Raw genomic sequence first — 72,089 nt, 5'->3', positions numbered from 1 at the left:
TGCATTACTGCACAAAATTGTTGGAAAAAATAAGGGAGTCTGAGGCAGGAATGGCTAATTTTTTAGAATTTTATTTATGACATATCTGAAATTTGTTCTCTTATATCCATGAAAAAATTTAAAAATTTGAAAGTCTTTAAAAATTCTCATCCATTTGTTAAACTCATGCAATATAAATGTTGCTCTCATTGGTGCTGGGATAAAAACTTTCTGAGAACACTTGTTTCTTCTCTGTTGTTCTGAGAAATGTTCCTATTCCACATAGGATGATAAGTTATCATGAACCTGTCCTCCTTGTAATTTTTCCATGAGATTTCAAGAGGGTGAGAAACTTTGCACAAGTTTTCAAAAAACATTTACCAGTGCTTAACAAGACATGAACTATCCATGCATAAATCCAGTGAAAGTTCATTGTAACAGAGATTACAGAGCAGGAGGAAGAGGATTCACCTGAGTCCATCATGGTCTCCTGGAAAACACCTGCTTTCTGTTCTGGGCAGCGGCCCAGGGGCCAGCAGGTGCTTGGTGCTCAGGGAGCTGCCTAATGAGCAGGTGCCAGGGGCTGTAAGTAGCTCCTCTGCTGTGGTCCCTCAGACTGTGCAACCTTGGGCTAGAAGCAGCATGGTTGTTGCATTTAGGCTCCTGAGTCTTTCTCAGGGACCAGAGCTTCCCTCCTTCCCTCTGCTGTGCCTGGGATGGAGCTTCAATCTCCAGTATCCACCATCCAGGAAGAATTTGGGCATCCATACAGACACTTTAATCATAGAGTTGCCATGCAGGTGAGCCTGGCAGACAGTGTAGGAGGGGTCCCAGACTGTGGACACAGACAGCTTTCCTTGGGGTCAACTTAGAACTGGACTAACCTAGCTAACACCCTAGACAATGAGTGGTATGAGTTCCATCGATTACATAAAGCCAACTTTGCAGCATTTGGAGATCTGAGGGAGTAGAGAAAAAAATTTCTGTGTGGAGGGACATGTGGTAGACTGAGGTCATGTCAGTTTTGTAGCGTTACAGAGCTTGGTGATTCACCACTCAAAGCTGGTTAGAGGAGGGGCGATGACTACTGCTGGCCCTGGGACAGCCTCTGCAGACTGAGTTGCTATTCTGCCCATTCTGATTTTTAAGAAGGAATGTAACTAACTCTCCCAGTATTGACAGGAAATGGCCAGGTGAGAGGAAATGGTTGCATGAAATCCTGAGTGTAACAGCTGCTGGAACACACACATCTAACAGTCTTCTGTCTTCTCTCACACTGCACTATCACATGACTCAATGTTATTTTATTGATGCAGTAAAAAGAGCTCCACCAAAGACACCTGCTCAAAAGTCATTGCATCATTTGTGAGTTGGATACACTCAAGGGTTTCCAGCCCCTCGCATTCTCTGCTGCATTTTTTTTTAGCACTTTCCTGGTGTGCTGTCAGGTGAGCCTGACTTACTCCTGTCTTTACTGTTCTGACCTACAAGGATCGATCACTGTCAATACCTTTTTTTTTCTGCCACGGAGTTCTTTGATGTGTCCTTGAGTGCACTTCAGTGCAATTAAAAATGTGTTTAGAAGGTAGGTTGTTACAATCCACAATGTTACAAAAATACCCTACTTCATAATAACACCATAGAAATTTGGAGAGCCTTCTATTTTGCAAAACAGATACACAAAAAAAGCATTTGTTAGCTACATTTTCAAAAACATTTTGATGAACCTTTACTCAATTTTAAGAGGACTTGTGAAAGCTTGTATCTTTCTGTCATCAAAGTCAGTCACTCATGCTGGGTTTGAATCCTGCAGTTATGAATCTACAAAATTTTGGTTCTGCAAGCTGAGTCCTAATTCAGTTTTATATGTATTTCCAACCTGCTCCATGTTGAGTTGTTCTTACCATTTGACATGCTTTGTGATTCCTCTCTGCTTAACATGATTGAGTCATTTACTCAAAGTCAAAACACTTCTGCCTGAAGTGACAGCAATTAATTGCAGTTCACTTTATCTTTCATAAACAGAATTGAATCCCATTATTAAGACAGTTGGAACCACATATTATACACTGCTTCATCTTCTCCTTTCTATTTCGTATATATGTAATTGGAAATTCCATGGTGAGTTTGTAACCACTAAAGAATTAGGTATTTTTCAAGTGATCAAAAAACATCACATGCAATGTGAGAAGTTTTTGATGATTTAGGAAATAACTTAGTGTGGCAAGGAATTCTTAGTGATCCACTGCGTGGCACCAGAAGGAACAAAGCCATTTCAAATGCAGTACCTACATTCTGATCTGGAAAACATGAATTTTTGATTTCTTCTCTGTTGGTTATGTCTATTTTCCATAATTATGATTCAGTTGAAATTATTTCCTCCTGATAGTGATCTGTACCACATGAAAAGGAACAATCAAACTCAGCTTTCAGAATTCCTTCTCCTGGGATTCTCAGAGGACCCAGCACTGCAGTCTCTCATCTTTGGTTTTTTCTCTCCATGTACCTGGTCACTGTAAGTGGGCACCTGCTCATTGTCCATGTAAGGAGTTATTCCAATATCCTTCCCTGGACCGGGTGCCATTCCTTCTTCCTCACAGCTCATGAAGTTCGTGCCGGCCTAGCTATCCACCAATTGGATGTAACCTGGCATTCCACCTGAATCCCACCTCCCAATCTTCCAGCCCCCTCCCCAACTCCGCCCACTCGCCAATCATCCCTAGGCATTCACCTGCAGGCACCAATCCCCTGGGGGCCTGGCCTCAATCCCTCCCAATCCCCACCCCCTACACCTGGAAGACAAAAAGGCCCCCCCAGGTGCAGCTCCCTCTCTTATCCAGCTCTTATCCCTCTCTTACCCCCCCTCCTCTCTCCCCCTCTTTCTTGCTGTTCCTGCTCCGTTGGAATAAACCTCCTAAGATACCTCGTTGCGTCTGGTGTGTTTCAGCTCACGGTAAAGAACCAGGTTGTGGGAATTAACTGTGCGTAATAATATCGTAATAATATTGTAATATCATATGAACTAGAACTCTCCGATCTTTTTAAATAACTAACAGTCCTGGCCATACTATCAGAACCCACACCTCCACACATCCATGTACTTCTTCCTCTCCAACCTGTCCATGGTGGACATCTGCTTCACCTCCACTACCATCCCCAAGATGCTGGTGAACATTCAGACTCAGAGTGAAGCCATCAGCTATGCAGGCTGCATCACACAGATGTTCTTCTTTATATTGTTTGTTGGGTTGGGTGACTTTCTCCTCGCCGTAATGGCTTATGACCGGCTTGTGCCCATCTATCACCCCGTGCACTACATAGCCATCATGAACCCATGGCTCTGTGTGAAGCTAGTGCTGGTGTGCTGGGTCATAGGTGTCTTGGATTCACTGGTGCACAGCTTACTGGTGCTGAGGCTGAGCTTCTGCACCCACCTGGAAATCCATCACTTTTTCTGTGAGTTGAATCAGGTGGTCCACAGAGCCTGTTCTGACACCTTTCTCAATGATCTCATGATGAATTTTGCAACTATGCTGCTCTTGGGGGGTCCCCAGTCTGAGATCTTGCATAAAATCCATTAGATGTTTACTATAATAGAGTTGCAATAGACAAGGATCTCTGATTATCTCAGTGGATTACATTTCCACATAACCAAAATAATGTGGCTCACAGATCAGATTTCTAGAAATTCCAAGCTGTTTCTGGGACACATATAAGAACCTTCATGATAGTAAGACTCAGTAGATTCAGCTGTTTTCAATGCCGTGATCTGACATGAAAGCACTGTCTCAGTCCCAGCATTCCAAATCTGATCCAATCCGGGATAATGCATCTGGGAAAGCTGAGGATGAATGCAGATTCCTGTCACCCAATGGTAGACTAGCATTAAGCAACTGGCTTCATGGAGGCCTAGCCCTGACTCTCCTGGCCCATTGGGAGTTAGCCAACAGAGGCAGGTTCTCTCCCTCTCTCTCCCTCCCTCCCTTTCACTCTCTCTTTTAAACAATTTTCTTCAAAAATATGACACAAAGTCTAGGTGCATGGGCTGGAGCTGCATGGCAACGAGCGCCACGACACTGAGGTGCAGCAACCAGTGGTGGCAGCTACCACAAATCTCCCCAGGCCACAGCAGAGGCGCCAGAGGTGGCAACGCATCTGAACTCAAGGCCAGCCCAGGCAAAAGTGGCAGTGGAGCAGGGGCTACCAGATCCCGCTCCCCCGACAAGAAACCACCTCAGTATAGGAGCCTTGGGTGTCTAGGCGCACCACAAGGAGTGCACCCGTGCCCCAGCAGGATTCCCTGCAGGTGTGCCAATGGCCTCAGCTGGTAGTGCCACTGACTTGTGAAACCAGAGCCCTTGGCGGCATGACACTTACTGGCGAAGTCAGAGCCATTGGTGGCGGCAACAACTGACCAAGACCATGAAGGTGCCAAAGGCCCCAGTGGCCCTGCCCAACATGAGCATTGAGTCACAGGAAGGGCAACTTCAAAATTGCTGCCTCCCAAGTACGCTAGGGCCTGAGTCTTGCTGAGGGGCACCCAAATCTGCCCAGAGCAAAGATAAGAAGTCCCAAGGTTACAAAGTTCCTTACCTGTTGCCCACCACTGAGGGCACACTTGAGTTAATACAGTAGCCAACAAACTGCAGGGGAACCCAGTTGTAGAGGTATAAATTCAGGGGCAAAGAAAACTATCCAACAACCCACCAACGCCTGCTGTCCCCAATAAAGTACAGAGAATTATGCTTCTGTCTGCAATCTGTACAGCAGGAACAGGGCCACATTCACTCTAAGCTACTGCACCAACGTCAAAGCCTGTGGTCAAGAAAGTCAAAGATTGAAATCCCAAAATGACAAGAAACCACAATGCAATGGAGAGAATTATCAGAAAAAGTAATGATTCAGATGAAAGAACCAGCACTTCCCCTGAAAACAACCAAAAACCAATCTCAGTCGCTGAGATGCGAGATGAAGACATTGAGGAGATACCAGAGAAGGAATTTTAGAAAATACTCATAAAATTCATCAGAGACAGTGAGAAACACTGGGAAGAGTTCGAAGAATTCAAAAATCACATTGTTGCAGAAATAAATCAAAAATGAAATCCTTGACTTAGAGCACAAAGTTGAGAGCCTAACCAACGGAATGAACTCAGCAGAAGATAGAATATCACAAATGGAAGACAATCAGAATGAAAACAAGCAGCTCATCAAACAGCTGGAGAAAAACCTGAACAAAGCCAAGAAGACCATTCAAGAAATAAAAGTCAACTTCAAAACGCCAAACATCAGAGTAATAGGCCTTCCTAAAGGACTGGAAAGAGAGACAGGCTTACAACAGGGGCTCAATGAAATAATTCAGGAGCACTTCCAAAATACTGGAAACACTCCAAATCCAGGAAGGACAGATAACCCCCAACAGATTCGACACAAAGAGATCCTCACCCAGACATGTGGAACTCAAGCTCCCCTCTAGCAAATACCAAGAAAGAATTCTGAGACACGTAGGAAGCATAGACAAGCTTACTTTCAGAGGCAAACCAATCAGAATCACTGCTGACTTCTCAGAAAAAAACTCTCCAAGCTAGGAGGGAATGGACCAAGATCTTTCAAATCCTGAAACAAAACAACTGTCAGCCAAGAATAATGTACCCAGCAAACATGTCATTTGCATTCGAGAATGAAGTTAGATACTTCCATAGCAAAGAGAAACTAGAAGACTATGCTAGCACAAAGCCAGCTCTACAAAAACTCCTTAGAAATGTGTTAAACCCAGAAAAAAAGGAGGCAAACCATAAGCAAAGATGGCAAATGGCAAGACATCTCCAATAGTTAAGTTTTTACTGTTCGCAGATGACATGATCCTTTACATAGAAGAACCAAGAGACTCAATACAGAGACTGCTAGAACTTATACGAGAGCTTGGGAGAGTGGCAGGGTACAAAATTAATGAATAAAAATCAACAGCCATAGTGTATGCAAACATCCCCAGGATGGAAAAAGATCTAACCAGCATGGTACCTTTTAAAATAACAGAAAAGAGTATGAAGTATCTAGGAAGAAACCTCAACAAAAATGTAGGAGACCTCTTTGAAGAAAACTACAAAAACCTAAAAAATGAAATTGAGGAAGAATTCAAATGATGGAAAAACATCCCATGTTCCTGGATAGGCAAAATCAATATCGTTAAAATGTCCATACTACCAAAAGCAATATATACATTCAACGCAATCCCAATCAAAGTACCCAAAACATTCTTTTTTTTTTTTTTTTTAATTTTATTTTAAATTCATTAATTACATTGTATTATGTGACACAGTTTCATAGGTACTGGGATTCTCCCCACCCCTCCCCAAACCCTCCCACCATGGTGGATTCCTCCACCTTGTTGCATAACCACAGTTCAAGTTCAGTTGAGATTCCCCCATTGCAAGCATATACCAAACATAGAGTCCAGCATCTTATTGTCCAGATAAGTTCAACGGCTTCTTAGGTATACACTCTCTGGTCTGAAGACAGAGCCAGCAGACTATCATCCCGATCAATTAAAAGCTCCAACATACCATCAGCAAAAATTTACATCACCATGGAATTAATTGACATAGTAACGAGTAACCAATATGGTAAAAGTAAATGCGATTTCTTATCCACCTTCTGTGACCACCTCATTGACATTTCAATTTAGGTTTATACACAACATATAACATTCATAACATAACTTGTTATACATAACATCGTGTCATCTTAAATTAAGGCAAACATGTGGTATTTAACCTTTTGGGATTGGCTCATTTCCCTTAGCATTATGGTTTCCAGTTTGGCCCATTTGGCCACAAAGAACTGCATTTTGTTTTGTTTAATAGCTGAGTAGTATTCCATGGAGTAGATGAACCATAGCTTTCTTATCCAATCCTCTGTTGATGGGCATTTTGGTTGCTTCCATGTTTTTGCAATTACTGATTGTGCTGCTATGAGCATAGGAGTGCATGTTGGTTTCTCATAAAACAAGTGTTCTGGATATATTCCTAGGAGTGCTATTGCCGGGTCATACGGTATGTTGTATTTGAGTTGTTTGAATGTTCTCCATACTGATTTCCATAGAGGCTGTACCAGCCTGCAGCCCCACCAGCAGTGGAGTAGGGTTCCCTTTTCCCCGCAACCTCGCCAACAAGTGTTGTTGGTGCTTTTATTCATGTGGGCCAGTCTTACTGGCGTTAGGTGGTACCTCATTGATGTTTTAATTTGGATTTCCCTTATTGCCAGGGAACTTGAGCATTTTTTCATATGTTTATTTGCCATTTGGGTTTGTTCCTTTGTGAAGTGTTTGCCCATTTCCCGTGCCCATTTCTTGAGTGGCTTGTTTGTTTTGACATTTTGGTTGTTTTGTAGCTCTTTGTATATTCTGGAGATCAGCCCTCTATCACCTAAGTCGTGTGCAAAGATCTTCTCCCATTCTGTGGGTTGCCTTTTTACTTTGTTGATTGTTTCTCTAGCTGTACAGAAGCTTCTTAGTTTGATGAGGTCCCAATTGTTTATTTTGGTCTTGATTTCTACTGCATTTGGAGTCTTTTTTAGGAAGTGAGGGCCTACCCCTAAGTGTTCCAGTGTGTTTCCAACATTTTCTTCCAAAAGTTTGAAGGTTTCTGGATGTAGGTTTAAATCTTTTATCCATTTGGATTTGATCTTAGTATATGGTGAGAGATGTGGGTCTATCTTTTTGTTTCTGCAGGCTATCAACCAGTTGTCCCAACAGCATTTATTGAACAGACCTTCCCATTTGCCTGGGTTGTCGTTTGTCTTTTTGTCAAAGATTATTTGGCTGTATTTCTGTGGGTTCCCATCTGGTGTTTCTATTCTGCTCCATTGATCTTCTTCTCTATTTTTGTGCCAGTACCAGGCTGTTTTGATAACCACTGCCCTATAGTATGTCCAGAGGTCCGGAACTGTGATTCCCCCTGCTAACTTCCTGTTCTTGAGAATGGTTCTAGCTATTCGTGGTTTTTTGTGTTTCCAGATGAACCTTTGGATCATTGTTTCCAGGTCTGTGAAGAATGTTTTGGGCAATTTGATTGGGATTGCGTTGAATGTATATATTGCTTTTGGCAGTATAGACATTTTAATGATATTGATTTTACCTATCCAGGAGCATGGGATGTTACTCCATCTTTCTAGATCTTGTTCAATTTCTTTTTTAAGTAGTTTGTAGTTTTCCTCGAATAGGTCTCCTACATTTTTGGTTAGGTTAATTCCCAGATACTTCATGCTTTCCTTTGTTACTTTGAATGGTATCTTGCTGGTTAGATCTTTTTCCAACTTGGGGCTGTTAGCATACACTATGGCTGTTGATTTTTGTTCATTAATTTTGTACCCTGCCACTCTACCGAACTCTCGTATAAGTTCTAGTAGTCTCTGTGTTGAGCCTTTTGGCTCTTCCATATAAAGAATCATGTCATCTGCATATAGTGAAAGCTTGACTTCTTCATTTCCCATTTGGATTCCTTTGATTTCTTTTTCTTGTCTTATGGCCTCAGCGAGTACCTCTAGAACTATGTTGAATAGCAGCGGAGAAAGCGGACATCCCTGTCTTGTTCCAGATCTCAGTGGGAAGGGTTCCAGTTTTTCTCCATTCAGTATGATGCTGGCATTGGGTTTTTCATATATTGCTTTGATTATGTTGTGGATTTTTCCATCTATGCCTACCTTGGTTAGGGTCTTTAGCAGGAAGTTGTGCTGAATTTTGTCGAAAGCTTTTTCTGCATCTATTGATACTATCATGTGATTCTTGTTTTTCAGTTTTTGGATGTGGTGTATCACATTTATGGATTTGCGAATGTTGAACCATCCCTGCATTCCAGGGATGAATCCTACTTGATCTGGATGAATGATCTGTCTGATGTGTTTTTGAATTCTGTTGGCTAGGATTTTGTTGAGAATCTTAGCATCAATGTTCATCAAAGAGATAGGTCTGTAGTTTTCTTTCTCTGTAGGATCTCTGCCCGGTTTTGGGATTAAGGTAATGTTGGCTTCATAGAATGAGTTTGGAAGGGTTGCTTCCTTTTCTATTGTTTTGAAGAGTTTGTAGAGGATTGGAGTTAGTTCTGTTCGGAATGTTTTGTAGAATTCTGTAGTGAAGCCGTCTGGGCCTGGGCTTTTCTTTGTTGGGAGGTCTTTAATCACTGATTCAATCTCTGCTTCAGTTATGGGTTTGTTCAGGTTGATTGTTGCCTCTGGGCTAAGTTTTGGCAGGTTGTGTGAGTCTAAGAACTTTTCCATTTCTTGGTGGTCTTCTGATTTGTTGGAGTACAGTGCTTTGTAGTAATTTCTGATTATGTTCTTAATGGTTGTAATGTCTGTTGTTATGTTGCCTTTTTCATCTTTGATGCTGTTAATTCTTGCTTTCTCTTGTTTTTTCTTTGTCAGACGGGCCAGCGGGGTGTCTATTTTGTTTATCTTTTCAAAAAACCAGCTTTTTGATTCGTTGATTTTGTGTATGGTTTTTTTTATTTCTATCTGGTTGATTTCCTCCCTTGTTTTGATGATTTCTTGTTTCCTGTTGTGTGTGGGGCTCATCTGCTGCTGCTTTTCCAATTCCTGGAGGTGTGTGGTTAGTTCCTGTATTTGGCGCCTCTCTTGGGCCTTGACATGAGCTCCAATTGCGATGAGTTTACCCCGTAGCACTGCTTTGGCAGTGTCCCACAAGTTTTGGAATGTTGTGTCAGAGTTTTCATTGGTTTCCATAAATTTTTTGATCTCATCTTTAATTTCTTCCCTGACCCATTGTTCGTTTAATAGCATATTGTTCAGCCTCCAAGAGTTTCTATATTTCCTGGGACATTTTGAATTGCTGATTTCCAGTTTCATTCCGTGGTGGTCTGAGAGGGTACATGGTATGATTCCTATCTTTTTGAAGTTATTTAGATTTGCTTTGTGTCCTATCTACCCAAAACATTCTTTACAGAACTGGAGAAGTGACACAAAGGTTCACCTGGAAACACAAAAAACCACGAATAGCCAGAACCATTCTGAAGAATAGGAACTTAACAGGGGGAATCACAGTCTCAGACCTTTGGACATACTATAGGGCGGTGGTTACTAAAAGAGCCTGGTACTGGCACAGAGATAGCGAGGAGAACCAACGGAGCAGAATAGAAACAACAGATGGGAACCCACGCAGATACAACCAAATAATCTTTGACAAAAAAAAAAAAAAACAACAGATGACAACCCATACAAACTGGAAGGTCTCTTCAATAAATGCTGTTGGGACAACTGGTTAATAGCCTGCAGAAACAAGAAGATAGACCCACATCTCTCACCATACACTAAGATCAAATCTAAACGGATAAAAGACCTAAACCTACATCCAGAAACCTTCAGCCTTTTGGAAGAGAATGTTGGAAACACCCTGCAAGATTTAGGTGTAGGCCCTGACTTCCTAAAAAGGACACCAAAAGCACTAGCAAGCAAAACCAAGATGAACAAATGGGACTATATCAAACCAAGAAGCTTCTGTTCAGCAAGGGAAACAATCAACAAAGTAAAAAAAAAAAAAACACACAGAATGGGAGAAGATCTTTGTGCACTACATAGGTGACAGAGGGCTAATCTTCAGAATATGCAAAGATCTCCGGAACAATCAAAACACCAAAACAAACAAACCACTCAAGACATCGGCATGGGAAATGGGCAAACAATTTACAAAGGAACAAACCCAAATGACAGACAAATATATGAAAAAATGCTCAAGTTCCCTGGCAATAAGGAAAATCCAAATTAAGACAACAATGTAGTATCACCTGACTCCAGTAAGAATGGCTCACATTCAAAAACCAACAATAACACCTGCTGGCGAGGATGTGGGGAAAAGGTTAACCCTACTCCACTACTGTTGGGACTACAGACTTGTACAGCCTCTATGGAAATCAGTATGGAGAACACTCAAACAACTGAAAATCAGCATACCATATGATCCAGCAATAGCACTCCTAGGAATATACCCAAAACACCTGTTACACAAGAAACCAACATGCACCCCTATGTTCATAGCAGCACATTCAATAATTGCAAAAACTTGGAAACAACCGAAATGCCCATCAACAGAAGACTGGATAAGAAAGCTGTGATTCATTTACTCCATGGAATAATACTCAGATATCGGAAAAAAAAAAAAAAAAAAGAAGCAGTTCTTTGTGGCCAAATGGGCCCAACAGGAAGCTATTACGCTACGGGAAATGAGCCAATCCCAAAAGGTTAAATACCACATGTTTGCCTTAATTTATGATAAAATGATGTCAATCTGAAAAAATACTACCTGCAAATTGCAATATTATTTCAACCTCAGAGAGCCTGTATCAAATGCAATGATATTGTGAGGTAACCAATGAACCAACAGCCAATGTGAGTCAAACTGCTTATGACCTACAGCAAATAATTGTAAAACATATTATTTTAAGACACTATGCTACTCGGTAGTGGGGCGAAAGGGCAGAGAAGTCTTCCATCTCCTTAGAGTATGTGAGGATGATGTGAAGTATAAGCTATCAGGAACAAGACAGGTAACTCATAGACAGCAGACTTGAATCAGCATTAGATAATAGTTAAATTACAAAGACATATAGGGGGAATCAAGAGCAATCCTGACAACCTCTTAACAGGAGGTCATATGCGCAGAGTTGGGGGGACCCCAGAGTGGATCAGATGGAGAGGAGGAGGCTTGTATCCCAACTCTGGAGACTCCTCGATCTGCAAGAAGGACTATCAGTACGAGAACCAAGTACTAAATTCCAACTGCCAAAGAGACCACAGGGAATTGGAGTGCCTTTGGAGACCGAGAACTCTGAGGTCCCCCACCCCCATTGGGATCTACCACATGGGATAGAAGAAGCCTAAATCCTTCCTCACAGGACCCAAGGTCATCGAAACAACAGCTAGCAGCCCTGAGCGGTCCATAGACACAGAAGAACAGCAATCTTCCTTCGGGACTCGGCAGAGGAGCTTTCTCTGGTCCTTACTTAGTTCCAGCTTTGGATCCCCATATTCCCTGGCAATGACCATCAGGGTCGCTCCAGAGCCCCGTCCCCAAAAACAAACAAACAAACAAATACAATCAGAATAGACAGACAGAGAACAATAAAGAAAGCTTAGAACCATACAGGAAATGGTCAGCGTGGATTCACATATACCTTACTAGGTAGGACACAGAAATTAGATATTCCTCACTGGGGAATGGAAGAATTCTCTGCATACCCCCCTAAAATAGTTCTACACCTCAACTGTTGACATATGCCTTGTTAGAGTTATAAGTCAGTTTAGACTATCCTAAAATCTGCCAGGTTCAGCAGAATTATGCCTCAACTCTATGGACTGCTAAATACTAAAATGAGGATAGACACGAGACAACTGAATAGTAATCTATAGCCATTTTAAGATGTATAGAAGCTGGTTATATATAAACTAAAATCAAAATGTCAATGAAATAGTCACAGGATGTGGTTTAATACTTGCATTTTGTAACATATTGGTTACTCAATACCATGTCAGTTAATTCCATAATGTTGTACATTGTCATTGATATTAAGCTGGGGCTTTTTGTTGATCAGGATGATATTCTGCCAGCTCTACCTTCAGACCAAAGATGATCTCCCTAAGAAACCATTGAATGTATCTGGACAATTAGATGCTGGACTCTGCTTGCAATGAAAGACTGTCAGCTGAATTTGATCTGTAATACTGCAAAAAGGTGGCGGAATCGACCATGGGGGGAGGGTATGTGGAGAGGTTGGGGGAATCCCAAAGCCTATGAAACTGTGTCACATAATACAATGTAATTAATTTAAAAAAAAAAGAAAGATAATGAGGTGAAATGAAAAATAATAACAAAAATTCTTACATCAACTGACAATATCAGGTAAATAAAGAGAAATGTAATTATATATATTTAGAAAAAACTCAGGGGTTAAAAAAGTGTAGTATTTCCCAGAGAGAGAAAAGAAAAGTCTCAACAAAATTACATGCAGTGAGAATATACATGAAATAACTCAAAAAGTTTGTTAGACATCTCAAGAAGGATATATCAAGGGTAATAACTTGTTCTGAAGTTAGTAACTTGAACAGTTATCAAGGGATCTAAGTTTTTCTCTCTCCCTCGTTCTCTCTCTTCTGTGTGTGTGTGTGTGTGTGTGTGTGTGTGTACCTTACTGTAAGGTATAGCTTCTTATACCTTAAAGTAAAAACAATGAGAGGTCAACCAATAGATGCACAGGAGTCTACAGAAGGAAAGATAATTGATTTAGGAGATCTACAGGGTAACTAAGTATCAACAATCTACTTCTGGTGTTTGAGAACAGTCATACTGTGAATGACACTTCACTAAACACATGCTTGAAAAAGAATGTTATCTTCTACATTAAACATGTGTCTTACTGTTTTCCTGTTTGAATTCTGATTAGAAATTTTTCAAGAAAAGTTAATGATCATATCACAAAACTAAAAAATTAATACTGTGTTCACAAAAGGCTGTTTTCAAAAACTTTCAAAGTTTTATTTATGAGTCAAAAAAATAAAACAAAGACGATCATCAAGGGAAGAATAGACAGACTTGCAGAATCAAATTATGGATATTTTCAATAATAAATGGGAAGATTACACTTACACAGGTATCATCATGATGAATGTCAAAAAGTATTGTGTAGGATAAAAGAAATCACATTAAAAAGTTTATTTTGCAATTTTATGATATAAAATACTAGAAAAGATCTTAATGAGCAGTAGTGATAAAAATCACATCTCTTATTCAAGAGATTGGCATTATCTGAGTAGAAGCAACCTAAAAGTATGGAAATATTTCATGTCTTCATTTTTACTCATTCCTCAAAATTGAAGGAAAGGCCTGATTAACATTTCAGCATTCTCTGTGAGTGATATCTTAACATTAAAACCTCAAAATATTTGCCTTTAAAGCCTTGGATCTGGTGTGATGGCTACAGCTGATCTACCTCTTGGCAAGCACTGACATCACAGATGGGTGCCAATTGTGTACTAGATGCTCCATTTCCCATATAGGTCCTTCCCATATAGGCCCTGCTTGTGGCCTAACAAAAAGTGCACAATGGCTCAAAGCTCTGAGACCCTGAACCCCTGTAAGAGGACTGGAGAAAGCTATTGGCTTTGAATTGGCACAACTACAGTCATTGGGTAGTGAACCAGTGGGTAGCACATCTTTTTCTCTGTCTCTCCTCCTCTGTAAACATGCCTTCCTTATAAAAATAAATAAATTGTGCCCAGCAGCATTGCCTAGTGGCTAAAGTCCTTGCCTTGAATGCCCCGGGATCCCATATGAGTGCCGGTTGTAATCCCGGCAGCTCCACTTCCCATTTAGCTCCCTGCTTGTGGCCTGGGAAAGCATTCGAGGACGGCCCAAAGCTTTGGGACCCTGCACCCATGTGAGAGACCCGGAAGAGGTTTCTGGTTCCCGGCTCACTTGGGGAGTGAATCATCGGATGGAAGATCTTCCTCTCTGTCTCTCCTCCTCTCTGTTTATCTGACTTTGTAATAAAAATAAATAAATATTTTTTAAAAATTAAAAATAAAAAATCTTCAAAAAAATTTTAAAGAAATATGACATGAAAAAGTTAGATATTCCTTCTTTGACAGTGCTTCCCCTTTACATTGGCAAGTAAACAATATTGTTTCTCATCTTTCATTTTTAGTACCTGTGGACAACTCAGAGGCTCTTTTAGGCAGCCAAGCATTAGTTCAACATGTTTTAATCTCCACTTGCTTTATCAAATTGTCAAAAGGTTTAAAATATAGGTGGTAAGACTGAGGAAAATGTGTATATATAGAAAATAAAAGTACACACAACTACACATAGATTTTCAAAATATTTTTGACCATGGTTAACTTGCCTGTGTTCAATATTTATCTACTTTTATGTGAAAAAGTGAGAGAGAGAAAGAGGTAGACATAGGGAGAGAGAGAGAGAGAGATTTCCTATTTCCTAAGTGGCCACAACAGCTGAAATGACACCAGGTCAAAGCACATAGATGGAGGAGGCCCAGACATGCAGGCCATCTTCCACCACATTCTCAGGAGCAATTCAAGGACAGTTGATGATACTTGGAGCACAGCTACCTAGTCTGCCTTGTGCCTATGTAAATAGTATATTGCTGGGAGAAAAGCAGCTAGTAGCTGGTAGGCATTCTGGGCCTGCTTAATGCCAAATCTGAGTTAATTATCCCACTATGCCAGCAGAGTTGTTTATTCTTGTTTTGCTTTCTTTCTTGGTAAAATGCTAAGTGCAGAAGCAAGGGAACTCCAAGCTGGGACATGCCACCATGTTTTCAGGCAGCAGGGGCTGCAACTTTACTGGGGAAGGAGGCTTGGGTACATATTGGAATGGGAGTGGCTGAGGGCATATTTGACCTGAGAAGAATGACTTCTGTGTTCTTCCAATGACCTGGCCACTGCACTTACAGGAAGACAGGTATGATGGAAGGGTTTAGACAGGGAAAACAGAGGGCATGTCTGGGACAGGCCAAGGCACTTGCCCACCTGGGAGGCCTGGGCTGGATAAAAAGGATCACCTGCTACCCATTGACGCGTGCAAAGGTGGTGCTAGTGGGTCTGGCTCCGTGGCCTAGTGACTAAGTTCCTCGTCTTGAATGCACCAGGATCCCATATGGGCACCGGTTCTAATCCCAGCAGCTCCACTTCCCATCCAGCTCCCTGCTTTTGGCCTGGGAAGGCAGTAGAGGACAGCCCAAAGCCTTGGGACTCTGCACCCATGTGGGAGACCTGGACAACGATCCTGGATTCTGATCGGCAGAGCACTGGTTGTTGCGCTTACTTGGGGAGTGAATCATCAGATGAAAGATCGTCCTCTCTGTCTCTCCTCCTCTCTGTATATGTGATTTTCCAATTAAAAAAAAAAAAAGGTGTGTGCTAGTGGGCATACCTTGCTGATTTATGAGTGTCAGCGCAAGGATATGCTAGATAAAGACTGGCAACGGCACCCATCAGAATGTATAAGAACTAGATTTGTTGTAGATTCTCTAGGATATTTGTGGTCTCACTTCCATGGAACAACCACACTAGCTGGTATTGTGAAGAACTGAAGGTCATGGTAGGCCATGCTGGGCTGAACCACAAACTCATCTGACCAGAACCCACCTGACACTCATGGGAGCCAGGACTGTGAGGAAACCAAGTGGGGACAGTACATGCAAGGCACAGGAATGAGGGCAGATCATATCAGGCAGGGCCACTGCCCCCACTGGCATGTGTAAGATCCGAGGCTGGGAACAGGCACAGTGAAAAAACTTGGGGAACTCACCTACAAGTCTCCAATTCCCTCTGGGGAGCATGAGAGTTGGTTTTGGGGGTGGGCCTGGCCAGGCAAGTCTGTAGCACACATCAGCATTTGTGTGGGCCAGGTCTGAGGGCAGGTCAGGTGGGACCAAACCTGAGCAATTGCTGTCACACAAGAGAGCCTGGGAAGGATGTCTGCTGTGCCCTGCTGGGCTGGGCTACAACACCCACCTGCAAGAGCTGAGACTGTGGATGTACCAGGACAGGTTGAGTGGAAGCACCTGCCAACACACACAAGACCCAGGAATGGTAACAGGCCTATTAGGAAAACTATTGGGACTCCCTTGCTGGGCTAGAACTCCAATAGGTGAGTGGAAGGTAGAGTTCAGGGTAGACCAGGCTGGGCAAGCAGCGGGTATGTGGACTGGTCTGGGTTCAGGCCAGTCTGATAAAGGTCCCAGAACCCACTGGTACTTTCAAGAACTGTCCTCTGATGAGACAATCAACATCCCCCACTGATCCAGAACAGCTGGCTTTCATCTCTATAATGTCCACTACTCAGGCATCTGCAACTAAGGAGACCCAGTTCAACACCTGCACTCCAGGGTTAGAGTTTAATGATGTAGTTGGAAAACCCCAAGAGATCTTACCTGGGGTGACCTCAGACTTGACTCTTGTGTACACTGGCCATGGCAGGTTCAGATTCAGTCCATCACCTGCACCGGCCAATGGATATACTGTTGCCTAAACCCAATTCTCACATGAACTGATGGGTGCTGTGACCCAGCAATAGGTATAGCCAAGCAAGGAAGTGCCAACAGTCCCCCTGCCTGGCATGTTCCCAGCACCAGAACTTGAACCCGCCAAGGGCTGCTGCAATCCTACCTGACGTGATTCACATCTATTCCTGGAACTTGTTAGCTGGACTGTGGCCTAGCTCAGTTGGCCTGCACCCATTAAGGCTCTCCTGTTTGCCAATGAGAGACCCAGACTCAGATCCCAGCTCCCAACGTCAACTCATGGCCAAGGCTCAGCACCTGCAGTCACGAAGTGCCAGAGTCCAGCTCCAGCTGAGTTTGGAACTCGTGCAGGGTGCATGGAGTAGGCATAAGAGAAAATAAATGGACCACTCTGATTTCATGATCATAATGGACAATGCAAGAAAGTTGTCCCCTTTATTTATACAGAAACAGTCACAAGCCCTGGCACAGACTTTTTACCTCATGGTCAAGTGGGTATTTCCAAGGATAATTCTGCCCTTTGTTTCACCTTAAAGCTCCCAATAGAAGTTCTCAATACACAGTGCATACCAATCAGTAACATATTCCTACTACAATCCTCATTCTACAGATTAATCTTGAATCAGTTAAGGAAGGAAATGCATCACCAAAAAAAAAAAAAAAGAGGGGGAACCTAAAGATCAAGGATGGTCAAATGGAGGAAACAGAGGGACAGCATGAATAATATAAGGCTCTTTTGCAGTCATCAGCGACCTTAACCTCCAAGTTCACATTGATAGTAAAAAAAAAAAAAAAAAACTCCACAGCAGTAGTAAACAATGCCTGAATAAACTACAGAATTCTTCAGTGGGGTGGTCTGGTGTCCATGCAAACGAAGGTTGAACGGTCTTCAGGTGGCTTGTAGAGATATCCCCTGGGTCCTGCCAAGCAGAGGCAAATTCTGTGCGGGCATGCCTGCAATTGAACAGTTCTCCACACACCTTCGTGTCCTCCACACTCAGTGCACAGACCCCGGCAACCAAGGAGTGACCCAGTTGGTGAGAGCTACCTAACATCCTGTCTCTCTGCCCTCAAATGAATAAAACATAACATTCTCCAGTGATTCAATTCAAGATAGAACTTGTTGCTCTGTCATGGGGAAGGTCATCTCTAAGTCTCTAGTCATAAGGAGTCTATCTGTGAAAATACAGCATCCATTGCACACAGCATTCCACATGTGCATTTGGTCAGCAAACTGTACCTGATAACACTGTGTCAGGTGACAAAAGAGATACTGTAAAGACAGTTGAATATGAACAACATTTGATAGAGTGTTGTGCCATGATCTGTTGTAAGCTATGTGAGTGTGCTGAGAAAGTGACAGAAAGATGAATTAAGAGGGAAATAAGAAATAAGCTTATTGTTCAATCAATGCTGAGAGAGAGAGGAAAGAGAGAAGAGAGAGTGTGTGCAGCCATTCACTGCTTCAGTACCCAACGGCTGCACAGTCTATGACTTGTCTAACATGAGGCCAAGGAACTGGAATGATATCCAGGATGCCCATGCAGGTGGCAGGAGCATTCTCTGGGAACCAAATGAGAAGTAGAACAACTGAAATGAGAACTGGAACTCTGATCTGCTAAACTGACATCATTCAGCAGGGACTTAACCTTTTTTGGTAAGGATTTATTACGTTTTATTGGAAAGGCAGATCAGACTTACAAACAGACAGAGAGAAAGATCGTCCATTCTCAGATTCACTCTTCAAATGACCACAATGACCAGAGTTGAATGGATTCAAAGTCAAGAGCCAGGAATTTCTTCCAGGTTTCCTACATGGGTGCAGGGACTCAAGGGTTTGAGTGATTCTCTGCTACTTTCTAAGGCCATAACCACAGAATTGTATGGGAAGTGGAGCAGCCTCAACAAGAACTAGCACCCAAATGGGATCTAGATACTTGCAAGGTGAGAACTGAGCCTTTGCGTCAGGCTCTGGATTAAGATTTGGTGCAACAGGACTTGACAAGGATGCATAAATATATCTCCAACTGCTTTATTCCAGGAACACACGCAAATATCATCATGCAAGACTCACAAAAATCACCTCGCTGGTGAATGTAGTTCATTACTATAGGAGTAATACACCATACCAATTTATGACTCAGAAAGGAAATCAAGGTGGTTTGATTTTAAACTCAAAATGATTTGGGGAAAGTGAAAAATGAACAAGGAAGAGAAGTGTGAAAATCCAAGAGATTTGAAAACTTCAGAAAGAAAGCAGCAAAATACAAATCGTACAACCAGGCAAAGACGTGAGGAAATGAGCAGAAGGGCAGGTGGGTGGGGGGAGGTTCTAATTGGCACTTCTGCAAGCCCTGAGTTTTAAAGGCCTGATTCATGGCTATGACTTAGAAATGGCCATCGGAAGATTTCCCTCAGATATATTTCCACTGCCCTCTGGATATCGTGATTCCTGAGACCGTAGATGAAGGGGTTCAACATGGGGATGACCACGATATACATCACCGAGGCTGCTGCAGTTGAGTGTGACTTGTGTGCAGCAGCTGAACTGAGGTACACACCTAGTCCTCTTCCATAAAACAAGGAAACAACAGAAAGATGAGAGGCACAGGTGGAAAAGGCTTTAAACTTCCCCTGAGCTGATGAGATGGCACAGATGGAGGAGACAATCTTGAAGTAAGAGTACAAGATCCCTGCCAGGGGACCTCCTCCCAGCAACACAGTAGCAAGATACACCATGAGGTCACTGAGAAAGGTGTCAGAACAGGCTCTGTGGACCACCTGATTTATCTCACAGAAAAAGTGATGGATATGCAAGTGTGTGCAGAAGTTCAGCCTCAGCACCAGTAAGATGTTTAACAAGGCATACAGGACACTGATGGTCCAGCACCCCAAAACCAGCTGCACACAGAGCCGGGGGTTCATGATGACTGTATAGTACAGTGGGTGACAGATGGCCACAAATTGGTCATAGGCCATCATGGCCAGGAGAAAGTTGTCCAGCGCTACAAAGATTATGAAGAGGAACATCTGTGTGATGCAGCCTGCATAGCTGATGGCTCTGCTCTGTGTCTGAATGTTCACCAGCATCTTGGGGATGGTAGTGGAGGTGAAGCAGATGTCAGAGAAGGACAGGTTGGCGAGGAAGAAGTACATGGGTGTGTGGAGGTGTGGGTCTGAGAGGATGGCCAGGATGATGAGCAGGTTTCCACTTACAGTGACCAGGTACATGGAGAGAAATAGCATGAAGATGAGAAGCTGCAATCCTGGCTCCTCTCAAAGTCCCAGCAAAATGAATTCCACAACCCATGTTTGGTTCCTTGGTTCCATGTCAGCAATGTGACTACCAAAAGGTGAAAAAACGGGTAGATGTGAGCACTAGTTACACGCTGCCAGAGCCATGATGTGTGTTCTTCATGTCAGTCTGAATGCCCCCAGAATGCCTCTGTTCTCTGGTGTAGAATTCCTCTCCGATGATGTTCACTTCCTCATGAGAATGTGCCTGCTGCAGCTACAAGGAGATTCCTTGATGCTCTTGAGCACAGGATGTTGAATCATCAAGTTCCAGGATCCGTTCCAACAGTGTGTGAGCTATGCTGGGAAACAAACATCCTGAAGAGTGAAGAAGAAAAGACAAACCATGCAACATATCACTGGGCACACAGCTATGCTGGAAAGGAAAGAAATAAGACAGCAAGGGTAAATCAGGTTGTACTTTCCTATATCTCCAGTTGAAGCAAGCCCAGCAAACAATGTGGCATTTGGTCAAAGATTAAGATCTCAATGAACATAAAGCAGGTGCACAGACATGTCTGAGAAATGGTGTGTCTGACGAGAGCCATGGGTCATGCAGAGTTGCTGTGGAGGGGCTCATTTCAGATGATCAATGCCACCACAGCAGAATCCAAATACAAGAATAAGCAACATGGAAAGGGCTGAGAGAGATTAGAGAATATTGAGGAAGGCACTAGACTCATCCCCATGATACTTCAAAATGGAGGGAGTCTTTCTATCCAATGTCATTGCAATTCATCTATCTCTGATTAACTGCAAACAAGTTCCTTGAAGTGAAAAGCGTGCTGCCCTATTTCCACCTCTGCTTGTGTGTTTTGACTACCGAATGATGTCTGACAATTGAGGACAGTGATGCTCTTGACTTACAATATACCTATCTTAACCAAAACACATTGTGAAAAGATAGAAGCTCTCCAACACTGTGCTTTAGCAGCTTATATTGGTAGTTGGAGATTGCACCGCCCCATGGGATCTGTGCCTCACTGCCCACTGTCCACAAGTGAGAAAAATCACAACCTTATGGAACATTCAGCATTCAAGGGACAGTTTAGCCTTTCAGCATGAGAAAGTCAAATAACGATGAACTTGAACCAGTGCATGCTGGAGACTATGTGATGAGCCTAGGTGCCTTTTCCTGTTACTGCCTTTGCTTACCACCTCACACATGTACACGCACACACAATAACATGCATGTGCACACCAGGTATGTGGGAGCTTCAGAAAGTTAGTGGAAATTCACACTTCTCTTACTCCTGTTTTTCTATCATCTCCTTCAAGTCCCTGTGACACACAGGTGAACACCATGGTCCCCTTCTTCATGTGGCATGATCTCTCTATCCATCCCAGTCTCATCACTGGAAAGGAGCTCTGTGGGGCTGTCACTGTCACACTAACTGTCCTGACAGAGTGAAAACAGTACACTTTACTTGAGCTTGTGACTCTCCCGTTGGCTACATTTCTATGTGTCCATTATCTGCCTTGTACAGAAATAATTTTGTAAACTGCCAAATAAATAGAACTGTCCCTAAGGAGGAACTAAAAAGATCAGGGACCTCCGAAGAGATCATTAGAAGAACTTTCATTGTTGTTGGAATCATGCCATTCCAATTATAAATCCTTAATGCCCAGCAGAAAACAGTGGAAGGTTAAAATTCAAAGAGCTAATGGGACAAAATGATGATATCCCAGCAGCATTGAGAAACATTTACAATGAGCACCATGATAGGAAAAAATGAGCAGAGAATAAACCAGCAATTCCCCAATGGCAGCACACAAAGAACAGCAACATTTGACTTGGAACTTGTTGTGTAAACCCGAATTGTATTCCCGTGTCTTTTGCATACTATTGGAGCAGTTGGTTTCTATGGGGTCTGACAGCTACTGAGGGCAGGCCTTCATTGTCCTTTTTAGGGATCTCATTTTTGCTATTCTGCTATTTTGAGGGTTTTTTCTCTTGTCTCAAACAATTGAGCACTCTCTGGTCCTAGTTTTTGTCTTTCCCCAACACACACAGTCTCTACTGCACACATTCTTTTCAAAAGTAACTACTTCATAATTTTACATGAAATAACATTCTCCACAACCTGCGTCCCTCAAGACATTATGTTTCAGGCATTTCTTTAATTATGTGGTATCTTCCCTTTGCTAGTGCAAGTGCCAAATGAGCAGCTGCCTTAACCTGCTTTATTTCTCTTTCAAACCTTACATGGTCCAGTGAATAGGGGTGTAAAACACAGAAACAAATTTGAAGTAAAGAAATGGCCAGAACAGGAGAAAAATCAAATCATTAGATTCCTCCAGAAATGTTTTCAACAGAAGAAAGTCTCCAACATGTTTGCATAGCAACAGTTTAACACAAACAGGTATTCATAAATCAATTAGTGACTATCTAATTACAAATTATGTGACATGAAATATTCAGGTATAGAGAAGATTAAATACCATAACTGATTGATCAATAATTGTCTTCTACATATATGGGTGTTTAATCTCATAATTTTTCTTTATTTTAAATTTATTAATTAAATTATTTTAAAAATTTAACAGTGTTTCACATATGTAATATTCCCTTCCTATGTAGATATTCTATGCATATTTAATATTCTTTCTTTACATCAAGGATATTGTCTCACATCATGTGAGTTTCATGACAACAAACATAAAGTGAGAAGACTAAGGTAGAGTATTCAAGACAAAATTGAGTCCATAGCAAAATACTGTTACAGTTTGAATAGCAAAGTTTGAAAGGTTTCATAAATTCTGGCACAGGTGTCTCTCTCTCTGTGCAAAAAACATAGAGTGGGTCCCAACCTCACATGTTGTTAAGATGATCACAAGAGTCAGAGACCTGAACTGTGGTGTCTGTAACAAGCTAAGTGGCTCTGACAAGGCTGGCATCCTTTACCACGACTGCAGTTTGAGTCCCAGCTGCTCTGCTGCAGATCCAGCTCTGGGGATGCACCTGGGAAGGCAGCGGAAGCTCACCCCAGTCCATACATCCTTACCATGCACATGGAAGACCTAGATGGAGTTCCTGGCTGCTGGACAGGCAGCAGAAGGTGACCCCAGTGCTTAGATCCCTGCGCTCCACATGGGAGACCCAGATGGAGTTCCTGGTTCCTGACTTCAGCCTGGCCACCCCGGCTGTCAGACTAAATGGAGGCACTCACTCTCACCCCATTTGTCGCTCCTTCATGTAAACAAATAAATGAAACACATGTTTGAAAATGTAGAGTCAGACACCTCAGAAATTTGTGTTTATTGCTTTTCTTGGTCCCCTGTGATGAAGCACCTCGGATCTATGAATGGAAAACCCTGCAAGTACAAGTACATTTCTTTCTATGTTGTATTGATAAACATGAATGCTAATAAGGTGGTTTATGTTTCACTCTTTTGCTTTCTTTAAGTTGATGAATTTACATGCGTGCATGCAAGAGTCTACTTATCTAATTGGGCTCTATTTGAGGAAGACATCCATGTCCCCAGCTAACATGAACAACTTAAGTGTTTTCTGAAAATCTTTGTGAGCCTTTGAGTGACTTTTGCCCTCTAGCCTGGTCCATCTTCTTGCCTTTTGCATGCACATTCAACAACCCAAAGTTCCTCCAGTGCACACATCTGAACTGTGCTTGAGTGCTCGGGATCTCCTTGCTACAGCCTTCAGCCATCAACACTGAGTGTGTGCCTGGGACTCTCAGTCACACATCTGAGCTGTCTCCTTGCTACAACCTTCAGCCATCTTACTGAGCGTGTGCCCGGAGCTCTCAGTCAACCTTGGTACGCTGCACCCATGTGGGATACCCGAAAGAGGCTCCGGACTCCTGACTTCAGATTGGCGCAGCTCTGCCCATTGCAGCTGCTTGGGGAGTGAATCATCGGACGGAAGCTCTTCCTCTCTGTCTCTCCTCCTCTCTGTATATCTGACTTTCTAATAAAATAAAGTAAATCTTTAAAAAAAAAATTGCTGCGGCGGTATACAAGAGTCTCTTCCTGGAGGGATTACGTGGGAAACAAGGCCAGCTTTCTCTGGGAGGGATATCCCTTGGCTGGGCTTGGCTCTCTGGCCTGATGTGGTTCTGTCAGCTCTCACAGCTCCAGGAAGTAGCTTAGTATCCCCTGGGTGTTTCTGCACAAAAGGTTTTCCACCAGAGGCAAAGCGGAGCCGCTGACTGCAGCATGCTTGTCTGGTTGATTGTTTCCTAAGAGCTATATGGATGTACAGAGCTATGTGCACTCATTTACATGCTTTGGTTTGGTGAGTTAAGATGACTTGCATTGATGTAACTTATTCAATGCGTACCTGTATTTATGACCCTATACATGATAAATTATGCTTAGGGCTTCTTATAGTGAAACACCACACATTTTCTGATCGAGAAACATGGGTATATGAATAAATGTAGATATTTACGCATATACCTGTGAATATTAATGCTAGCTTAAATATTTTAGTTTTTAACATTTCTTTTATTTTCATTCCAAATCCAGGAACTAGGAGCTTCCTCCAGGTCTCCCATGCAGGTGCAGGGTCCCAAGGCTTTGGGCTGTCCTTGACTGCTTTCCCAGGCCACAAGCAGGGAGCTGGGTGGGAAGTGGGGATGCTGGGATTAGAACTGGCACATGTTCTCTCTTGCAGTGGGATGCATGCAAGGAGCATGCAAGCAAGGACTCTAGCCACTAGGCTTCCCCGCCAGGACCAACATTTTCCTTTTTTAAGCACTATATTTATCATGATTTGGGGGGGGATTTAAAAAAAATGATTGGAAAATTGAATTTACAGAGAGAAGGAGAGAGAGAGAAAAAGATCTTCCATTCACTGTTTCATTCCCCAAGTGGCTACAATCCCAGGAGCTGAGCCAATCTGAAGCCAGGAACCAGAAGCCTCTTTCAGGTTTGCCAAATGAGTGCAGGGCGCTATTGCCTTGGGCCATCCTCTACTGCTTTCGTGTGCCACAAGCAGGAAGCTGGATGGAAAGTCAAGCAGCCAGGGCATGAACTGGTGCCCATAAAGGATTCTGGTGCATGCAAGATAAGGATTTAGCCACTGGACCATTGCCCTGGGCCCTTCAATGTTTTCTCCGTTACATACATTTAGAAATGTAAACAGATGTTGGTCCCGGCGCAATGGTGTAGCAGTTAAGGTCCTCACCTTGAGCGCAATGTGATCCCATATGGCCGCCGGTTATAATCCTGGCAGCTCCACTTCCCATCCAACTCCATGCTTGTGGCCTGGGAAAGCAGTGGAAGACAGCTCAGGGCCCTGGTGTCCCTGCACCAGCATGGGAGACCCGGAGAGAAGGTCCTGGCTCCTGGTTTCAGATCGGCACAGCGCCAGCCATTGCAACCACTTGGGAAGTGAATCATCGGACGGAAGGTCTTCCTGTCTCTCCTCCTCTCTGCACATCTGCCTTTCCAATAAAAAGTAAATAAATCTTTAAAAATGTAAACAGATGTTTGTAAGTAAGATGTATTTACATAGCATATGAATATATGACATGCAATGCATACATACTTCTGTGTATATCTTCATTTATTTGCACCTGCTAATGTGAGAATATATTTACGTGCGTGGTCCTTGTTCAGAGAGGTGCCGTACAGATCTCCTTGAAGCTTTAAAAGCCTTAGTTTTCTATAACCCTCCCAACACTGAGGGCACAAGGCAAACCTATATATGGCAGCTGTGCCTAAACCTGTGTACATATGAGCCTAAATACGTAATGTTCTAAAATTACAAGATTGCTGTCCAAGCGAGTGTTACCTCAAAGATGCGCATTGTTACTCTATGCTCAGAATGTGTAGTTCTCAATACTTTAGGGTTCTTTATGTACTTGGGTCCTAAGTACAGAATGCTTTAAAAACTGTAGGAACTTGTGCTCCCTTCAGCAGCACATATATTAAATGACAAGAACTCTGCAAGGGTCCTGAAAGACTGAGCTCTGTGTACATGAGCAGAGCATTTTGATCTATGTCTCTCTGGAAATGTTGCAGATTTTCTAAGCTTAGCACACATGGAGCTAAGCACATGGTGTCAGGAAGACAGCTACCTGAAGATGCCCTTTTCTTGTACCTATGTCATGGGATGGAACAGGAGGGTACATGACACCGTGTTCATCATGCTTCCTTCTCCGTGGCCTGTTGCCGCATCCTTGCTTAATAAGCACGGGACCAAGCACATCATGCTTCCCAAGCTGCACAAACTCTGCCAGAAGAGCGTGTACACGTGCTTCCTTTATATCTATTTCATGAAGTTAAGTATGTTGCTAGTGAGGTGCTCAAGAAACTCAACAACACCAAACAAGCAATCCAGTTAGGATATGGGCTAAAGGGACCAGCATGGTAGCCTGGTAGCTGAAGTCCTCACCTTGGATGTAACAGAATCCCATATGGCTCCAGTTTGTATCCCGGTGACCCCACTTTCCATGCAGCTCCCTGCTTGTAGCCTGGGAAAGCAATCTAGGATGGTTCAAAACCTTATATCTCTGCACTCACCTGGGAGACCCAGAAGAAACTCTGGGGTTCTGGCTTCAGTTCAGCTCAGCTCCAGCCATTGTGGCCACTTGGGAAATGAAGAAACAGACAGATCTTCCTCTCTGTCTTTTCTCCTCTCTGTATATCTGACTTTCCAAAAAAATAAATAAGAAAAAAAGAAGAAATGGTCAAAAGATACATTCAGGCCATTTTTTAAAGATTCACTTGTTTTTACTTGAAAAGAAAATTTAGAGGGAAGGAGAGACCTTCCATCTGATGATGGCTTCCCCCAAGGGCCACACTGGCCAGAGCCAAGCTATTCTGGAGCCACATTCCTCTTCTGGTTCTCTCTCCTGAGGCATCCATCAAGGCCATTTTTTTAAAAAAAAAGTATGAAAATCTCAAATAGCCAACAAATGCAAGAAAGGATGCTCAAGATTACTAGGCATCAGGAGAATACAAATCAAAACCACTAAGAGGTTTCACCTTGTTGCCAAGCAACACTCCCAACTGGTTGGAGGCATTGTTCTAGAACACCCACAAACTGGGCCCTTTCACCTGGTGTGAGAAAACCATCATCACCCCAATCACCAACATTGGGGTGATGGAAGAAAATAGGGATTTTCTACTGCAAAATGAAGAACAAGGAGTGATGAGCTATCGTTTGATGCTCGGGATCCCTGAAAGGTGATATTCTATGTTGAAATTGTGGCTGAGCAGTTTGTGGTTGGTCAGTAGACCTCCTGATTGTTTGACCGATCAGTGATGCCATGCTCTTTAGAGAATTTACGATGACCACATGGGCTCCAGTTGGTCTAAGTTACATGAAGGTAACAGTTACATTCTTCCCAGACTGCAATTTCCCAACATAAATCACTGCAAGACAACATTGGCCATCAAGTTTCTTCTCTATCGGAGAGTCAGATGATTCCCTGTGCCCAGTGATTAGAACATTATAAGACAGTTCGATAACTCCTGTTAGAGTGTGGGTAAAATGCTATTGTTGGGCAGTGTGAGATTCCTTTGTACTGAACAACTGCTACTTTGCTAGGCCAAGAGGTGCCTGGACTTTGGGAGGATTCCGCTTTAGTGATAAATCTGTTCTTTGCTGCCTTGCAACTTTGTGAAGGCAAGGGCACAGTTCTTCTCTGGTCCCAAAAACAGGAGGAAGATAAGAGTGTGAGAATGGGATGAGCCATAAAGATAGTGGGTATGCGAACGGAACAGGCTCCCTGTGCCTGGAGGCCCTAAAATAATGAATATGTCTAAAGTTGTTACTTTTGATGTATTTCCCAGCCCCAAAGGGCCTATATAAGCTACTGTCTTGGGCTGTTCCGGGTCCGACCGCCCTGCTTGGCTGGCCTGCGTGCCCCAAGTGCGGTCTGACCCCAGCATGCTGGCACAATAAACTCTGTTTGCTGTTTGCATTACCGGCGAGACTCTTTGTCATTCTCTGGGGGTTGACTAGCTCGCACCCTGACGTCCGCGGGCTTTGGCCCGGACTCTAACACTCCCTAGAGTCAGTGAATTCCTTTTCAGGAAGGGCAGACAAGGAAACCCTAAAGTAAGGGTGACGGACAGGAGCCTGGGTCCCGTTCTTACATTATAGGGGCTCAGATTCAACATCATTCCAGTTATAAAGGCTATCATCCAAAAATCCAAATATACTAAATGGCAATACACAATGAATTTTTTTACTCTGAGTCAATGAATTTGTGACTCTTGGGTCTATATCTGGTACTAGAACTGCTGGATCAAACGACACTTACATCTCTAGCCATTAAGGAAGTATCCACACTGTTCCCATAGTTGCTGCACTAACTGACACCAAGCCAATAGTGTGTTGAAGTTGCCATTTACCCACATCCTTGCTGGTGCGTGTTGCTCTTTTTGGGGTAAGAGCTATTTAGATTGGGTTGAAGTGATTTATCTTTGTGATATTTCAAAAAGCTTATATTTTTGTTTGGAAGGCAGAGAGAGAGAGATCTTTCAGCTGCTGATCCACTCCCCAAAACATCACAACAGCCAGAGCTGAGCTGATCAAAAAACAGCAACCAAGAACTTGGGTTCTCCCAAGTGGGTGCAGGGACCCAAGAACTTGAGCCATCTTCTGCTGCTTTCCACGCCCTTAGCAGAAAGCTGGATTGGAAGGGAGCTGTCAGGTCATGAACCAGCACCCATACAGGATGCCAGCACTGCAGGCTTAGCTTATCATGCACAGCGCCTCCTTGTGGTTGCAAATGCATTTTCCTAGCTAGTTATATTTATATTTGTTGTCCATTTCCATTTGTTCTACTGAGAATTGTCTATTCAGGTTCTTATGCCATTTCTTTACTTGATTGCTTGTTTTATTGTTGTAGACGTCAATCCTTTGTTGGATAAGGAGCTTGCAAGAATCTTCTCCCGTTCTGCCAGATGTATCTCCACTCTTGATTTTTCCTTGGCTATGCAGACATTTCTACATGTGTAGAATTGTGTATGATTTAGTTATTCTGCTTTTGCTTTTATTGTCTGAACTTTTGGAGTATTATTTGAAAAATAGTCACCCTCAACATTGTTTTCAAGTATCTCTCCTACATTTTCTTCTAGCAATTTCACAGTCACAGGCCATGAATTTAGCTATTGGGCCTAGCTAGAGATAATTTTTATAAGGTAGGTATCTACTTTTATTCTGCATATTTACTTTTAGTCTTGCCAGTAGCATTTATTGAAGACTTATCTTTCTCCAAAACATCCTGTTGGCACTTGTCTGAAAAACCATTTGCATGAAGCTGACAGGGGAACGTGGGCTCCCCTGCTGGACAACTACTTCCATTGGAAAGCGTGGGTCGGGTTGGGGGCAGATCAGAATAGGCAGGGCTGTTACACCTGTGGGCCTCATGTGGGCTAGATAAGGGAAGGGCCACGGTGGGCTGACTGTTCCGACTGGTGGAAGCAAAAACTAGAGTGGGTGAGGGTTGGTTGGGCTAGCCGCAGTACTAGCTGGCAGAGGCTGGCACTTGGAGCTAATTCTGTAAAGTCTAATGCCAGAACTACCTGGAGAGTGCATAATCTGGGAGTGAGTGTGGCCTAGAGGGAAACAGTGGGCACCTCCATCGGGGCTACCACTCTCATTGGACAGCACGAACACCAGGACAGGGGCAGGGGTGGCTGTACAGAAGGGCACCTGCCAGTAGGTGTGTGGGCTGGATAGTAGGTTGGTTGGGTTGAGCTGGTCTTCAATGCCCATCAACACGTGCGAGAGCTAAACAGGATGTGGGACAGACTTGACAAGCCTGCGGTGTGTACTGGCAACCATGGGAACCAGGGTAGGGGGCAGAACTGGTGGGGGTTATGGGGAGTCACCCCAACCAGGCTGCGGTTCCAACCAGTTTGCGTGAGGACCAAGTATGAATTGGGCAGAATCGAACTGGACTACAACACCCGTTGGTTCACGAGGAAGACAGGGCTGGAAACAGAACGAACCCAGTAATCCCAATGACCAGCATGAGCATAAGCTGATTGGTGTGATGGATGGTGTCGGACTCTGTACTAGCAAACTCGCGCAAGAATCAGGCCTGGGATCATCTCAGACGAAGTTTCTTTGGAGATCCCGCCAACTGAACTGCTGATTTTAGAACCCCATCCATGCAGAGACTGTTAGCCAGTGGATTCTGAAAAGGGTTCATTGCGATTGGAACTGAGATATTGGCAGCAACCCAGAACTGATGAACAATCAAAACTGTATGAGGAGACTCGCAAGATGGCCGACATAGGAGGAAGACTGTGAGAGAGCTCACAGACAGAGAGGGCTAGAACGCGACAAAAGCGTAAGTGGAGCAGCATAGAACTACAGGGAGAAGAACGTGAAGTTCCCTGGACAGTGTGGAACCAAAAAAATCCACACAACTCGGAAGAGCAACCAGGGAAAAACAAAACAAAGGGCAGGGAAGACGACTTTCCGCTCCTGACCTGCTGAGTCACCTTTGAGGGCAGACGCTGAAAGGCGCAGACTGACCCGCAGACGCTGTGGCCGTGAGGACCAGCGGTGATTGGGACCCGCTGGCATCTGCTCACCCTGGTCACCAGGACCCACCAGGACCTGCACCTGCTGCGGACACCAGGACCCTGAGTCATCAGGACCCGCCGGCATCCGCCCACCCTGGTCGCCAACCCCCGCCAGGACCGCCGCAGCCTCCAGGTTCCATCCGCCTACACCCGCTGGGACCAGCAACGGACGCAGTAGCCGGGAGACGCACCTGCGGCGAGGGTTCCCACCAGAGGAAGAGGCAGACTGCAAGAACCTGAGGTTTGAGTGAGTTGGGTGGGGACAGTGGTGGGTTGGAGGCTTCGGGAGTTGGCCCCCCAGGGGCATGCACAGAGCCTGAACACAATTGGTGCTCGTCTCCCCGCCCCTCCCCCCCCCGAGACTCCAGCGTCTAGAGACACCAGGCGAGTGCCTTGAAACTGCCAAAACTGTGTCTAGGAGAAAGGCAAAAGGCACACTGAATACTCCCCCGTGCCTTTGCGGTCTGGCACTCAGCTGGGCGGTGCTATCCCACAGGAACCCAAGCACGCCTCTGGGCTGGGCAGTCCCCTGCAAGCGCTGGAGTGGGCGGGCCTGCGCAGGAGGCACTTCCAGAGAGCACCTGGAACACCCCACACCCTATAGTCCCGTGCTTGGGAGACGAACCAGGAGAGCACTGCGGACCCGCGTGCAGGAGGCGATCCCAGAGAGCACCTGGAACCTCCACGCCCTGCAGTCCCTGTCACTGGGGCCACACCGAGAAAGCACCTAGAATCCTCCGAGCCCTGTGATCCCGCGCACAGGGGGCGTGCACAGAGAGTGCCTTCACTCCCCCACGCCCTGTGGTAGCATACCTGTAGGGGACGAGCTGAGAGTGCACTTTGAATTCGCTGGGCCCTGGAAGTGGCGCCCTGAGGTCCAGTGTTCTGGAGACGCACCAAAACTGCCTTGAAAATTCCCACACCCTGCTACTCCACGCCTGCAGACTCCGATCTCTACAGGATAGTGCTTGGAGACCCCTCAGCACACTGGTGCCCAGGTCTCCCAAAAAAGAAACACTAACACAATGGGAAGAAATACCAGAAAAGGTAATGATCCAGATGAGAGTGCCAACACCCTACCAATAAAGGATCAAAAGCCAATGTCTATTTCGGAGATGCAAGATGAAGACATAGAAGATCTACCAGACAAGGAATTCAAAAAAATAATGTTAAAATATGTCAGAGACAATGAGAAGAATTGGGAGGACTTCAAGGAATTCAAGAACCACATAGCCTCAGAAATACAACAAATGAAAAGTAAAATCCTTGACTTAGAGCACAAAATTGAGAGCCTAACCAACAGAACAAATACAGCAGAAGAGAGGATCTCTGAAACGGAAGACACACAAAACGAACATACAGAGTTCATTAAACAGCTGCAGACAAGTCTGAACAAAGCCAATAAGACCATACAAGAAATGAAAGACAACCTCAGAAAATCAAATATTAGGATTATTGGCCTTCCTGAAGGAGCGGAAAAAGAGTCAGGAATGCAAATGGTGCTCAACGAAATTATACAGGAAAACTTTCAAAACACTTGGAACATGAACCCAGCCCAAATCCAGGACGGTCAGAGGACTCCCAGCAGATATGACCCAAAGCGATCTTCACCCAGACATATGGTGCTCAAGTTCCACTCCAACGAAGACAAAGAAAGAATCCTAAGACAAGTACGAAGCAGAGAAAAGATCACATACCGGGGAAAACCAATCAGGATCACTGCTGACTTCTCTGAAGAGACTTTACAAGCAAGAAGAGAATGGACAAAGATCTTCCAAATCCTGAATCAGAACAACTGTCAACCAAGAATATTGTACCCAGCAAAGATCTCATTCGTATTTGAGAACGAAATCAAATACTTTCACAGCAAAGAGAAATTAGAAGAATATGCCAGCACAAAACCAGCTCTACAAAATCTCCTTAGAAATGCACTAAATCCAGAAAAAAAGGAGGTGAATCATAAGCAAAGATGGCAAACAGGAAGATCTCCCCACTAAAGTCCACACAAGGAAGGGCAATTACACAGATATCAACACCCACAAAAACAAGTATGGCAGGGCAAAATCACAACCTCTCAATTTTAACTCTTAACACAAATGGCCTGAACTCACCAATCAAAAGGCATAGATTAACAGAATGGATTATCAAACAGCACCCAACTATCTGTTGCCTACAAGAGATACATCTAACCAGAAGAGATTCGAGGAAGCTGAAAGTGAAAGGTTGGAAACAGATATTTCATGCCAATGGACGAGAAAAAAAGGCTGGGGTAGCTGTCTTAATTTCAGATGATGTGGACTTCAATCTGACACACATCAAAAAGGACAGGGAAGGACATTATATATTGGTGAAGGGACTGATCCATCAGGAAGTAATTACCATTGTGAACATATATGCACCAAATTCAAACGCACCTAGCTACGTGAAGCAATTACTCACGGACTTAAGGGGAGACATAGATATGCACACAATAATAGTGGGTGATCTTAACACCCCACTAACAACAATAGACAGATCAACAAAACAAAAACTCAACAAAGAAACAACAGAGCTCATACAAACAATAGAACAACTGACTTGGTTGACATTTATAGAATTTTTTTACCCTAAGGCCACAGATTATACATTTTTTTCAGCAGTGCAAGGCACCTTCTCCAGGATCGACCACATGATAGGACACAAAGCAAACCTAAATAACTTCAAAAAGATAGGAATCATACCATGTACCCTCTCAGACCACCACGGAATGAAGCTGGAAACGAGCAATTCAAAATGCCCCAGGAAATACAGAAACTCTTGGAGGCTGAACAATATGCTGTTAAACGAACAATGGATCAGAGAAGAAATTAAAGATGAGATAAAAAAATTTATGGAACCAATGAAAACTCTGACACAACATTCCAAAATTTGTGGGACACTGCCAAAGCAGTGCTACGGGGTAAACTCATCGCAATTGGAGCTCATGTCAAGGCCCAAGAGAGGCGCCAAATACAGGAACTAAACACACACCTCCAGGAATTGGAAAAACAACAGCAGAAGAGCCCCACACACAATAGGAAATAAGAAATCATCAAAAAAAAGGGAGGAAATCAACCAGATAGAAATAAAAAAAACCATACACAAAATCAACGAATCAAAAAACTGTTTTTTTGAGAAGATAAACAAGATAGACACCCCACTGGCCCGACTGACAAAGAAAAAACAAGAGAAGGCAAGAATTAACAGCATCAAAGATGAAAAAGGCAACATAACAACAGACACCGCATCCATTAAGGCCATAATTAGAAATTATTACAAAGCACTGTACTCCAACAAATCAGAAGATCACCAAGAAATGGAAAAGTTCTTAGACTTCTACCACCTGCCAAAACTTAGCCCAGAGGCAACAAATGACCTGAACAAACCCATAACTGAAGTAGAGATTGAATCAGTGATTAAAGATCTCCCAACAAAGAAAAGCCCAGGCCCAGATGGCTTCACTCCAGAATTCTACAAAACATTCCGAACAGAACTGACCCCAATCCTCTACAAACTCTTCAAAACAATAGAAAAAGAGGCAACCCTTCCAAACTCATTCTATGAAGCCAACATTACCTTAATCCCAAAACCAGACAGAGAACTAACAGAGAAGGAAAACTACAGACCTATCTCTTTGATGAACATTGATGCTAAGATTCTCAACAAAATCCTAGCCAACAGAATTCAAAAACACATCAGACAGATCGTTCATCCAGATCAAGTAGGATTCATCCCTGGAATGCAGGGATGGTTCAACATTCGCAAATCCATAAATGTGATACACCACATCCAAAAACTGAAAAACAAGAATCACATGATAGTATCAATAGATGCAGAAAAAGCTTTCGACAAAATCCAACACCACTTCCTACTAAAAACCCTAACCAAGGTAGGCATAGATGGAAAAATCCACAACATAATTAAAGCCATATATGATAAACCCAACGCCAGCATCATACTGAATGGAGAAAAGCTGGAACCCTTCCCACTGAGATCTGGAACAAGACAGGGATGTCCACTTTCTCCACTACTATTCAACATAGTCCTAGAGGTACTCGCTGAGGCCATAAGACAAGAAAAAGAAATCAGAGGAATCCAAATGGGAAACGAAGAAGTCAAACTCTCACTATATGCCGATGATATGATTCTTTATGTAGAAGAGCCAAGAGACTCAATACAGAGACTGCTAGAACTTGTACGAGAGTTTGGTAGAGTGGCAGGGTACAAAATTAATGAACAAAAATCAACAGCCATAGTGTATGCGAACAGCCCCAAGATAGAAAAAGACCCCAAGATAGAAAAGCAAGATACCATTCAAAATAACAGAGAAAAGTATGAAATATCTGGGAATAAATCTAACCAAAAATGTAGGAGACTTATTTGAAGAAAACTACAAACCACTTAAAAAAGAAATTGAACAAGACCTCAAAAGATGGAGTAACATCCCATGCTCCTGGATAAGTAAAATCAATATCATTAAAATGTCTATACTGCCAAAAGCAATATATACATTCAACGCAATCCCAAATTGCCCAAAACATTCTTCATGGAACTGGAAACAATGATCCAAAGGTTCATCTGGAAGCACAAAAAACCACGGATAGCTAGAACCATCCTGAAGAACAGAAAGTTAGCAGGGGGAATCACAGTTCCGGACCTCTGGACATACTATAGGGCAGTGGTTATCAAAACAGCGTGGTACTGGCACAAAGATAGAGAGGAAGATCAATGGAGCAGAATAGAAACACCAGAAGGAAACCCACACAGATACAGCCAAATAATCTTTGACAAAAAGACAAACGACAATCCAGGCAAATGGGAAGGTCTGTTCAATAAATGCTGTTGGGACAACTGGTTGATAGCCTGCAGAAACAAAAAAATAGATCCACATCTCTCACCATACACTAAGATCAGATCTAAATGGATAACAGATCTAAACCTACATCCAGAAACCTTCAAACTTTTGGAAGAAAATGTTGGAAACACACTGGAACAGTTAGGGGTAGGCCCTCACTTCCTAAAAAAGACTCCAAATGCAGTAGAAATCAAGACCAAAATAAACAATTGGGACCTCATCAAACTAAGAAGCTTCTGTACAGCTAGAGAAACAATCAACAAAGTAAAAAGGCAACCCACAGAATGGGAGAAGATCTTTGCACACGACATAGGTGATAGAGGGCTGATCTCCAGAATATACAAAGAGCTACAAAACAACCAAAATGTCAAAACAAACAAGCCACTCAAGAAATGGGCACGGGAAATGGGCAAACACTTCACAAAGGAACAAACCCAAATGGCAAATAAACATATGAAAAAATGCTCAAGTTCCCTGGCAATAAGGGAAATCCAAATTAAAACATCAATGAGGTACCACCTAACGCCAGTAAGACTGGCCCACATGAACAAAAGCACCAACAACACTTGTTGGCGAGGCTGCGGGGAAAAGGGATCCCTACTCCACTGCTGGTGGGGCTGCAGGCTGGTACAGCCCCTATGGAAATCAGTATGGAGAATATTCAAACAACTCAAATTCAACATACCGTATGATCCAGCAATAGCACTCCTAGGAATATATCCAGAACACTTGTTTTATGAGAAACCAACATGCACTCCTATGCTCATAGCAGCACAATCAGTAATTGCAAAAACATGGAAGCAACCAAAATGCTCATCAACAGAGGATTGGATAAGAAAGCTATGGTTCATCTACTCCATGGAATACTACTCAGCTATTAAAAAATACAAAATGCAGTTCTTTGTGGCCAAATGGGCCAAACTGGAAACCATAATGCTAAGGGAAATGAGCCAATCACAAAAGGTTAAATACCACATGTTTGCCTTAATTTAAGATGATATGATGTTATGTATAACATGTTATGTTTTGAATGTTATATGTTGTGTATAAACTAAAATTGAAGTATAGGTGAGGTGGTCACAGAAGGTGGCTGGGAACTCGCATTTACTTTTAACATATTGGTTACTCATTACTATGTCAATTAATTCCATAATGATGTAAATTTTTGCTGATGGTATGTTGGAGCTTTCAATTGACTGGGATGATACTCTGCTGGCTCTGTCTTCAGACCAGAGAGGGTATACCTAAGAAGCCGTTGAACTTGACGGAACAATAAGATGCTGGACTCTATGTTTGGTATACGCTTGCAATGGGGGAATCTCAACTGAACTTGAGCTGTGGTTATGCAACAAGGTGGAGGAATCCACCATGGTGGGAGGGTTTGGGGAGGGGTGGGGAGAACCCAAGTATCTATGTAACTGTGTCACATAATACAATGTAATTAATGAAGTTAAATAATAAATAATTTTTAAAAAACTGTATGAACAGGACCCTCAGAGCATGCCTCCTGTTGGGGATCTGGGATGGGTGGGAGGTTGGGTCGGGCTTTTCCCTTTGTTTTTTTCCCTGACCCCAGATACAGGGTAAAATGATATTGCTATGGAAACAATGGTATTACCCACTTTCAAAAAAAAAAATTTGCATGTATGTACTAAGATAACAAACCAGTCTGCAACAAGTATTTATTGTTATCTTTTCAATATGTTTATTTAAATTGATATTTATAACATTTTGCTTTAGGACACAGTTTAATAAGCACATGGATTTCCCATCCCTCTCGCCAAGTTCTCACTGATTTCTCCTCTAGTTCACAATGGGTCTTTCATCAACAGTCATAAGTCCATCATGCTGCCATTGAAGTTTCTCCCGACAATGTAGGAGTGGACAATGTCAGAGGATCCAGCATCCTGCCATCAGGACATCTGGAGCCATTTCCCTGGGAGTCCACCCTTGTTCTGTATGCACAGAGACAGACTGCTCTCTGTGTCCACCTTTGAACATATCAATCTCTGCTACACTTCCATTATGCATCCCCTTAAATACAGAGCCAGTGTCCACAGTCCACAACAGAGAGAAAAACAGTAAGCTTTGATCCACATGAAGTCAACGAACACACAACGAAATACCAATGTGTCGCTAGAGTGCTGAAAACGAGTGTCAAAGACCTCATGCAGGAATCGGTGCCAGCGCGTGGCCCATGTGGTGCTAAAGGAATTACAATTGAGACTAGAACGTCATTACTCATGAGATGTAGCAATAACAATGATAAAAGGGACATTAGCAATCTCAGGTGTTTACAAGCAATCAGTCTCATGGATGAACGACTAAGATATCACATCCTACAAGAAAGATAACTAGGACATGCGAAAAGGCAAAGCTCACAGGAAAAATTGGATTTGACACCAGAAAATTGCAAATTGAAACAAGACAGAGCCATTCCCTGAGAAGATAAGCAAAGCATCCCCTAGCCATGTTAGCATGGAGCATCACCAGGGCACAATCTCTTAAAATCAAAGATATGCCTACCTTCATTCCATAGTAGAGGTGCATTCTGTTGATTTTCCCTGAGTCCTGGCAGGCTGGTCTCTGCTGCATCCTCCCATTGCGCGGTTACATGTCCTTGTTCGTTCTCCTCTTTGCTGTTGTTGTGTAGTTTTTGCGGCTGTTATTTTATATTAAAGCAAACATATGATATCTGACCTTTTGCAATTGGCTCTTTTCCCTTGGAATAATGGTCTCCAATTAGGCCCAGTTGACTACAAATGATTGTATTTCATTCTTTCTAATAGCTGAGTAGAATTCCACAGCCCAGCTGAAGCACAGTTTCTTTATCCAGTCCTCTGCTAACGGCATCTAGGTTGCTTCCATGTTTTTGCCATTACTGATTGTGCTGTAATGAACATAGGAGTGCACGCTGCTTTCTTGTGTCTCGGATCCTTTGGCTATCCACAATTGCTGCTATGCCTTATTGTCGATGTTTATGGTCACAGGCTTATAGCTATAAGTGGCTCAACTGATACGAATCTGAGACACTCTCGGTGGAGAAAAGGCGCCTGCTACTGGCCACCATGGAGAACCACAGCAATAAAAATATCAAAAGATAGTCCTTACTGGATCATAGAATTTAGCGTTTTCTGGGCCAGTCTGATTACATTGCACATTGATTATGGCATGCTAATTTTTCTCACACATCCAAAAGCACTGTTCCCCATTAAGCAACCTAATCCAGTCATGAGTCACAAATTAGTCTCCTGGATGAGAGCAAACATTTCAAGAGTAACATAAATTTCTTACTCCTTAACAAAATCAAAATATGATAGAGATATGACTTTTTATGCTTTTGAACATGAAAAATGGATGAAAAAACTATAAAATGTAATATATATGTCAAAACTAATAATTTATTATGAGCAGTTAATAATTTCCCATTATTTTCACAATTCGTCAGAATTCAAGAGTCAATAAAGAACGGGAATCTCACGTCTCAGCTGTCAGGATAAGGACCAGTTCTGATGCACTGGGTCTCTGTCTCCTGATAACTAGATCACCTCTGGAACTGGCTTCCTGCCTTGGTTCCTAAGGAACCGGAGCTGGGTCTCCGGATGAGGTCCTCAGCAAGCAACTGGGAAGGGTCTTTCCAGGGTCTCCTGTGCTTTCCCGCACCACGTCCGCCATTTTCCTCTCTGAATTCCAGGCCCTGTGTCTGTGCTGGGAATGATCCACAGGTTGTGCAGTTAGTCTCGGTGTCCTGGAAATCTGGGATGAGAGAGACAAGCCCTTTGGAGGACCCCAGAGTGGAGTGGTGTCCCCACATGGTGAGTATAGACCCAGCAGTGATTCTCAGCTGGCGCCACTCATGTAGACGGGACCTGCACACCAGCACGCGTCCAGAAGAACAATGGCATTACATCCTTTGGCCGGGAAGGGGTGAAGAAGACCGCGCAATGTCAGTGATCACTTTGCCAAAAGACTGTGTGTCGCCAGAGACTGGTGTGTGCTCCTGGAATAGGAGAACGGGAAGGAACTGCCTGAACGTGCTGGCTGTGTGTGGTGGCTGTGCAGTGACAGGCTCCTGAGGTAGGCTGACTGGGAGGTGTGTGAAACCATTTGGTTCTGGCGCTGAGATCCCCAACTGCAGATGAGCATATGGACAATACTGTCCAATTCCCTGAGAACCCTGCGAAGTACAGTGCAGGTGGATCCTGTATTAGTTTCGTAAGTGATGTTCTGTTTCCTGCGTAAGGTTGTGGGCTTCCTATTCCTGCTTTGAGTGTATGCTTCACAGGAGGTTTAGGGGAGAGTGAATTCTAGGAAGGAGATTGTGGCCCTGGGTGATGGTGTCCTGATGTGTGATGGGAAGTAGCTGTTATGCATTCCTGGTTGTACCTTACTATGCTCTGTGCTGTTCTTTCTTTGGCCACATTCAAGATCTTCTCTTCATCTTTAGGTTACATTAACTTGGTCATGATTTGTCCTGAACAGTTTCCTTTGTATCTATTTTGATTCAAGTTTTTGAGCAAGTTGAAAGTGTAAATTTAGGTTTTTCACAATATGTAGGGAGCGTTTCACAATTGTTTCTGCTCCTTTATCCTCCAGGATTGCAGTTCCAGGTGCGCAGGCTTGCATTGTGAATTGTCACAGAAGGTTCTAAGTCTATTTCCATTTCCCATCTCCCCAGCACAGAGACTTGAAAATACCTATGATCTCTTAGGATGACATTACTTCCTTTTGCTGTTTTGTATCTGTTCTTAAGCACCTCCTTGGATTTCCTTTAGAAGCTGGGATTATGGGGCAGTGTGTTAGGCCCCTGTGTACAATGTCAATATCCCACGAGAGTATAAGTTCAAGTCCTGCTTATTCCACTTCTGATCCCACTCTCTGCTAATGCAAAATGGAGACTGTGGCAGATGGCCCAAGCACTTAAGCTTCTGCCACCTCTATGGGAGGACCTGTCAGAGTCTCCTAGTTTTCTCCTGTCCCTACTCTCAGCTGTCATGACCCATTCAAGGGGTGAACAGTGGATGGTGGAATCTCTCTGTCCTTGCTTTCTTGTGACGATTTCTTTACTTTATCTGAAAGGCAGTTACAGATAGAGATGGAGAGGCAGAGAGTCTGCCATGTGCTAGTTCTCTCCTTAAATGGCCCCAACAACCAGGGCCGGTCCAGGACAAAGCCAGGAGCCAGGAGTGCATGCACGGGCCCGAGGACTTGTACCATTGTATGCTGCTTTTACAGGTAAAACAGCAGGGAGCAGGATGGGAAGTGGAGTAGCCTAGACTAAAAAATGGTGAGTATATCAGAGAGAAGCTTAACCTACTACATCATGGTACCAGTTACTCCTGCCCATGGGCAGGAAGGTCACATGTTGGGGGGAAAGAGACCTCTTTCTCGTTCACTCACCTTCTCTCACCTTCTCTCTTTTTGTAATGCTGCCTTTACAAATAAATAGAAATAATTTGCTACTTGAAAATTTACACTTAGGGCCTGGCATGGTAGCCTAGTGGCTTAAGTCGTCTTGCACACTCCGGGATCCCATATGGACACCGGTTCTAATCCCGGCAGCTCCACTTCCCATCCAGCTCTCTGCTTGTGGCCTGGAAAAGTAATTGAGGATGGCCCAAAGCCTTGGGACCCTGCACCTGCGTGGAACACCCACAAGAGACTCTGGGCCCGTGGTTCCTGGCCTCCGATTGCAGCTGCTGTAGTCATTGAAGCCACTTGGGGAGTGAATCAAAGAATTGAAAATCTTCCTCTCTGTCTCTCCTCCTCTCTGTATATCTGCCTTTCCAAGAAAATAAATACAATCATTAAATAAAACATAATTTACATTTAACTGCTGTACTTTACATCCCTGGCAGTCTTTCCATCCTTTTCCCTGCACTGACAGCCCCTCCCCATTTACTTGAAGGCCTATTGGCCTACTGAGCAGGTACCATGAAGCGCTGGTGATGCTCATTCCTGAGGGCCTGGTTTCCATCCTGGCTGCTCCAAGTCCAGTTCAGCTCCTTGTCAGTGCATCCTGGGAAACTGTGATCATGGTGCAGATGCCTGGATCCCTGTCCCTAGCAGGGGAGACCTGGATGGTGTCCAGGCATCAAGATGTGGCTTAACCCAGTGCTGACCTTTTCTTTGCAATTGAGGAGTTAACCATCATGTGAAAGAGTCTCCATTTGTTCTCTCCTTGTTTTCCAGCTAGATGAAAACAGAAAATAATCTAAAAATCTAACACATCATGGCATGCTGACACTAACGTTATGCACCTGAAGATATTCACAAATGGCTCCCTCATCTCCCCTGCTACTTGGAACATATGGGAAGTTAGGTTTGTTTGATGAATCACAAATTGTAAACTGTGGTTTTCAAAAATTTGAGATTGTTTTTGAAAAAACATGAATTTATTTTATGGGAAAGGCAGATTTACAGAGAGAAGGAGAAAGAGAGAAAGAGGAATGGTCTATTCACTGTTTCACTCCCTAAGTGGCTGCGATGGTTAGAGTAGAAGCAACCTGAAGCCAGGAGCTACTTCTGGGTCTCCGCCATGGGTGCAGGGTCCCAAGGCTTTGGGGCATCCTTGCTTTCCCAAGCCACAGGCAGTGAACTGGATGGGAAGTGGAGCAGCAGGTGCATTAACTGGTGGCCATATAGGATCCTGGCAAGTAGAAGACAAGGATTTAGCTGTTGAGCCATGGTGTCAGGCCCCAAACTTGCCATTCTTTTTGCTTCCTCAGAAGAGTGATTTTGCTGCTCTGGGTAATTCCCTGACTACTTTCCAACTGTAAGCTTGGTGGTGGGTGTTTGTGTAGTGGTTAAGATTCCACCTGAGGGCCCAGCATGATAGCATAGCAGTTAAAGTCCTCACCTTGAGTGTGCTGGGATCCCATATGGGCGCCAGTTCTAATCTCAGCATCTCCACTTCCCATCCAGCTCCCTGCTTGTGGCCTGGGAAAGCAGTCGAGGATGGCCCAGAGCTTTGGAAACCTGCACCCATTTGGAAGACCCAGAAGAGCCTCCTGGCTTTGGATTGGCTCACCTCCATCCTTGCGGCCACTTGGGGTGTGGGGTGAACCATTAAATGGAAGATCTTTCTCTCTGTCTCTCCTCCTTTCTGCATATCTGCCTTTCCAAGAAAAATAAATAAATCTTTAAAAAAAAAAAAAGATCCCCTGTGAAATCGCCACATCCTGTATCAGATGCCTGGATTTTAATGGAGCAGCCAGGACTTGAACTAGCACCCATATGGAATGCTGGCATTGCGAGGCAGTAGGTTAATCCACTAGGCCACAGTGCCAGTCCCAAAGATGAATTGTTTTTAAGGATTAGTTTATTTTAGTTGAATGTCAGCATTACAGAGAGATGGATAGACAGGAAGAGACAAAGGCAGAGTGCGACGGACCGGCTCGGCCGGGAACAATCAGTCCGATGGAAACAGGACCCCGGGAACGGTGGCAAGGATTCGGCAAGTGACAAACAGACACGACAACTCAAGGCAGTTATGTCTGAGTGCATTTTGCAAAAGCAAGGCATCAGCTTATATACAATAGATTATTGCAAAGGGACGTTTTCCTTGTTTATTCATGTGGTTATATTTCTACAAGTAATTATTCCAGGGAGGTAAGCGGGTCTGTCGAAAAAAGATTGTTCTCGAATAGCCTGGTGACAGACTGCAGTTGCTGTTTCTTGTGGATGCAGTTTGGCACTAGCTACAGTTTTAATCATTAAGCAGTTAGCTCTCATTGTGTTTTGTGCCTTACATTGGTTTTAATATTAACTTGTCTATTTTTCTTAGCTTTTTGTATGGCTTTTTAAGCTATAGATTTCTACTATAATCTTCTTTTTAGGAATTCTCAAAAATAGTTCCAGGTAGGTTTATTAAAGCTAGTGACTTAATAGTTTTTATCTCATACTGCTTGCATTCCTTGTCCAGTCTCCTGTCAGAAGGCTTCATAGAACTATAAAAAAACATTGAGCCTTTGCCGCACATAAATAGTAGTATTCCAGTCATAAAGATAAGAGCAAAGAGAATATAGCCAGGAATGCCAAGACCACTAGAGATGCAGCTGAGTCCAGGCGGCATCCTTCCTTGAAGCTTCCACCTTGGCCTGGCGATTTCTCATGCAGGCTCCACTGGAGGTGGCGTGACACTAGCCCGTTCCCACACACTAATGCTAAGCCTGATCCAAAGCCTAATGTGTACCTGTACCCATATCCTAACCCTGAACCCTGACCTGAAACCTGACCCTGAATTCTGACCCTAACCCTAACATCCATAAGTCTGACCCTGACATTGACCTTAAGCCCTAACTCTAACCCTCATCCTCACCCTGCCCAGAAACCCAACGCTAACCATCTCTTGGAACAACAGCTCACAATTTCTGCCCCTCAAACTGAATGTTTCAGCTCTGGCATGGTGGCCTAGCTGCTAAATCCTTGCCTTGCCTTGCATGCTCCAGGATCCCATCTTGGCACCGGATCCTATCCCAGCAGTGCCACTTCCCAGCCAGCTCCCTGCCTGTGTCCTGGGAAAGCAGTCAAGGATGGCCCAAAGCCTTGGGACCCTGCACCAGCATGGGAGACTCACAGAAGCTCCAGGCTCCTGGTTTTGGATCGACACAGCTCTGGCTGGTGCGGTCACGTGGGGAGTGAATCATCGCATGGAAGATCTTTCTCTCTGTCTCTCCTCCTCTCTGTATATCTGACTTTCCAGTAAAAATAAAATCAATCCTTCAAAACAAAAAAGGAATCCTCTTTCATTCTTATTTCTCACACATTCAATACATTTGTAAAGACAAATTTTAAAAACTATTTTTTAAAAACGAAGTTTTGTGGTTCTCTTTGGCCAACCCTGGGCTTCTCTCCGACCTGCCTGCCTGCCTAGCCCCCTCCAGCGGTCCTGCCTGTCTACCCCCACCTACCTGCTCCCTTCCCATCTCCGGGAACATCTGCTCACCTGGGTTCCTGCCTCCACTCTTGCTGCCACTGCCGCTGCCACTGCCACCTCCACTGGGATTCCATCCAGTCACCTCCTAGGTGCTGTGCTCCTGCTGCTCTGCTCTGCGAGCCACTAGAGTTTCTTGAGAAAGCAAGGCCACTAATCCACTTGTCCTGGTCATGACAGCCGCCTCAGGGTGCCCAGGCAAGGGAAGGGCTGCTTGCTGCTACCGAGGGGCAGGAGCAGGAGGCTGGCGTCTGTCAGGCCGGTACCTTCCTCCCTCAGCCTCCCCCACCGCCAGACCCCCCAACTGGACTACCCCTCAGGTGGTCCAACATTTGCGTGCACTTTTCCCCAGCCAAGGAATCCCACAGTTTCTGCCACCGGCCAATCGGACCACCTGGCCCCCACTTTTGTGAAGTTCTCCTGAGCAAAGGCAGGAGTTGCTGGAGTTTCTAGATCCGACCAACCGACTCTCTGGCCGCCCTGGCCTGCTGGGCTCCCTCCCTGCTGCACCCTGCTGCTCCCTGCCCACCTGCCCACCTGACTGCCTGCATGCATGCCAGGCTGCAGGGTCAATGGCTCCCTGGATCCCCTGCTCGGGCCTATTGCCTGCTTCCGTGTCTCTGTGCTTGGCCCGGAATGGCACAGGGCATGGGACTGCCTGTGTCTCTGGTCAGCGTGTGCCAGTGTGTGTGCTTCACTATGTGCGGGGTCAGGGTTTTGATAGCACAGCCACCGCCGACTCGGCCATCACCCGATCATCACCTGGCCATCACCTGGCCATCACATGGCCATCACCAGGACCACCCACGCCTCAGGAGAGCTGTCCATGGCTGTTAGAACCAAGTCCCACGGCTTGTCCATCTTGTCCTGAGGTCGTGCGGCCGCAGAGGGCAACATTGAGGCAGACAGGCCAGCCTCCACAGAGGGGCTGCTGCCAGAGCAGAAGAGGCAGGTGGGTTGTCTGTCTGTCTGTCACTGTGTCTGTCTGTCTGTCCGTCCACTGCTTCCACCCTCAGGCCTCTCGTCGGCAGGTCCGACACGTTCGGCCGCTGGTCCCCGAGCACATTCTGAAATCCCTCCACCTGCAGCCTCCCTGGGCTCCCTACCTCTCCCTAACTCTAGACTTAGCTTTAACCTTGCCCTAACATTAATTCTACCCTTCACCACACCCATTGCCCTGCCTTACTCCCACCATGGTCCTGAACTTGACCCTGACCCCGATCTTGACCCTGACCCTGACCCTAACAGAAGTCCACCCCTAAGTCTAACCCTACATTTAGACCTTAACCTTACCCTAACCTTAAGTTTCCCCCTAAGCACACCCATCTCCCTGCCCCAAAGTCTACCACACGCAACCCTAGCCCTAGCCCTAACCCTAACCCAAAACCAACCTGAACTTGAACCCTATCCCTAAATGCGTACCCCAGCCAGTTCCCACACACTAATGCTAAGCCTGACCCAAAGCCTAATGTGTACCTGTACACATATCCTAACCCTGAACCCTGACCTGAATCCTGACCCTGAATTTCGACCCTAACCCTAACATCCATAAGTCTGACCCTGACCTTGACCCTAAGCCCTAACTCTAACCCTCATCCTCACCCTGCCCAGAAACCCAACTCTAACCATCTCTTGGAACAACAGCTCACAATTTCTGCCCTTCAAACTGAACGTTTCAGCTCTGGCATGGTGGCCTAGCTGCTAAATCCTTGCCTTGCCTTGCATGCTCCAGGATCCCATCTTGGCACCGGATCCTATCCCAGCAGTGCCACTTCCCAGTCAGCTCCCTGCCTGTGTCCTGGGAAAGCAGTCAAGGATGGCCCAAAGCCTTGGGACCCTGCACCAGCATGGGAGACTCACAGAAGCTCCAGGCTCCTGGTTTTGGGTCTGCACGGCTCTGGCTGGTGCGGTCATGTGGGGAGTGAATCATCGCATGGAAGATCTTTCTCTCTGTCTCTCCTCCTCTCTGTATATCTGACTTTCCAACAAAAATAAAATCAATCCTTCAAAAAAAAAGGAATCCTCTTTCATATTTCTCACACATTCAATACATTTGTAAAAACAAATTTTAAAAACTGTTTTTTGAAAATGAAGTTTGAGAAAATCAAAATGGCGGAATAGGGTAAGGACACATTTAAATGGACGGAAAACCATTTAATCAGGTTTAAGCAGAGAGGACATATTTCAGGAAATAGGAGAGGACAGAACAACAGCAGAGGGGTACCTGGAGATTGACAGACACAAGAAAGCAGCGTGCTCAGCAGTGTGGTGTTGCAGTGACTGATACTCCAACATGGGGATCTGAACTCCTCCAGCAGCTGGAACTCCACCAGCAACCAGTTGGGGAGGGACTTTCACTGGGAGCTCTGGAGGTGAACCCAGACAAAGAACTGTCCATCCTGCTGGTCCATTTGATTCGACCAGGAGCAGAGCAGCAGATCTCCGACAGACAGTGCAAGAACAGAGTGGATTTCATAGACCAGTCAGCCCCCTAGAGCCGAATTGGGCACGATTTTTGCATAAGGAGGAAAGGGCAATGGAAAGGACTGAGCATGCACTGAGCTGGGAGTGAACTCATTTTTGACTCGGTGAGCTGCAACAACATGGCATTCTACGGGTTTCACCCGGGGCAGGTCTGGGTAACCTTCGGATCGGACGGCAAGCAGATCAAGAACTGTACTAGTGGTACATCAAACGCCACTTTGTACACTGTGGCAAAAGTTTAGGACTGCAGGGGACAACAGTGAACTGTGCATTTGCTGAGCTCATCAGAACTCACTGAGTGCTGTTGATTGCACTGGTCCTGCAGGAAAATAATATCAACTGTGGCATCGTACGGGTCTAAATAAGTCCGTGTGGCACCCAGACCTAACGTCCAACAGGTTCCGGCAAGATCAGCACCAACAACAACCTAACTACATAGGATACCTGGTGTCTCTCTAATCCTAGGACCTGCTCCAACCAGAAGTGGGAGAAAGGTTGCAGAGGCAACGGTGCAGCCTCAGCACAGTATCACAGGAGGTGGAGAGTGGTGAGCCAGGAGTTGGGTCCATGGAGTTCTTGGTGGAAATCTGACATAAAAACCCAGACCTGGAACTCGCTGGAGGTTGTGGCACAAGTGGCTGCAAGCAAAGAGTTGTGTACCAACTGCAACAAGTAAAATTGCATTGTAGACCTGTGGGTGACACAGCTTAGAAACCTGCCCCAAGGAGAAGACTGTGCTAACCAGAAGTACAATGATCAAGAGCAAAAAAAGAGACAAAGGCACAATGAATATTACCGAAAACTCCCCTGCAAAGGAGCAAAACCCTATGCCAATCTCAGAGTTAACTGAGGAAGACATTGAGAAAAAGGGGGACACAGCATCCATAAGACTCATTTCAAAGATTCCGATAAAAAATGAGAAGCTCATGGAAGAGTTCAAAGAATTCAAGGAATCAACAAAGCAAATCAAGGCTGATATATCAGAAATTAAGAACACAGTAGAGCAAATTAAAAGTACAGTGGAGAGTCTCCATAATAGAATGAAGCAAGCAGAAGAAAGAATCTCAGAATTGGAAGATATTTCCTGTCACCAGGGGGAAGTAAATGAAAATCTGGAAGCAGAGCTGGATCAGGCCAAACAAAAGAATTCAAGAATTGAAAGACACAATTAAGAGGTCAAATCTAAGAGTTATGGGAGTCTCAGAAGGTGCAGAAAGAGAAACTGGTTTTACAAATATATTTAATGAAATAATAAAGGAAAATTTCCCTAATCTGGAGAAAAAATTGGGAAACAAGATCCAGGAAGGGCACAGAACTCCCAACAGGCTTGATCAAAAGCAATCTTCACCAAGACGTATGATGATCAAGCTCTCTTCAATTGAACATAAGGAAAAGATCCCTAAATGTGCACGTGAAAAAAATCAATTGACATATAAAGGAAAACCAATTAAGCTCACAGGAGATCTCTCACAGGAAACTGTACAGGCAAGAAGAGAATGGAGTGACATATTCCAGATTCTAAAAAGAAAAAAATTTTCGGCCTAGGGTAACATATCCAGCAAAGCTTTATTTCATCTTTGAAAATGAAATAAAATTCTTCCACAGTAAAGAAAAGCTAAAAGAATTTGTCTCTTCCAAACCTGCCCTACAAATGATACTTCAAGGTGTTCTCTTGACAGAGAAGAGTAATAGCACCTACCAAAACCAAAGGCAAATGGGAAGAAGATCCCAGTAAAATGACAACAGAAGACTGAGCCAATGAACAACCCATTCATAAAATGACAGGACCAAAGTACCATCCATGTATATTAAACTCTGAATGTAAATGCCTTAAGCTCAATCAAACTTCATAGATTAGTAGACTGGATTAAAAAACAAAACCCATCTATTTATTATCTGGAGGAGACACACTTCAACAAAGATCAGAGGAAACTATATCACATGGGTTTTGTTGCTTTCTGTTTGTTTCATCTTTTCAAAACACTTCCTTCTGATTAAATCATTCAATGACTCGTAGATCATGCAGTGGCATCATTTTCTTCAAGAAGGTTCTTGATTTTCATTTCTTCAGCTTCATGTTAGTCATTTACTAGCATCTTATTTAACTTCTTGGTGTTGTTCATTTCTTTTTTCTCCCGGGTGTTTACTTTATTTTGTGGCTCTTCATTTAAGGGGATGTATAGTAGCTGTGTAATGGAGACAAAGTGTGGGCAGTGCTGGGGATGCGGGCTGGTGTGCGGATGGCTCCACACCTAGCATGGATCTAGCAGAGCAGAAAGGGTGGGCCAATGTCCTATAGATATAGATCTGGGAGATTCACAGGGCGTGGGCCATGGTGGCTCTGGCTTCACGTCCTACTTTTGCCTCAATTTGTGGCACTGAACACACTTGCAGGCGCAGCAGTGCCTTCTTCACTTTGCCAATGGTGTTCGAAGCGAATCCTGTATGCATTGGCTCCCGGCTGAAGCACCAGTTCCACCAGGAGCATCTAGAAACAGGAAAATAAGGCCATGACCTGGGGCATCAACTACCTGTTGTGCGGTAGGTAGCCTCCCAGAGCTCAGCCAGCTGAATGAAGAGGGCATCCTGGGAGTGCATCACCATGGAAGATTTTCGGGACATCCAGGGACTGCATGAGGAAATCATTGCCTGCTCTAACACCATGTCCCACTGTTCTGAAGAAGCAGCCATGAGAAAGGAGATGGTGAAACGGATGGTGAACCTGATGCCTGATGTGCAGTTATTTGGTGGCGTTAGCGCAGGTATTTATCTTCCCTCCAGCAACATAGACTTGATTGTTTGGAAAGTGGGCATGTCCTCGTTTGCAGCTGTTGGGGCAGTCATTTGCAGATGCACAGTATGGTGGAGACATGCTCCATCAAGGTCCTTTACAAAACCACAGTATTGATAATTAAACTTACAGTTCATGTGGGTGAAGTTCAAGTGGATAGCAGCTTGAAGATAGATGGGCAGCAGAGGCCATCAAGGACCACATGAAGAAATATTAATTGCAGCTTTAATTGGTTTTAGTATTGAAACAGTTCCTGCTTCAGAGGGACCTGAATGAGTTTTGACAGGAGGAGTCAGCTCGTACAGTCTCATTCTGATGGCCGTTAGCTTTCTCCAGCTGCATCCCCAAATTAATGCCCAGAGACCTAATGAGAACCTGGGGATGTTTCTCATAGAATTTTTTGAATTTTATGGAAAAAATCTTAATTACTTGAAAATTAGTATTAGGATATGTGGGGAGAAATGCAGTTGGGTCGGATGGCATGGGTGTGTGATGAGCACTGCTCCTCGGTTTGCAAGGCTGCGAGTAGTTTCTGGAAGCAAGGCAAGGCCCAGCAGAATGTCTCTGGTCACCTCATTGCTGCCTCACTCCATTGCATGGACACTCAATCACCTCTCTGATGTTTCATAGAATTCTCTTGAGGGTGTTTTCATTGTTTTTCTGCTAATGTGAAGTGATTCCTGTAACTGGAATAACACCTCAAATTGATCAATCATGTTATGATAAAAACATCTTTAGCGACGTAAGGCTATGACACACAGCTAAAAGTATATAATAGCACAATTGAGCCCACAATGTCTCCAAACATCCTGCTATGTGCCCACTTTTGTCCTGAAGCTTGCCCTAGTATAAGTAATGTTTTCCTGAAGAAATGGCTTGATAATATCTTGCAATTGATGGCAATAATGGAGGTACAATGAATTTGTTTACCATGCGCCTTGAACTGTTACAACACATGATATGACACATTTTAGTTTCTCACCACAGAGAGCCAAAAGTATATGGGGCATCTTCTAAAGGGAAATAAATGTGAAACCCCTGAAAATGGCTTACAATCTCTATCTTATATCAGCACTTATTTGTAGGGAAAAAAAACAGTTTATAAAGATAAAAGGAAGTTTCTTGTAAAGGCCCTCTGTTTGTAGATTGGCTGAGTTGCCTTGATCCCTTTCACTACCCTTTAACAATAGAACAAAAACCAATTGAATCAGCACTAGGTGAAGGTGATGGTAATTAATGCATGATTTGATTATAAGATTTAGTAAAGAATCTGTCATATGCTTTTATAAAATCCTTTCATTTATGACCTTTTAATTCTGTACTCTTAATATTTTAAGCAATATTAGTTAGTTTGTGTTTAGTAAAAACTGACTTTGAGTATAAGTAAACCACTTGTCGCTATGTAACCGCATGTACTGCCAACTGTGGAGTTCCTGGCTTCAGCCAGGTGACTGCAGGTTTCAATGAGTAATGGTTTGTTGAAAATGTTTTCTATAGGATTGTTTCTTGTATTCTTTTAACCATGAAGTAAAAATGAAACAATTGGATATTGTGCAAAAGTTTGTGATGATTTGTGTATAAATAAAGCAGGCAACGTTTCTGAGTTATCCATTATGAGCATCAAACCATAGTGGGCCACGTTCTTATCTCTTTTTATCATCTCGCCGATCCACACATCCTTTGCAAGCTCTCAGTCAGCCGGAGCTGGTCTACAGCAAGGATAAAAGAAGGAGATGCCTGTATCACCAAGGTCATGAAAGCCATGACCATGGGTGCAATCAGGATGCTGTGCTAAGGAGTCCCTGCTGCTGGAAACAAGGTTGGTAGGAACTCCTACAGCTCATGCAGGTTAAGTGAAGTATTCAATTCACCTACATTGTGCTCTGTAATTTTTTTCTTGCGGGTACCTGGGGAGGGAAGGGGTCTAAAGAGGCAGACAGTCTTGTGGGAGACTAGCCAAAGTTTTATTTCCAGGGTTTCTGTTTTCATATGTTAGGCAAAGCAACAGTTAAACTTAGTTCAAATAGGTTAAACTTCTGCAAAACAGTTACCGGCAACAGGTTAAATTAAGTTAGGTTAAACTTAGGCTATGTCACTTGGATTAATCAAAATAGTTCAAATTCAGAATTTTGTCACATGAATTAATTGGTTGGTCATTTACATTTCTCATATGGGCAGGGAGTTCCAGGAAAGTTAATAAAGATATTCTGATCTTGGGTATAGTTTTGTTCTAGGCTAATCTATTAACTTCAGTACCGATGCTTATTGGGAAAGCATGAAAGCACCTCCAAGGTGTTACTAGGGAAAAAGTTACTCTGGGCATGGGGGTCCTCTGCCTCTTTCCCGGAGTCTCTGCCCTCTGAGCCAACCTGTAATTCCACAGTTCTCGGTCATGTCATGCCACCACTTACCTGATCCCACCCGTACTTATTTAGAAAGTACTTTAGGAAGGATCATGATTCACTAAAGTAATCGTCTACCACAAGTGGGTCAAGGCCCAGAACTGGAAGCAAGGTCACCCTCCACACAGGTGCCTGACTCTGTCTTTCCAACCCCGGCTTCTCTCTTCAACTTCTCTGCACCTTTTTTGTTGTCACTCTCTGGAAACAACATTGATTCAGACATGCTATCTTTTACCACATCTAGTGCTTACCAATTCAGTAAACAAGTATTGACTTCTTTGATGGCCAAATTAACCACTGTCTAGCTGACACCCCATAGCAAACCTCAATCCATGCCTTCTAGAATGATGATCATGGTAACCAAACATCAGACCAGGTTCACCATACCTCTGCTGACTCTTGCAGTGGCTGCAGTTGCTTGTAGATAAGCTGCTGTCAAAGGAACTACCTCATTGAATGTCCATCACTCATCATCCCTGGCCATCACCTCTACTTCCTCCACCCCGTGGTCCAGTGTGCATCTATTGTAAGTGGCATAACAGCATGAAATTATCCATGAAAGGCTCTCATGCCTATTTGGAAGTTTCGAGCAGCAGAGGCAGTGGGTCCCCTGTGGGCAACTGGGGACACACCAGTACATCTGGAGGAAGAAAACACAGACACACACACACAAATGATAGCCTGCCTATGAGCCTGAGCAGACAGTGGCTCTGCTTTACCCTGTACCCTAGCCTGTCCAATGGCCTTGGTGCCCATGGGGTCCCAGAGCAATGCCAGCATGTGAGCCTGTGGCTGGAACCACAACAATCACTGTTCATGTCTATGTGATGGTGGCATTGGATCCCAAGAACAACATGTGCTCACCTGTGAAGCATTATAAGGCATGGACGATATCTACTCTCATGTTTGGTTTGAAACTTTGGAACTGTTTTTCTGTATAAATATTGAAAATTACAATTTGTGCAATAACTTAGATTTTAAATTTAATTTCATATTTTCACACGTTATATTTATTTTTTATTCATTTATTAATTATTTTTATTACAAAGTCAGATATACAGAGAGGAGGAGAGACAGAGAGGAAGATCTTCCATCCGATGATTCACTCCCCAAGTGAGCCGCAACAGGCCGGTGCATACCGATCCAAAGCCGGGAACCAGGAACCTCTTCCACGTCTCCCAGGCAGGTGCAGTGTCCCAATGCATTGGGCTGTCCTTGACTGCTTTCCTAGACCACAAGTAGGGAGCTGGATGGGAAGTGGAGCCACCCGGATTAGAACTGGCGCCCATATGGGATCCCGGGGCGTTCAAGGCGAGGACTTTAGCCGCTAGGCCACACCGCTGGGCCCCACACGTTATATTTAAAAAAATTTTTTTTCTTTTTAAAAAAGTCAAGCTCAGATCCTTTGTCAAGTTGCATTTTCTAAGATGGGTTCATTGTGTCAGCTGTAGTCAAATGGGTATTGTAAGAGGTGCTTGGAGGCTTCTGTTTCACTATTTTACTTTTGATCAGACATGAAGCTAACTGTCTAGAAGCTTCTGCGGCCTTCAGCCCCAGAGCTTGGGACAGGGTGTCCAGATCTCATCCTGTTCTGACTGCAGTTCTAGCATTTTGATTTTACTCTTTCAACCTTGACAGAAAATCCAGCATTGAAAGTGCCAGAAGTATTTTTTTTAAAGATATATTTATTTTTATTGAAAAGTCAGATACAGCAATCCAGTCAACCGTAACCCCAAGAGGAACAAATGGTCATTATCCTGAAGTCCATCCGTTAAGCTGAAGACCTATATCTCAGCTTCCCCAACAATATGTTATCCTAAGAAACATATGACAAATAAAAACCTGGGCACACTTACAAATCTGTAGACATTCGTCTTTCCCTGGCTTTTCTGTCCACATTGCATTATTGTCAGGTCTCACCTCTCCTGGAACTCTCGAAAGTACACACATCAGAAATACAAAGCATCTTAGCATTAACATCTTCACTGTCCTGCCCAAGCAGTGAACAGAGGGTGAGGACTACAGACATACAGGGCCCATGTTTAGGCGCTACCTGTCCTCAAAGACTGTCCATGGGAAGCCAGAGAGCAAGCAGGTACTGGGGAGTGCCAGAGCGATGAGACACACAGCCAAGAGAGTGAGCCCCTCCCTATCATGAGCCTTTATAGGGGCTTGTGAGAGGGGAGGTTATACAACCATACAATGCTGCTCCCTCTCAGGTTCCAGGTGGTGATAGCTGAGCATCACAGCTGGGCAGAAGGGAACACCTAGGTGGTGATGGGGGAGTGACTTCCAAGTTTGTGACCCTGAACTAGCTGCCTACCTCACTATAGACCATTAACATTAAATGGTAAAAAGGTTTTAGTAAAATTAAGCTTCTAATGAAAGAAACTGTTAGCAGAATAGAAAATAGTGATTTCCTTATAATTAAGATAGGATACAATTCATCTGTAATGACCAGTATTGCTAATATAGAACCCTAGACAAGATGTCTTCTCACTTTGTCTATTACTGTGAATGCAGAATCAGGTGTTGGGTTGGAATTTATCCCACCACTTGAACAGAGGAGTTCTACATGAGATAACGCAAAGGCAAAGTAACTTTATTGCTAGCGCGTTAGGGTCCAAGTCTCAGCCAACACAGTGGAGTCTTGACAAGGACCCCGACTATACATTTCAAGTAGTTCATATAGGGTTTTGGCTGCAATTCTAGGAATGGGCCATTGATTTTACAAAGACATTGGCAAGATTGCAATTGGTCAGTTTCTATCACCCATGACCACTCTGGTGGTCAGTCTCTCTTATCCATGCCCACTCCATTGTTCAGCCTCTGTTGCCATGACCACTTGATGACTAGGGACCTTTCAAGTCTCCTCTGATTGGTTGGCTCTGCCTAGGGTGTGTGTTGGACCACTTGGTGGAATGGGATGCCTCAATTCCAGGAAATGAAACTTAGGCCTAGCCTGTCTTGAGGCCTGCCCAAGACCTGTCATGACTTTACCTTGGTTCTCCTTACAGCAAAAGAAGCTCTCATTACAGAAGCCAGAATTAGTGGTTAGCTTAACAATTAATCAGTCAGCATCACTTTATTTTTTTTTAAAGATTTATTCATTTTATTACAGTCAGATATACAGAGAGGAGAGACAGAGAGGAAAATCTTCCGTCCAATGATTCACTCCCCAAGTGAGCCGCAACGGACTGGTGCGCGCCGATGCAAAGCCGGGAACCAGGAACCTCTTCCAGGTCTCCCACGCGGGTGCAGTGTCCCAACGCATTGGGCCGTCCTCGACTGCTTTCCCAGGCCACAAGCAGGGAGCTGGATGGGAAGTGGAGCTGCCGGGATTAGAACCAACGCCCATATGGGATCCCGGGGCTTTTAAGGCGAGGACTTTAGCCGCTAGGCCACACCGCCGGGCCCATCACTTATCCTGTATTCTAATTACCATTACTTATCCAACCCTCTGTTAACTGCTATCTCTTAACACTTACATATGTGCTTTAATTACCTTATTACTAGTTACTCATTTAATGCTATCCCTAACACTTGCATTTTTGCCATTAACTTGATTTTCTTTATTGCCATTCATTTACTGAACTCTTTCTTAATACTGCTCCCCAATACTATTCCTTATTAGTATCATCCTAGTACTATTTATCTATTGCTTAGCTCACTATTTTTTTAATTCATCTATCAGCACACTTCAGTACTACTTAGCTGCTATTTTAGCTCCTCAGTCTCACACAGGAAATTAAACACAGTAAGGAAATTGTATGCACAGTGGTCAAGTTTTAAGAACTATCAATTTATATTAATAGACCTTTTACATATGGAGGTAATCCAACAGAAACCAAAACCAAAAATGATGAGATACTCAAACAAGTTACTATGTACTAATAAGAAACAGATATGGAACAACAGTAACATACAAAATGCAGACCAGGAAATTAACACCAGTAAGATAAATGAGATTGAAAAGATAAATGTACACTGTATTTTCAAATGCTCTTCAGGTCTGTATTTCACAAAGCCAGCCGGTAAGCGCAGAGGCTGGCGCCACAGCACGCTGGATGAAGCCGAAGCGATGTGGGGTCCGGAGGGCACAGCCCGCCCTCGGCATCCCGAACGCGCCTGCAGCCTCCCTGGGGCCGCCAGCTCCGCCCTTCCCTCCGCCAGGCCGTCAGCAGGCGTCACAACAAAGATGGCGGCGGCACCCGGCGAATGCCCGGATGAAGGTGCCAGCCCCGGAGCCCCGCAGAGTTCCGCCCCACGTCCCGGCTACCGAGTCCTGAGGGACGGACGCTCGAGGCTGTCCTCCACCCGCAGTGGGCAGTGGCCTGCCGAGGGCTCAGGCGGTGGGGGAGAGGCGTGACGCGCGCAGGCGCAGACGGAGGCGGGGCGGGGGGAGTGGCGCAGCCGAGCCCCAGGGCCGAGGGCCGAGTCGCCGCCTCTCAGGCCCGGCTGTTTCCAGAGGGCCAGGCCAAGGCTTCCTCGCCGCCGCTAGCCGCCTCCCCGTCGCCTCTCCCGGGTTCTCCCTCCCCTCTCAGGCTCTCCCCGCTTCGACCCCCCTTTCGGTCTCTCACCGCCCGCGCCCAGGCGGTCCCCGCCTCTCCCCCTCCCCGCCCCTTCTCTCCACCCTCCCCCGTCACCCCCCACCCCTCTCCCGCCGCACCGGCCTAGCATCACCCCGTCCCACCTCCTTCCCAGGCCCGCGCTTGCTGCGCAGGCACACAGCTGCTTGTGGGGTCCGCCCTTTTTTTGTGCATTTGCCGCAGCAAAGCGAGAGAGGAAATCCACCCGCTTGCGGTCGCTGGCCTTTCCGCGCCAGCGCTGTCCGTTCTCAAAACAACCCTGAGCGGCCCTGGCAGCACTCGGGGCCTCACGTCTCCCAGGCCGCCTCGGTGGTGCAGCGTCTTCCTAGGGGGTTCTGGGGGCCTCACGTCTCCCAGGCAGCAGCACTCGGGGCTGCAGCTTCTTCCTGGGGGCTCTGAGGCTCAGGGCTCTAACCAGAATCTGCAGTGCCTAATGTGGCTCGAGGACACAGGAGCTCTGCATTTGAACATCTTTATTTCAATCATCTAGTCGGCATTTGGCATTTCCCGCAGAAAAAAAGTCAAACGAACTAACGGGAAAGGGCCGATACAAAGGAGAAAGAATCTGCTGCAGGTTCAGTGAATTGTGTGAAGACCTGCACACTTTCCCGAGTTCGCGAACAGAGAGGGCAGGAGAGCGGCCAGCAGGCGGACTTCTCTGAGCTGACAGCGTCCCCTGCTGTGGGGAGGTCAAGCTGCAGACGGGGAGGCCGCTTCAGCGCTGACGCGAAGCCTCACTCCCCCTCCTGCCCTCACGCCCCTGTGATTCTGATTGGCTGCGCGTCCTCTGACGCCGCACGTCAGCGAACGGTCCTATCTCCCGCGCCCAGGAAGCCCTGCAGAAGCACACGGGGTGTTGTTTCCTGGTGCGGCTAAACTCGCCTTCCTGTTTCTACTGTGAGGGAATCCCAGAACATTGCAGCCGCTGCCGCCCCGAGACCTGCTGTGCTTGTGAGAGGCTCCAGGCTCTGCAGCCCCTGCCGACCGTGACCGTCCTCTGCTCATGAGAGGCTCTAGGCAGTGCAGATCCTGCTGCCCGTGACCGTGACCGTCCTCTGCTCGTGAGAGGCTCCAGGCAGTGCAGCCCCTGCTACCTGTGACCGTCCTCTGCTCGTGAGAGGCCCGGGACAGTGCAGCCGCTGCCGCCCCGAGACCTGCTCTGCTCGTGAGAGGCTCCAGGCTCTGCAGCCCCTGCTGCCCGTGACCGTCCTCCAGCGCAGGAGCCCTCGGACGGACGCCCGACTCCTTAGACGCTGGGAAGTGGTGAGTGTGTGAGAGCATCTCCTCAGGCCCCCAGGGCGGGCGGGGGGCCAGTATGGAGACCTTGATGGCCTCACTCTCCAGTATTGACCTTGAGCCTTCAGGACTCACATTTTTCCAAATTGTGTGTGGTGGGGAGGGTAGCGTGTCTAGGGACAGTTCGAACTTCATGTTGGGCCGGATTTTCCTTTTAGAAAATTGGTCCTAATTTTGTTGAGAAACAGCGTCTGAAGGCCACAGCTAAGTCCTCAGTGTAGCTCCTCCTAAGGGTCTCACGGTCACCTTGTTCTAATGTCAGACCAGCACAGACTCTAGCAGTTTACCTCACAGCTTGGCTGCAAGGTTGAGGGGCAGCATCTGGTGATGGCCTTCTGGTTGGCAGAAGCCAGGGGGTGGCACAGAGACCTTGCAGACAAATAAAGGGGTGCAGCAGGGACTACCCCAAAGGGGATTCTATAGAAGAACCAAGGACTAAACCATTAAGGTACAAGTTGTCTGTATCGATTTATCCTGATGGCTTTTGATATGGTGCCACCTGTCCCCACTGGTTAAGTTCTCATACTTGGGAATAAATGTCCCCATGAATTTTAGAAAGGGCTAAGTCATGTTCTTCAGAGAGCATCAAGGCAGGGAATAAATCCCTAAATGTCCAGAACTGCTCATATTGCCAAGAGCTGACTTCTGCCCTGAAAACTCACATCACACTCCACTGTTTCCCCCAAGATACAATTCATTCAACTTTAGTAATTTGTCTTTGTTTTCCCCCCACAAAATAACCATTAACTCTGTAAAAGGACTGTTTTCTGTGAACACTAGGCATAAGAGAAAAGCAGTGGTTGCCCACCTGACACACACAATGAGATATCATTGCCCTGTCTGGGTGAGTGTGACAGTGCTTAAGATGACATGTGGGACTCACGTGGCTGTATCAGAATGTGTAGGTTCCAGTTCTGTTCAAATGCAGTGTGAAGTTAATGCACAAAGTGGCTTGGGTTTTGAAAAATCTGATGTATTTTCAATCTTGTTGCTTCAGCCTTGTCCCAGCCTTGTCCCAGCCTTGTCTGTTGCAGCCATGAGGAAAGTGAGACATTGGATGAAAAAGTCTGCCTTTATCTCTGCACAGTAAATAAAATTAGATTAAGCTTAAACGTCTTAGTACATCTCCCTTTTACCTAACTGAAGTGCTGGCACTTTTATCAGAATGTCCTCACTTTGTGATTCCCTTTGGAAAATTTGCATGCTTCTTGATATACCCTTCTCTTTTCGTTTTGCTGAGTTTGAAAAACTTTTGTAACAAACACGACCAACTTATCTTGGCTCACTCAATCTTCCTGAAACACAGCAGTAGAATGGTAGAATGCTGCCCTAAAGCTGGAGGGCATCTATTGTGTTCCCTGTGTTTTGTAGAGTTAACCCCCTGCAGCATTAATACTTTCTTTACCCATCCTCAGTTCCATTGCTTGCTGACATATTGGTATAAATTAATTAGAAGCTGATTGCTTAAAGGACAATGCAGAAATGATCAGTACACTATGGGTTCACTCAGCCTTGCCTAGGAGTGAAACCTTTGCAAAGACCCAGGTAAATCCTAGGACAATGTGCTTGGGATACACAGCAATTTCATTTTACATCCACAAGTTGAATTCAGTCAGAGGCAGTTTGTACCAACAAAGGATTTTTGTTAAAGTAAAAATCTGGTGGCCTGGAGTACTTATAAATTTGTGAATGTATTTGACTGGTTTAATAAAAAGTTAGTATCTTTTGTGCTCAATATCTGGTGCAAGAATCTGAAGCCCATGCAGGTTTACTGACACAAAAGAGTCACCCTGATTCTATGGAGCTTGGGCCTACCAGACCCTAGATAAGCTAAGAAGATAGCTGTGGTTGGGGCCCCTGATGAATTCTTAAAGGTGACAAAAACCAGAAAGAGCTAACACCTGCTATCCACTAATATTATCCTGCACCTATGTATTGAGGTTGAGCCTCGACTCCGTGGCCCCTAGTGACACTAGATGAAATAATTGACTTGTTTTTTTTTTTTAAGATTTATTTATTTTATTACAAAGTCAGATATACAGAGAGGAGGAGAGACAGAGAGGAAGTTCTTCCGTCCAATGATTCACTCCCCAAGTGAGCGCAACAGCCGGTGCTGTGCCGATATGAAGCCAGGAACCAAAACCTCCTCCAGGTCTCCCACGTGGGTGCAGTGTCCCAAAGCTTTGGGCCGTCCTCGACCGCTTTCCCAGGCCACAAGCGGGGAGCTGGATGGGAGGTGGAGCTGCTGGGATTAGAACCGGCGCCCATATGGGATCCCGGGGCTTTCAAGGTGAGGACCTTAGCCGCTAGGCCACGCCGCCGGGCCCAATAATTGACTTGTTTTGTAATTGGTGGTAAGTTGGTATTAAGCAAACATAACACATCTGGGAATAACCATCGCTTGCTTTTGGATGTGTGGCTGCAGCAGAGAGCTAAGATGCTGGATACTCCAGGCTGTGAGGTTTCCAGGACCAGATTGTCACTTTTCTGGCTGCTTAGAATTCGATCAATCAGTGAAGTGGGCCCCCCAGGGCACTGTGTCCTCAGTGAGAGTTATCCCCAAGGCCTGGGAACTTGGGTAAGTTTCTGAGTAGAACTCCTTGTGAAGTGTAAGCAGGCTGCTTCCTAGAGCTCATTCTCTGTCATGTCCTTGTGCCTTGATTTACAGTTGGCCTATTTATGTAGTATTTATGTGCCCTGGTTTGAATGTTACATCTTCTTTCCCTTGCATGGAACTTGAGTTTATTCAGTAATCTCAGAGAAAGAAAAGACAATTCTTGACAACTTTATTTTCTGCCAAGTTTTCAGTAAGACTGTATACAATGTAAACCTAATGACTGGATGAGGGGAAAAAGCATTTGTGAATTCAAATCTTGGTCTTTTTTACCTACGTCTGCAGAGGTGACTAAGTCCTGGTTCTATCTGATGTGTTTGATTACCTAAAATATATTTCTTCATTAATGTGGTGGCACAGCAAATCAGGCTGCTACCTGCATATGGGCGCCAATTCAAGATCTGGCTGCTTCTTACAATTGTGCTCCTCACTAATAAATATGGGAAAGCAGCCTAATGTGTCCCAAGTGCTTGAGTCTCTGCCACTTGCGGGACACCCAGAAGAAGCTCTAATTTCTTGCTTTGGCATGAGTCAGCAACTGCTGTCATATATGGAGTGAACCAGCAGGTGGAATATTTTTCTATGCAATTCAAATAAATAAATAAACCTTAAAATATACCTTTATTTATTTTTCAGTGAAAGTTACAAATTGGAAGAGACAAAGATCATCTATCCAGTGCTTCACTCCCCCCGTGGCCAAAATGATCAGTGCTGGACCGGGCTGAATCCAGGAGCCTGTAGCTTCCTCCAGGTCTTCCATGTGGGTTATAGGGGCCCAGTCATGTGGATGATCTGCCACTGGTTTTCCCAGCTGATTAGCAGAGAGCTGGGTTGGGAATGAAACAGCTGATTCCATATGGGATACTGGTGTTGTAATTGATAGCTAAACATATTGTACCACAATGCTGGCCTTGGCTTTATTTTTTTAATACTGATGACAATATTTTTCTTGCTTTTTATTTCTCATATGCTAATTCATTGCAAGTGTTTTACATATGGGACAATAGTCTCACATTATAAATCGTGGATAAATTCTGATGCTGTATAAAACATTGGTAAGGTAGAAGGATTGGAGTTTCACAGTTCCTTCATGTCCATTTATTCATTTTGTGATTCTCTAGGAGTTAGTTTGACTTAGTTTTTTTCATCTAGTGTTAACTGAATTCTCTGTGTGATAACTTTGCTAAATAGTAGTTGGCACTAACATATACTGGAAGCATGAACTTGTACTGATTACTGCAAGTTGATGTGCACCTCACTTGCGTTTTATAAGATTTTCCTCTATATAATATGTTGCTCTGTTTAGGATCACTGGGGAGAATCCTGTGGTTCAGTAAAATTATGTGTGAAAAGCTGCACCAAACGTCCATGTCAATTCTTGTCTTCAAATTGTTTTTTTTTCTCATAGTTTTTAAAAATATTTTTTATTCAGGTATTTTATTTATAAAAGTTATGGAGACAGAGTGATCTGACATTTTCTGGTTAACTCCTTAAATTCTTGCAAAATCATTCCAAGGCCTAGTGCGACGGACCGGCTCGGGCGGGAGCAATCAGTCCAACGGGAACAGGACCCCGGGAACGGTGGGCAAGGATTCGGCGAGTGACAAACAGACACGACAACTCAAGGCAGTTGTGTCTGAGTGCATTTTGCAAAAGCAAGGCATCAGCTTATATACAATAGATTATTGCAAAGGGACATTTTCTTGCTTATTCATGTGGTTACATTTCTACAAACAATTATTCCAGGGAGGTAAGCAGGTCTGACGAAAAAAGATTGTTCTCTAATAGCCTGGTGACAGACTGCAGTTGCTGTTTCTTGTGGACACAGTTTGGCACTAGCTACAGTTTTAATCATTAAGCAGTTAGCTCTCATTGTGTTTTGTGCCTTACATTGGTTTTAATATTAACTTGTCTATTTTTCTTAGCTTTTCTTCCTGTATGGCTTTTTAAGCTATAGATTTCTACTATAATCTTCTTTTTAGGAATTCTCAAAAATAGTCCTAGGTAGGTTTACTAAAGCTAGTGACTTAATGGTTTTTATCCTATACTGCTTGCTATCCTTGTCCAGTCTCCTGTCAGAAGGCTTCATAGAACTATAAAGGAACATTGAGCCTTTGCCGCACATAAACAATATTATTCCAGCCATAAAGATAACAGCAAAGAGAGTACAGCCAGGAATGCCAAGACCACCAGAGATGCAGCCGAATCCAGGAGGCATCCTTCCTTGAAGCTTCGGCCTCGGCCCGGCGATTTCTCACGCAGGCTCCACTGGAGGTGGCGTGACAGCCTAGCCAAAAATAGGAGCCAGGAACTCCGTCTGTGTTAATGAGAGCAGTTGCAAAATTCCCTGATTGCTTCCAGGGAGTGCGTTAGCAGCAAGATGGAATTTGTTGTGGAATCATAGGACAAACACAGCAATTCCAGTGTAGAATGAGGGTCTTCTGAGCATTTTCTCAACCACTCCACCAGATTCCCATACCTCATTTTAATTGAGCATCTTATAGGATTCTGTTTGCTGTCATTTATTAAGATATGAAAGATTTGTGTCTCCTAAATTTTTATTTGTATGGTTTAAGTAGAGTCTGCAATGTTTATTGCCTGTAATCTAAACCCAATTTTAAATAACACTGTGCTATTCCTTGAGAAGTTCAGGTATGTTATAGTCCCAATTTTTCACCTACTCTCTATGTAATTTCTGTCATTCCTTTTAGTTAGTGTAAATTGAAACAATGTGTTCATTGTTGGTAATACCACTTTGAATAAAGATGTATATATTAAATAATGTGTGGGGCCTGGCGCAATAGTGTAGGTTAAGGTCCTTACCTTGAATGCACCAGATCCCATATGGGCAGTGGTTCTAATCCCAGTAGCCCCACTTCCCGTCCAACTCCCTGCTTGTGTCCTGGGAAAGCAGTCGAGGACAGCCCAAAGCTTTGGGAGCCTGCACCCACGTGGGAGACCAGGAGGGAGGAAGTTCCTGGCTCCTGGCTTCGGATTGGTTCAGCTCCAGCCTTTGCGGCTGCTTGGGGGAGTGAATCATCAGACAGACGATCTTCCTCTCTGTCTCTCCTCCTCCCTGAATATCCAACTTTCCAATAAAAATAATTAAATCTTAAAAAAAATCTTTAAAAAAAAAGTGAATGTCTGTACCCTCATTTGATGTCAAACACTGATTTTGAATGACCTGACATCTAAAATCTTGTTGAACTTTTTACCTGATTAATTTCTCTGTTATTTGTTTAAGAGAATGTGAGAGAAAATCAGAATTCCAATTCACTGGTTTGCTTCTTAAGTGTCTACAACTGCCAAGTATGTCTCAGGGCTTAGGCTGGGAGCTGAGAACCCAATGCAGATTCTTCCTGTGGGTAGCAGAAACCCAGTGCCTAAGGCCATCACTGCTTCCCTAGGTCTGCTTTAATAGGAAGCTGGAATCAAGATCAGAACTAGAAATGCAACCTAGGTACTCTAATGTCAGCTAGAAGTTTCTTAACTTCTGGGCTAAACACTCACCTTGTGTTTTTTGTCATTACTGTTGTTAACTGAGATACATTAATTAAATTTTGAATACCGTACCTGTAATTTGACAGCAATATATAAATGAATAAAACAGGGTGAGACAGTATGGGTTTGGTGGGGTGAATGCATCTCACTGAGTGCAACTGATTCAAGTCCTGGCTACTCCACGCTTTCAGTCCAGCTTCCTACAATGCATCTGAGAAGCAGCTGGTGGTGGCATAAGTACTTGCAAATCTCCCACCCACATACGAGACGCAAGAGGACTTGAGGGACTTGGAGTCAGTCTGACACAGCCACAGCTGTTAAAGCCATTCAGAAATAAACCAGTGAATGAAACATCTGTTTTTCTGTCATTCTTCCTTTCAAGTGAATAGATACATTGCAACTATCTTTCCACCTAAGTTCAAGGTTAGTTTTCCAACAGTGACATTTACAAAATGCCAGGTAACACCTTTGGAGATCAAGTATGGGATGAGCAAGAGGTTCAGTGGGAAAAGCAACCCTGAGTTTTGGTTAGAAGATTTTGTGACAGGTGTTGTGAGGTCACATGTTACATTGCTGCAAGTAATGGCAGCAGTCCATGGAAGGACTGGTTATGGTCTTACATTCATTTTCTGATCTAGTTCCCTGCTAATGTACTTGGAAGCTAGCAGAAACTGTCCCGATTGCTTGGACACCTGCACCCCTGTGGAGGGTCTGAATGGAGTTCCAGGCTCCTGGTTTGGGCCTGCACCTTGCTGCCTATTGTGGCCACATGGGGAGTGAACAAATGGAGGGCAACTGTCAGTCTGTCTGGCTTTGATTCTTGCCCTAATGCTCACTTTTAAACAAATATTTAAATTGTTTTTAAAAAAAATTTAAAAAGGCCTGGAGTGATAGTCTAGTGGCTAAAATCCTTGCCTTGCATGAGATATACAAATAAATATAAAGAAAAAGAAAAAAACAGCAGTAAAGTGTTAAAAGAGCACTAACCATATTTTATACTCTGTAGATGGGAACTGTTAAATTTCTTTTAGAGGGCCCATTGTTAGTGTGAAGGGGTGATTTCTAATTTTTGGAAATTATAGTAAATTTTGATCAATGTGTTTATGAATGCTACGATAAGGTACAGTACAGTATTTGAATACATATATACAGAATAAGCTGAGTAAGCCGGGTAGCCAGGCTTCCCATTTATCTTTACTGTTACGGCATACCAGGTCCTTCATGCTACTTTCTTAAGTCTGTCATACTGTGAACTGTAATTGCCACACTGTGATGGAACACTGGATCTTGTTCCTTCTGTCACATGTTCTTTTGCTACCAGTTCCATCTCCTTCCTATCCCCAATCCTCATTCTTCTTAACCTATAATAATCACCATTCTAATTTTGCAGCCATTATGCTTTGACATTTGTATGTATGATAATATGCTAGATTTATTTCTACATTCACCTTATTTCATTTTATAATATCCAGTTTCTTTGTTTTTAAGATTTACTTATTTTTATTGAAAAGTTGCTGTTTCAGAAAGAAGGAGAGAAAGATCTTTCATCTGCTACTTCAGTGTCCAAGTGGCTACAACTGCCAGGCTGTGCTGATCCAAAGCCAGCAGCCAGGAGCCAGGAACTTCTTCTGATTCTCCCAGGTGGGTGCAGGGTCCCCAGGCCGTGGGCTATCCTCAACTGCTTTCTGAGCACACAAGCATGTAGCTCGATGAGAAGTGGGGCAGCTGGGACATGAGCCAATACCTAAACGGGATCCTGGTGCATGCAAGGTTAGGACTTCAGACCCTAGGCTACCACACTGAGCCCTATTATATCCAGGTGCATCTATTTTGCAGCAAATAATGATATTTTATTCATTTTAATGGCTGGATGCCATCTTGGCAGTCATTAGGTTTCACTACTAATACATTCAGGAGAAACAATATCTAAAAACAAAAAAGTTTGAGTATCTTCATTTCTGTTTCTGTGCCTTTGATTTCCTTCCCTTGCCTACCTCCTTTGGGAAAATATTAAATGAAATGTTGGCATTCTTGTTTTGTTGCATATTTTAGAGCTTTTGATTTTTTGGCATTCAGTTGTATGATGGCTATAGGTTTGTCATCTAAATACTTTATTGAGGTATATTTATACGTCAATTGAAGTATATTGGGGTATATCTATAAATATTTATAGATTTGCACAACTTACATATATGTATTACAAAATATTGAATTTTATTGAAGGTTTTCTTTAAGATTATTTCAGTGATGCTTATCTTCCATCCTGCTTATGTGAAATATTTGGCCTGTTGATTTTCACTTATTCGCCCATTTTCTACATCCTGAAGTTAGATGCACCTTAATTATTATGTGTGAGTTTATTGATGTGTTGTTGGACTCATTTTATGTATGCTAATAATTTTATCTCTTTTTATCAGGCATGCTTTATGATTTTTTTTAAGCTATTCTAGGGTATGAAAAGCTATTTCAGAAGAAGCATTAAGAAGTAATTCCATTGTGTTTTTCAATTTAAAATACAGTCAGATGTAGGTTAAAATCTCCCAACAGCTGATTGAGTCTAGTTTTGGAATCTAAGTGTTACTTGGTGCAGAATAAATTTGGAACTGTTTTTTCCTTTCATATTTTTACATTAGTTCTAGCATCTTTGGTGTTAATTTGATAGAATTTAGTAGTGAAGACATCTGCTATTGATTCCTGTTTGCGGTTTTTATTCCTGATTCAATGTTGTTATTTTGATTTTGTCAGGCTTTTTTTTTTTTTAAGATTTATGTATTTTTATTGAAAAGTAAGATTTACACAGAGAGGAGGAGAGACAGAAAGTCATCCGTCCACTGATCTCCAATGGCCAGAGCTGAGCCCATCTGAAGCCAGGAGCCCGGATCTTCTTTTGGGTCTCTACTTGGATGCAGGGTCCCAAGTCTTTGGGCTGTCTTTAGCTGCTTTCCCAGGCGACAAGCAGGGAGCTGGATGGGAAATGGAGCAGCTGGGATTTGAAGTGGTGCCCATATCGGATCCCAGTGCGTTCAAGGTGAGGACTTGAGCCAGTAGGCTATTGCACTGCCCCCTTGTCAGATTTTTAGTGTCTGCAGTTCAGTTTGGTAGGCTCCAGAATGCAACCATTTCTAACAACTTGTTTGTTTATAATTACTGTTAACAGTCCCTAGTGATCCCTTGCATTTCTCTCAAATCTTGAAAAGAAAATTTATTTTCATTGGAAAGGCAGAGAGAAGGAGATGCAGAAATATATCCCATCCACTGGTGCACTCCCCAAGTAGCTGCAGTGACTGGAGCTGAGCCGATCCAAAGCGAGGAGCCAGGATCTTCTTCTAGGTCTTCCATGCAGGTTCAGGGTTCCAAGGCTTTGGGTCATCCTATATGCTTTCTCAGCACACAAGCAGGGAGGTGGAAGGGAGTGGAGCAGCCGGGATAGAACCGGCATCTATATGGGATCCTGGTGTGTGCAAGGAGAGAACTTCAGATACTCGGCTACCGTGCCAGACCCAATGATTGAAAATTTAAGAGCAGTATGATGATAGGCTTGGTTTCTCCTGAGGTCTCTTCTCTTTGGCTAACTCACAGGCTCCATCTTTTTGCACCCTCACATGGTGTTTCTCCTATCCTTGTATAACCTTTTTTAAACAGAGCTTTACAGTTTTCATATTATTTTCAGAATCACATTGGTGGTCTATCCTTCATGATAGAAAATTTAGGGAGACACATTTATGTCCATAGTAGTTAGACGGGAATCAGTAATCTTCCCCAAAGACATCTCTGAAGTGGATTAGTGTTATGATTATTCTTGACTTACTTGGGGAAAACACCAGTGTGCAGAGTAGAGATTAGCTAAGTGCAGGGTAATGACTAACTAAGTTTATACAGTGTCAGGCTCACCCACAGAGGTTCAGAGCACCAGCCATTTATGAGCCTTACTGTGGGGAGTATAGGATTAGGCAACATTCCAAGGGATTATAAAACATTCAACTCTGACGTCCAGTCTTCCAAAACTCCAGCCCAATGCAAGGCTCTCGCATGTGAATGGGGGCAGGGGAGTCTTCTGCTTTATGGCTCTCTGGAATGTCCCAGGCGTCCACATCAGCACGTACTTTAAATCATTCACACTGGGAAGTAGCACTTGAGACTAAATGAAACATGGAATGATACATTTCCAAAGACAGAAACCTAATACCATTGTAACACAGTATTAGCTAATGCTGCTTATTTTCCTACATTATCTACTAAATTGACCCAATGATAAATCAATGAAGGTTTTCTGCTGTTTGACAAGTTACTATTATACTCAGATCTTCAAACTTATCATAGGTGTGTTTCTCAACACACACAATGATATGGCCAGTTTAGTGAACTAGGGGTGATATTTATAAGATTAAAACGAATTGGGACCCAGCACGGTAACCTAGTGGCTAAAGGCCTCGCCTCATACACTCTTGAGATCCCATATGGATGCCAGTTCTAATCCCGGTGGTCCCACTTTTCATCCAACTCCCTGCTTGATGCCTGGGAAAGCAGTTGAGGTCAGCCCAAAGCCTTGGGACCCTGCATCCAAGTAGAGACCCAAAAGAAGATCCGGGCTCCTGGCTTCAGATCTGCACAGCACTGGCAGTTGCGGCCACTTGGGGAGTGAATCATTGGATGGAGGCTCTTCCTCTGTCTTTCTTCCTCTCTGTAGATCTGACTTTGCAATAAAAATAAATAAATTTTAAAAAAAGATTCAAAAGAAAATTTATATTCTAGTTACTAGATTAAAAAATTTATATTCTTAAGCTTTTCAAAGCTTGGCCTGACTCAAGCAAGAGAAAGCGTCACAAGGGACCCCATCCCTGCTCATCTCTCCCAGAGGAGCCCTGCCCTCCTTATCCACATGTCTCAAAGGGGTCTTCAGAGTTTAGATGGCCCCGGACATGCAACCTTGTGTGATGACCAACTTCTGCCACAGCAGCTTGGATGATCCAGACCATCTCTGTGGCTCCCACACACAGATTATGTGGGTCATTAATTGGAGACATTCCATTGAATTTAATTTTCTTTTATCTAGTATGTTCTACTTGTGCCACAGTTAGAAACGTGTAAATTTGCAGAATATGCAAGCACACGAGAGAGTGGAAAGGACAGTGAGACCCTCTATTCACAGGTCACTCCCACCACGAACCCAGAGTCTCCAATTCAAGGCTTGGCCAGGTCCAATCCAGGAGCAAGAAATCCCATTGGGGCTCCCAAGTAGGTATTGGGTTCAATCTCTGACATCAGTCACTGCCATTTCAGGGGTCTCATCAGGAAGCTGATCAGAAGCAGAGTGGCTGGTGTAGAAACTGGTGCTCTGGTAACAGGATGACAGCGTTACAAGTGGTGGCTCAACCTTTTTCGTCTCTATGACAACCCTGATTAAAAATATTTTAAAGAAAGAGAATTCTCATGAAGTGTCTCAAAATGGTGTGAAAGAGAGAGCAAATTGAGACATATTTGAAGAAAATTCAAGATTCAATAAAGGCGGGGAGACTCAGTGTTATTTGAACTTAGAACTGATTTTTGTATCCCCAGGCATGACAAGGTCAAAGGAAAACTATAATCTCGGCTATTGCAAGTGAGAACACAGGACTCCAGCTCCTGCTGACTGCCAGGAGAAGCTGGCATCGCTGCTTTTTCTGTCCTCAGTTCCCTGTGGCCAGAACCATGCTCTGGCTGAGTGGAGCAGAGGCCTGGGGCCTGCAAAGGTGATGAGGCTCTATATGAGCATCAGGACACGTGGATCCCATCTTGTCCATCTGCAGTTCAGCTGTGGGTAACTATGGACTGAGCACAATTGCAGTGATTGTGCATTGGAAGTATTAAAGGTATTAGGGAGAAGTCCACAATAAACATTCTTTTAAAATTTACTTCTTATAAGACAGCATTACAAGAAAAGACACAAAGACTGCTGGTTCACTCCCCAGTGTCCTCATTAGCTGAGGGTGGGCTGGCACTAGTTAGGACCGTGGAGCTGCTCCTGGTCCTCGCACATGGGTAGTGGGGCCTAAGGACTTAGACCATCCTTTACTGCTTTCCCAGACCTTTAGGGAGCTGGATTGTAAGTGAGCAGCTGGGACTCAAGCCAGCACCCATGTGGGATGCAGGTACTTAGCTACTGACTGCTGGTCCTATCCTTTGTATGTTTTTGTATGTTTTTGTTTTAGAGGCAAGGACAAAGCATGGAGAGAGAGTATTCATAAGCTGGTTCACTACCCAAATTCTTGTAACATAATGGACTAAGTTAATCCTGGCAGCTAATGAGGTAGGTATGGCAGCACAGCAGGTTAGCAAGTGACTTGGATACCAGTATTTTCTATAAAGAGTGCCAGATCAGGACTTGGCTACTTCTAATTAGCAACTTCCTGCTGATATTTCTGGATAGACAGCAAAAACCTACTTGAATTTTTTTTTTAAAGATTTATTTATTTTTATTGCAAAGTCAGATATACAGAGAGGAGGAGAGACAGAGAGGAAGATCTTCCATCTGATGATTCACTCCCCAAGTGACTGCAATGGCTGGTGCTGTGCCGATCCTAAGTTAGGAGCCAGAAACCTCCTCTAGGTCTCCCACACAGGTGCAGGATCCCAAGGCTTTGGGCCATCCTTGACTGCTTTCCCAGGCCACAAGCAGGGAGCTGGATGGGAAGTGAAGCTGGCTGGATTAGAACTGGTGCCCATATGGAATCCTGGCATGTTCAAGGGGAGGACTTAACTGCTAGGCCACCGTACTCCGCCCCCTACTGAATTTTTAACTATCCATATGGGAGCAAGAATGGATACAATTCCTCATTTGACTTGGCTTAGCTTGGCTCTCCTAAGTGTGTGAGGAGCATGAACCACGAGATATAAGTTCTTTTTGCATTGTAAATAAATAATTGTTAATAATTGGAAGCTATGTCTTAATCTAAGTATCCAACATAGCTGGACATGTCTACTTGAACTTCATATTTCAGTGATGTTCCAAGTGGACTTGTGCAGTCAGCTATAATCGAATCTGGCATGATGGTTGCATCTCAGCCAGGCACTCTGGGTTGTGTTTATGCAAAACAGAAACTAAATCACTATGGCAACAGTTTTTAGAAGTTAAAAGTATTTGAAAATTGAAGGTGGTGATGATCATAACTGAAAAAAATGTTAAATTTACAAATTTTCTGGTGAGTTTTACTTATATCATTTTTGACATTATAAAAAGATGCAATGAATTATTTCAAAAATTTCAAGTGCTAGGTTATATTTTAATATCTCTAACTTCAGTTGACATTAGATGTGATTTCCTGTATAAGCTATGTTGCATATTTATGTGTTGATGTGAGTATAAATGTAACAGTAAGGGATGGTCACTCATAAATTATATGAATTACAATGATTGTTTCAGAGCTAAGAGCTTTTGGAGAAAGGTGACATTAATGTGCCTGTCCTTTTAAGAATGAGATTATAAAATGAATTAATTTTTTAAAGGTACATGACATTATTTTTAGTAGTAATGAATCAAAAAGTCTAACCTTTGAGCCTGACATTGTGGTATCGTGTGTTAGATCACTACTGGTCATACTGCATAGAGTATTGCAGTGCCAGATTGATTCATGGCTACTTCTTATTCAAATTCCTGCTAATGTGCTTGGGAAGGCAGTGGAATTTGACCCAGAGATTTGGATCCTTGTCCTCCATGTGGATGTAGATAGAATTAATTGCTACTACTTCCTGGTCCATTGGTCTTGTCTCTGCTTCTGTACCAGTACCAGTAC

The 72,089-nt window shown here is 44.0% G+C and overlaps 2 pseudogenes; one reads left to right on the top strand and one right to left on the bottom strand.

The window, feature by feature from the left end:
• Positions 1 to 19,387: 19,387 nt before the first annotated feature.
• On the bottom strand, positions 19,388 to 20,356 carry LOC101534279 (olfactory receptor 7A10-like; annotated as a pseudogene).
• Positions 20,357 to 49,753: 29,397 nt separating this feature from the next.
• On the top strand, positions 49,754 to 53,148 carry LOC101534035 (terminal nucleotidyltransferase 4A-like; annotated as a pseudogene).
• The last annotated feature ends 18,941 nt before the right edge of the window (positions 53,149 to 72,089 follow it).

This window comes from Ochotona princeps, chromosome 20 (assembly GCF_030435755.1).
Source record: "Ochotona princeps isolate mOchPri1 chromosome 20, mOchPri1.hap1, whole genome shotgun sequence".
NCBI classification, from domain to species: Eukaryota; Metazoa; Chordata; class Mammalia; order Lagomorpha; family Ochotonidae; genus Ochotona; species Ochotona princeps.
The sequence above is the reverse complement of the archived record's forward strand: the minus strand, read 5'-3'. Positions and strand labels throughout refer to the sequence as shown.